Below are 72,089 nucleotides of genomic sequence, written 5' to 3' on the forward strand. Positions count from 1 at the left end.
CTTCAGATAACTGGAGAAGCCTCATGTGATTGAAGAAGTGATTTGGAGTAGTCAACATAGATTTATGAAGGGGAAATTGTGCTTAATCAGCCTGATAGCCTTCTATGATGACATGAGTGGCTTGGTAGATGAGTAAATGTTTTTTATCTTTACATTAGCTAGACTTTAAGCACTGTCTCCCATCACATCCTCATAGACAAGCAGAGAAGTATGGGCCCAATAAGTCAATAGTGAGGTGGACTGAAAACTGTCTCAATTGCCAGGCTCAAAGGGTTGGGATCAGTGGCACAAAGTCCATTGGGAGGCCTGTCACTAGGGGTGTATCCAGAGCTTGATACTAAGGCCCATATTACTTAACAACTTCATTAGTAAATTGGATGATGAGGCAGAGTGCTCGCTCGGCAAGTTTGCAGATGATAATAAACTGGGAGGAGTGTCTGATGCACCAAATGGTCATGCTGCCATTCGGAGGGACCTGGACAAGCTGGAGAAATGGGCAGAGAGGAACCTCATGGAGCTCGGTAAGAAGAATACAAAGTCCTGCACCTGGGGAGGAGTAATCCCATGCTTCAATAAAGGCCAGGGCCCAGCTGGTTGGAAAGCAGCTTTGCAGAAGGCAGCCCGAGGTGTCCTGGTGGACAAGCTGACCATAAGCCAGCAATTCTCCCTCCTGGCAAAGAAGTTAATGGCATCCTGGGCTGCATTAGGCAAAGCGTTGCCAGCAGGTTGAGGGACGTGACCCTTCCCCTCTGCTCAGCACTGGTGAGGCCGCACCTGGAGTGCTGGGTCCAGTTCTGGGCTCCCCTGTACAATAAAGGTATGAACTTACTGGAGGGGATCCCATGAATGTCTGAGAGACGACTGAGGGACTGGAGCAACTGTCATATGAGGAGAAGTAGAGAAAGATGGAACCGTTCAGACTGGAGAAGAGAAAGCTCAGGGAGCATATCGTCACTGTGATGGGAGGATATGAAGAAGGCAGAGCCTCTTCTCATTGGTGTCACTCACAGGACAAGAGGCAATGGGCAGAAACAGAAACACAGGAAATACCATCTGAAGTAAGAAAACACCTTTTTTTAATTTTTTTTTTTTTTTAAATTTATTTACTGTGAGTGAGGTCAAACACTGGCGCAGGTTGTCTGGAGAGACTGTGGAGTCTGAGAGATCTTTGGAGATATTCAAAAGCTGCCTGGACACAGTCCTGGGTTGCCTGTTCTAGCTGACCCTGCCTTGAGAGTGGGGCTGGACTAAATGATCTCCAGAGGACCCTTCCAACTTCAACTGTTAATGTGCTTCTGCTCTGTAATTTCTAAATTGCTATGCATTTGAACTGCATTTTGTTTTATCAGGAAAGCAAATCAGCTCCTGCTCATGCTATAGGGAACAGTGATATTAGACCCTCTCCATGCATGAGGACATCTGTTTGCTATTTCAGACACAGAGTCTGGATGTAGCTTTTCAGAAGTTTTACAAGGACCTGGACTTGAAGACAGTGTGCAAAATAACATTTGTTATATGAGACTCAAATGCTGCTTGATTTTCACAAGGTTGAATCATAAATTTTGGACGGTTTGCCATTGCCTGGAGCTGCAGTACTTGACCAGCCTCCTGAACCACGAAGTGCTCCTTGGGTCCTATATAGGATGTGATGTGCCGTCAAGTACTACTGGATGTAACCACAAAGGCATAACAGTCCTCTAGTTCCCTAGAGAGTCTGGTGGCAAAACCAAGATAAGATTTGGGTGTATGAAAGTTGGATGTCATTATGAGTAATTTATAGCTATAGCTTGTTGTCACCAGTAGAAGTTGATGGGAGGTACATACACTACATCGGCACTAGTAAATGAAACAGTCCAAGGGGGCTGGCTCACCCTGAGGCCACCACAACTCGTGTCCATAGAGCTAAACTCTCTCCCCTTTGAGCAGCGTGGCCCCATCCTGCCTGGATAGCTCTCGAGCCATGACTGCAGAGTGCCGTCAGCTCGGGCTAGGGAATGCAGGGAATAACCTAACCAAATGACTCTTATGCATACGTTGTCAGCCGGGACTCTTTGCTTTCCTAGGACTGTATATGAACCCCAAACTCTTTTTTCCAGCTCATGGGTAGGGTGTGGTATCTCCATGGTTCAAAGCAACCAGTAGTTCCAACAAAGAGGCTAGTTAGTATTACCAAGCTGTTAGAGCAGCGTTGTCCAAGATGTGGGCTGTACCTATTAATAAGGTTATAAAACATGACTGGGAAGGTAGTTGGGGCATGAGAAAGAGCAACTCTAGGTAGATTAATTCATTACTTGAGTAGTTAGGGAGAAGAGTATGAATGACTGAGTTCACTTACAGCAAGAACGTGGAGCAAAACAGTTGAAAATGGTATTGTATAACAACATCAATAGGAAACACTGAGAATTGTGTAAGAACATAACTCAGTCAGGCTGGAGAGCCAATGTTTTTTCCCTGGTGGGTGTGGATGCTTAAGGAAAGAACATGAGAAACATCCAGTATGAAATGATCCTTCCCTGACATATTTTCCACATTCCAGCAGTCTGTGGCTTGGGGATTTCCTCAGGCAGAGATGGCACCCAGGCCACGACCACCAGAACGTTGAATATTAAATGAGATAATAACAATAATAGTAATGAGAATGATGATGTTGCCACTATCTAGCTACTGTAGCTACACCTTTTCCATTAATTTGGCTAATCACCTGCTGATCCTTTCCATATTTTGGCCTCCATAACATCTTGCAGTGATCAGTTCCACACTTTACTTAGATGATTTAATTTTATGTACTCCTGTCATTTTACCCCCCCAGATGCCTATTTTCCAAGAGAACAAGTTCTAACTTACTTCGTCTTCTTTGTTATGAAAGACCTTCTATTTTTCTGAAAATCTCCTTTGGCCTTGGCCATCTCTCACGCTGTTTTATGCTTTTTTGAGATAAGGCAGGAAGAACAGTGCACAGTAATAAAGATGTCAGCACATTGCAGATTCGTACAAAGGTTTAAAAATATCTTCTGTTTTGTTCCCTGTGGCAGCAAAATCGAAGAAGGAGGAAGGAGAGTTTCTGTCCTTTCCAGAGACCCCTTAAAAATATGTTAAGTAATTGGTTGAAGTTCTCTGTGTGGAGATTATGTGTATTTGAACCCTCTGAGGCAGCAGAGCATCTGACCATATGCTTTCTGAGAAGTGCCCTAACCACAGGGTCTTGGGTCTCATATGAACTCTGAGACAACATCTTTTTCTGCTAAGCCCTTCTTGAAAAGACAAAAGTGGCCGCTATTGCAATTTGTGGGTTGCCATTGCTGATTCCTTACCTTCCAAACTGAGTCACTCTGGGGCTTGGGCGTTGCTGGTTTGGGCAGTGAATCAACCTACACAGGTCTCTTGGCGCTCCCCTTTGTATGGAGAGGCGTGTGCTGAGACACCTGAGAAACTGGAGGTCAAATGTGAAAGGAGTCTGGAGCTTAGACCCTTGTGGAAGACAGCAGATGAGCAAGGGTCTGATGCCTCAACCCACCTTGGAAAGAACTGTTAACAAAAATGGACTTTTATCATTCCCAAGGCAGATAAAAAATTGCTGTAAGCCTGCAAAAGCCAGTTTGTGTTAGGATCGCTGCCATGAGCGACATAAACCTTCAGCTGCTGTCCCATGGCAGCGGGACACCCAGCCATCCTTGCAGTGCTGCACCAGTGACATTGGACCCAGCTGCTCGTCAGCTTCCAGCCTCACCTGTGGGAAGCTCCTTCTCCTCAGTGCCAAGTCCTGACGTTTCGACGGAGGCACGGCCGACAGCGCACTCTCCCTGTAAAATTACCATTTTACCCCAGAAATGCTTCAGTCCTTTTCAGTTTCTATCTGCCACACAGAAAGAAGCAGAGGGAGGATGGAGACCCTAGCTTTTCTCAGGAAGAAGGAGTCACTAGGATTTCTGGAAAAGAGTCACCAGTTGCATGTCCAAAACCAGTTCCATGGCAGCCAGATGCAGAGGGGTTCCTGCCTGCCTTGCTGCATGCCAAAGCTAACGAGGGAAGAATACAAAAGCATTCCTTGGCAGTCATTTGGGGAGGTTTAAGTTGCAAGGAGTAGCTCAAAATTAGAGGAGCTTTTATTTTATTTTTATTTTTTGGAAATATTTTTAAGGCAAAATTTTGCAAACAAAAGGGCCTTCCATCCCAAATAATACACCAGCTTTATCTCCTTCGGACCATTAAGCTTCACAGGCACGGCTGAACTCCTCTCGCTATCTAATCTTCCATGGCTTTCTCTTGTTCTGCACACGCTTGGGTTTGCTCCTGACTATCTCCTTGCTTCACCAGGTCACCTTTGGTGGGTTGTCCTCATCTTCCCACCTCTCTTACATGGCCTGCAGGTCTCCATTTCTGCTGTCTGTTCTCCTCCCTCTGGATTAGAGAAGAATTTCGTTTGCCTGTCTTCTTGCATACAATTTACAGCTTCCTCTCTGTGCCAGACCCACCTTCTTCTGCCCACACTGAGATACCGGCTTGTTTCTTTGAGATCAGCTGCCAGATAAGCGGAGCCTGGCCAAACTGGAGCTCTTCAGAACCTTCCTCCTTTGCTTCTTCCTTCTTTTTTTGGCTTGTAGCCTGGGTACTCTCCTCATGTCCAGGCTGCCTAAGTCTTCCTTTGTAAGGACAAGTAATGAGGCATTTTAAGAGGTGGCTCATGCCTGTGTCTGGCTGCACAGGTTTTTCTGTCTCTTCCAGCACTTGGGCAGTGGGAAGCAGGCACAGCCTCCCACTGTGCATCCCTAGGGTGCGGGGCTGCTGGCATGCAGCTGCAGAGGGGCAGGCAGCTGCCTTCCTGCCAGCAGACGAGCAGGCAGGGTAAAATCAGGAGGCAGAGCTTATGCTGCAGCAAAAGAAGCATTCGGACAGGAGACTCAAGCGTGGAGATGTCCTCCTTGGGGAGAGAGAGAGACTGAGATGGAGGAGAAGGTCCTCGAGGAGAAGATGAGGCTGTCAAAGAGGAAAGCAATGATGAAACCTTCCCTGAAAGCCATCTTCACAGTTCCTCTCGACTAGGCTCGGCTTTGCTTCTTGAAGAAGGCAGAGCTCATGGGAGCACTAGGACATAGTGGCTGTGATTTGCTCAGTACATGGGAATTCAGATTTTTTCCTCATTCCTATCCAGACGGAAATCATTGAGCAGGTCACAAAATCAGGATCTTCCTGTTACCTCAGTGTTTCCCACCCTGCTGAAACAGCTTTTGAAAGTGGCTGCTAAATCACCAGCTCCTGTTGCAGGGCCCGTCATAGCAGCTGATCTCCAGCTGGAGGGATGCCAGGAAGGCGCAGCGCTAGCATTTAGTGATTTTGGCTCTATCTGTAATGTCCCCTGGGAGGCACAGGCAGCCTGTGGTACCCCAGGGCACAGCCTACAGGTGTCTTCTCACAGTAGGTGTCAGATAAACAAAATCTGACTGATTATTGTGTCCTTACTGCCTGTGGGCTCCACCAGTAAAAGTTGTCTGTAAGGAAGCAGCTAGTAGAGACCAAATGTATACCTGCTCCTTATTTGTTTGTGATAAAAGATAAGAAATGGGTGTGTGAGGCTGTCACTATGTCATCTCTGCCAGATTCAGCACAGCCAGGGAAATGTAGACGAAGTGGTTTGATGATAAAATTGATCACATGCTTTTCACTTTATTTGTGATTAGAGCATCAAACTCGCTACACCACACCATCCCACGGGCTCATCTAGACTGCTGCCACTTGAAATGGATGGATCTAACTGTGCAGTGCTCTAGCGTGTTATTGCAACAGCAAATGTAATTGGCACCAGAGTTTTCACACTATAAAACTCTGTTGGCTGCATTAGGACAAGAGGGAGATAAACCCTCCCTGTCAGGATGGAAGCAGAGCTGGAAGCCAAATACGGCTGTGCTGATGTCCTGATCCTGGCACACAGTCCCCTCCTCTGGACAGCCTGGTCCTGGAGGAAGCGTTCCTCTCCACCAGAGAACAGCTTGCTCTGGTATATCTTGAAAACCATCACAAAGCTTTGTAAGAACAAGTGAGCACAGGAGGCAGCCGGTGAGAAACACAGCAGCCCGCAGAGCTTTTCCCTGGATACTCTTGTTGCACTGTTTGAATCTTCCAAGCTTCCTTTCTGTTGCATGGACTCTGCTTTTCCAAGGTAAGATGAGAAATAAGATCTTGTCCTAGTACTGTGTTAGGATTCAGGGCAAGTATCACGTTTGATCAGCTCACGGCAAGGCCGAATACGCCGCATTGCTGGAAGGTGGAGTGGCAGCCAGAGGGACGGAGGCGGCTGCAGGGCTGCCCTCTCCTCCCCCAGCCACCCCACATCCTCAGACCCTTGAGACCTGGGCGGGAATGGGCAGATACTGGAGACACCACATGTGCTGGGATGGCTGGGATGCAGACAGTCGGAATGAGTTTTCAGGAACAGGTGGGTGCTCCTTTCCAGAGCTCTGCTTTTCACATGTGCCTCTGGAAACGGCCTCATCCCTCACCCAGCAGCAGCAGTGGGACTTGTGCCAGTCAGGTTGTGCTGTAAAGAAAGAGGAAAAGACAAAAGTCTGGAATATACTGTTTTGTACCATTCACTGAAGAGGCTCAGACAGTTTTTTAAAACAGTGAGTGAAGTTTGTTGTCTAGAGGTGAGTATTTTAAGAGCAAGACCTAGCTGCATTTGAAAGGGGAGCCCTCTTGTTCATCTCACATTGCCATTCAGGATATGTCATGTCCAGAAGCACTTGGATGTTACACATTTTAATTCAGACAGTGGCAATTTTGCCCTCAGCAGTGCAATTGTGCAGCTGAACTGAGTGCCTGAAAGGGACAAGCTGACCTATTTTCCAGCCTGTGCTCCAGCATACCCTTTAAAAACATGCACCGGGTCTGCCTGGCTCGTACAACGTTGACACAACAGGTCTGCCGGGAGGGGTCCGGGCCGGGTGTCCCCGGGCAGCCCCCGCGCCGGCCTCAGCTCCCTCTGCCCTTTCCCGGGTGGAAAGCATCAGGCGTGGGCTGCGAAGTCACCGTAGCTGCTCTAGTGAGCTCCTGGAGCTGTGCTGGGGACACCAGGACATGAAGGGGTTTGCACTGGGTGCAGGGGCTGGGGCGAAGCTCATGAGTAGACACTTGGGCCAAAATCCATGGAGGATTTTGACCTGAAATGCCCTTGTGGCTCTGGCTCCTTTTTTCTCTTTATTCCCCAGTGAACAGTTATTTTCTCTCTCCGGCTCTGCCTTGCCTGTTGCCTTAGGAGGCCACCTAGGGCTGGGCCTGGGCTTAGCAATGAGCTTTTCCCGACCTCACCTCCCCTGCGCCATGAGCACACCCAGCAAGGCCCCTGGCTGGTTTTCCACTCTCCCTGCCGGGGTTATTTTGCTTTGCTGGCAATGTTAACGCTATCGTAGCTCAGGGATCACGTCGGAGTTTATATTGCACTGCTCCAGCTCACCCCGCCGAGGTGAGGAATTACAAGCAGAAGCGGTTTGTGCTCGGTAGCCTGGGTTGTGTCTGAGACGAAAAGCACAATGCAGCCACATCTGCCACTCACCAGGATTGGGGGCTCTGGAGAAAGCTGGCTGCTGGCTTGGCCTCCCTCCGGTGACATCCCAGGCCATCCTCTGTCTATTGCTCTTTAAAATCAAATGCACTTTAGCTGATGCCAGAGGGATGAGTAACGCACAGGAACGCTGCAGGGTGGGGTGGAGGGTATGACATGTTGGTGATGCCGAGCCTTGCTTCCCCTTGATGGTAAGGTGGGGGGTTTTTTGTTTGCTCTTTTCTGGAAGGCTTTCCTGTTTTTCATTAAGCGGCTGTGTGATGGTCTCTGGGCGAGGAGTCCCAGTCCCTTACACGGCCAAGAAAAATACTTCAAGTTCTTGGGCCCTGAATGCCCGTGTTGTAAGCTGGCAGGGATTAGATGTCCAGCACTGCATGTGCGTGCATGGATGGGAACGGATGGGAAGGTGTATAGTCCAACCTAGCAAATGGTTTAAGGGAAAGAATAAACCTAACTGAAAATTGTTGAAGAGTTTGAAGTCATCTTGGAACAGCTGCTTTCCCAGTGCAAATTAAAGAATGGAGAGAAAGCGGGACATTTCAGAGACTTGCCAGTCATAGGCTTCACTCCTTTACACTTTCTTCCCCACTACCCCAGCCTCCTCTTCTGAACAATAACATGCCAGAGCAACTTACACAAAGTGACTCCTTGCTTCCACATGGACCGGCTGTAGTCAGGTAACCAGGCACTCTTTAAAATGCCTTCATCAAAATCTGTACCGTCATCCTCATAAAAACCGCTTTTCTTTTGTTCTAATTGCATTTAATAGGAATTTGGACTTTCTCCAGAGTAAGAACAGTTGTTGCTGCATAAATATTTTATAAACTAGCATTTTTCCAGCCAGAACACAAATTCTTGAAAGTCAATGATGAGGAGCCATCATGCACCAACACTTCCATTTGTGATTTTTGACCACGACATGTCCCTGGGTATTACCCTCAGGTTGCTGCACTGGGGTCATTTTTACTTTCTCACTGCCAGCATGAGTACAGCTTTTCTCTTAGATCTGTGTAAAAGGGGTAGTTTTTGGAGTATCTGAGATACATAACTAAATTCAAGGGCTAAATTAACAGTTAGACTGTTTTCTAAGTTAGGTTTAGAATATACTTTATAGCCGTTTCTTGCTTGACATGTAAGCCATAGGATTTCACCCTGTTGTTCAACAGAAATGTTGCTAACTGCGTGTGGAAAAGCTGTGCTGCGCTGCCACCAAATCATAGTGATATCAGGAAAAGGAGTGTTCGTGAAGTACAGGGAGCAGAGTCTCAGCCGTAGCTGGTGATGTGGTGGCCCTAAGAGAATCTCAGCCAGAATGATGCCCAGGAACCTGCAGAAGGAGCTGACACTGGTGCTCAGCCCTTTCTGCACCAATGGGCCTGGTCTGGGACCAGGGGCTTGTGACGTTGCAGCTTGATGACAAACATCACGAGTCACATTTTAAACTTCCAGACTCCAGGGCAGAGCAGAGTAGAGCAGAGCTCGGTGGGTTTTAGCACCAGCGGCAGGGAGAGGTGTGAGCTCTGCTGCTGCCATCTCCAGGGCTTTGCTCCATGGCCGCAGGAGCCACCACCGAGAGGCACCAAGGGTAAGCGCCCGCACGCCAAAACCCAGGGAGATCTCGATACCGGTCTGCAGCAGTCAGTGAAAGTAATGCTGCGGCAATCACAAGGATTCGAGATTCACTGAGTTGTTTTACCCAGTACACACAGGAATTGTTATGGCCATCAAAAGAAAATACAGTTAACACTTTAATTTTTTCCTAAATGAGGTGACGGAGAAAAGGAATGGAAATCCCTGTTACAGTTATACCTATATACAGGAAAAGCTGCTGGATCAAAACCAGAGAAATCCTGAGGTCAGGTGCTCTTATTGGGGATTACTGCCCTAAATTTGCCACCTGTAGCCCCTGGAGCTCTAGCACTGTCCCAGGGTTAAGCAGCCATGGCTCTCCTTGAGGCTCTCTGAAGCCAGTCCCATCTCACACAAAATCCTTGCACCACTTCTGACAGCACCAGCCTGTGGTTCCAGCATGTTTTCAGGAAGGATGAGATTTTTGGGAGGGTTTGGAGGGGGATTTTCGCATCTTTGAAACTATGTAACCTTAAATGAATGATTTTATTTCCCTTCGCTTCATTGACGCTTCTGCCTTCCTGATTTCTTCCGTGGAATTTGGAAGGCACTTTGCTATCTCATGATGCTGTGGGGTGTTTCGCTTATTTTGCATTGGTACAACATTTTGATTATATGATGTTTTACATAAGGAAAGGCTAGGCACCGCTTTCCCCTCACACGAGGAGCGGGGGATGCAGGAGGTGGCCATCCTGGGGGAATACATAGGGGACTGCCAGCACCAGCTCCCGCTTCATCTTCTGTAGGCAGAGGACACTGTGATTCAGTTCTTAATTTGCAGCTCAGTGAATCCCGAGAGAGAAAACATTAAGCACACATAGCAGAGAGGGGAAACCCAATATTCCATCTTCCTAGAGTGAGGCTGTGCGGACTGCAGGACAGAGCAGGGAGCGGTGCCGCACGCGGGCTGCGGGGGACAGCCGCCGTGTTTGCACAGCGCCAAGCCATCGCGGGTTCCCGTTCTGCCTCCCAGTGAGTTCGCTGGGGGTGGGCAGCAGGTCGGGAGGGGACACAGCTGGAACAGCTGACCCCAGTTGGCCAAAAGGACACCCCACACCATATGGCTTCATGCTCTGCTGTAAAATAGAAGAAGGTGAGGGTTTTGTCTTCCAGGACAGCTGTTGCTCAGAGATGGGCTGAGTGGGCGTCAGGCTGCTTGTGGGTGGTGAGTGGTTGCCTTTGCTTTGCCTGTTCTTTCCCTCTTTCCTTCCCTTATTAAAATGTCTTTACCCCAACACACAAATTTTCTTGCTTTTGCTCTACCTACTCTCCCCTGTCCCACTGGGAGGGAGCAAGTGGGTGCTGGGGGTGCTCAGCTGCTGGCTGGGGTCAACCCACCACACCGAGAAAGAGAGGAATCAAACCTGGTTTATTAATCCCTTCTCATCTTCCTTTCTTTTTTTTGGCAAGTATTTGAAATGGGGCCCTTGACTCCGTTTGGTATTAGTGATTCAGAGTTACAGGTAAGAAACATTGCAGATCAAGTCTCCTTTAGTTTAAATTAGATCGCATTCCTGTAAAACGCTCTTGATAGCATGCACTCTGGTGTCCTTTGGTTAAGAGGCACAATGAAGACTGACAATGCTGTGCTGGCAGGTTTGGCTTAACTCACATGGTGAGAATCACAAAAAATGATATTCTGCCACCTGCCCACCCCAGGAGCTGCACTGTCCCCTCCTCCCTCAGGGTACAAGTACACTCCTTGCAAAGCTCAGTGTTTATAAACACTGTTTCTGTTTCTCCCCAGAGTGGCTTCAGAAAAATTCCAATGAAGCATCAGGTCTTTCAGACCTCAAGAGACAGAGTTTCTGCTATAATGCTAAAATTGCACACTCTTGCTTCCATTCCCTTGTAAATCACAGGTTCTTGAACTGCTCGGTGTTACAGTTAACAGCCACCTTTTGATACCACCACAGCAAGGGGAACTATTGCATTTCTCTCCCCTCATCTCCTCTGCTGGAGCAGAGAATATCCTGACTAGCATATTTTTGCATGTGTATGTGTTGCTGAGTATCCTTAAGAGGCAGTTAGAAGAAGGACCTGGCTCTTGGGAAGGGACTGCAGCAATCCTTTTCTGCTGAAACCCAGCTCCCACCATCCAGAGAGCTGCTGAAATAACCTCAGCTGTCACCGCTCCTGCCACCAGCCCCCTGTGTAGCAGGAGGTCTCTCAAATTTGCTGCAAAACCACATCAGCACACTTAAAAATATTGAACAAAATGACTGCAAACAAAAGATGAGGTCATTTTTCAAGAAACCTCAGTTCAGCTTCTACAAGCTGCGTGGTGCTTGTTTCACAGAGATCAGGTGGCTTCTGCAGGACCAAAGTAACGTACAAAGCTTGATGCTCCACTCCCAGGAAGGCAAACCACTTGCGGAGCTCTGTGTGCACACAAAAAGGGCCACGTGTTAAAGATTTAGGCCATGATAAAAGCATAGCTAAAGTAATCCAGAAATAAAGACACTTGTACTCAAGCAGTTTGACTCTCAAGAGAAAACTGGGCATCAGAGTATTGTTTATAGCATTGAGATCTCTGGATATCACCATAGGATCTTCCAGGTGAAAACTGAGTGGAAAACTTGAAGCAAATTACTGGGGTTGAACTGGGGCCAACACATTAGCAATCATGGAAAGAGCCGTGACTGACATATTACTAAGACCTTCGGGCAAGGAATCAACCATGTTTTACCTCAGGTGCTGGGTGCTTCTTCCCCTCCCTTTGCTTGGGTGGCTGTTGGAAAGGTCATTATTTCCATGAAAGCACTTCATGACTGCAGGACCCAAAATCCTGAATCCACAGCCCAAGGGAGTTTTTCATGCTTTCTGCAAAAGATCAGCCGGGGCTTGGGGCTTGAGGCTTGGCTTAGGGCTTGCTTCTCCACCTCAGAGCAGGTGCAGATACCACACAGCCACCTCCAAGGCATATTCAAAACTGGTGGCAAAGCTTGCCGCTCCCTGCAGCACCTCTGGTTTGCCCTGAGAGCCTTCACCCCGCCACACCACCCAGAACAGGCTGGAGCACACACCTTCACTTTGCTTCTGGGGAACGTGAGCTGCTCAGATACCACAGACACCTCAAACAACAAGCGACAGCTTCCCTGTCCTTTCTGAAAACACACATACAAGAACCCACGGAGGGAAGCTTACAGCCACAGCGTTTAGGCATGACAAGATTTCCTCTCACAGTTCAGTAGCCACCTACTAGGCCAGAAGGGTGACTTGATGTTAATTTAAAGGGAAAAAGGACACGCTGATGCAATATGAGCAGGAAAGCATTCTAGCTTTTTCTTTTAGCGATCTTCCAAGCCTAGCAGCTGATGCTGTGTGAACAGATGGTACCAGGACACAGACTTCTCTGCTGCAGGAGGGACAGACAATTTGCCATCAGTCCTGAAAAGTTCCCCTGTGAACAAAGTGAGTCTGGATAAGACGAGCTGTACTTGCCACATACATAAACTCCTCCTTTTTAAATCTGAAAATGTGGGTTCGAGTCATGCAAGTGACCAAAATGCACTGCAAATTTTATTTTTATTTCGTTGTTACAGAAACTAAATTAGCATATGCCTACATCTTAATTAAAACAAATTCACCACCGCAGAAAAAGAAAGCATTTTTTTATTCTCTAAAGCACACCTGTGAACACAGAACAAAGTCTAATGTCAGTACATAAAAGCCGCTGCTTAGTGCACCTCTTCATTGCAGTTTCTCCATTAGTTCTTTTTTTAAAAGAAAAAATTACACCTTAGATATTTATATATGCTTTCATTAAGCTTTGCATAATCTACCCAAAACGCAATTCACTTCTAGTAGTCAGTTAAGCTAAAATCAAAAAGGCCCCTTAAGTTTGCTTTATTTACAACTGCAATGGCTAAATTTTAAATACTTTACAGTCACTCCCAGCACTAGCTCCTAGTTCAAAGGATTAGTTCATTCCATGACTTCTTCATAACTATTTTCTAGAGGGGATTAAGTTGTCCATACCTATGGCTATGTAGGTACCTCAGCTATCTACATGAAGTACCTTATAGGAAATAATCATGCTGACAAAAATTATTATTATAATGACTGAGAAACTCAGCCTTTAGGAAGAATGGGCAGGTCCTTGGTTTTGTGCCACAGTCACTATCGACTGTGGGAACTGCAGCAATGTGGGAGACGGAGCAGTTCAGGAGTGCTGAAGTCCAAAGTGGGGCGCTCTGGTTCCTTTGGAAAGATCTTTCTGCTCAGCTCTCATTTCCTCCTCTCTTCCACCACCTCTCCCCTGGTACTGCTTTTTTGTTAAATCATCAGGCAAATTTCTGAACTGCGATAGTGTAGAAATTTACTTCAGAGGGGAAAAAAAAATAATGATGTACCTGCAGACAGGCAGACTTGCGTTATCTGAATAAGGACAGATTTGTTCCTCTGAGTTTTACAGTGTATGAGTGGATACAGGTCTTGTGGCAACTGAGAAACTGCTGTAAATATTAACAAATAGGATGCACATGCATTTATCTGTTCTTATATACTTTCAAAACCCAAATGGAAGGGAGAAGTATCTGCAATTCAGGTAGGTCCATAAGATTTTTTTTTTTGTTACACAATAAGACAGATTGCTTAGCACATTCCAGGTTAAAAAAATTACAGTAAACATTCAGTAACTGGAATGCATATAATATACAAGTACGATTACATTTACAAAGCTGTTCAGGACAATTTTTCTTTCTAGAATAAGCATAAAAAAAGTTACAAGCTAATTCACAATAACTTTAGATACAATGTTATTAAAATACATTGATGTTAATCATAAAAATATTTTACTATTTACATGTACATTGTATAAACCTTAACAATAAGAATATGCCCATTTTAGGATGCCTTAAACGAATATTTAGGCAAATTGGACCATTTTTATAGTGCAGTATCCCTGTTTTGGTTTTCACACCATGAAACTGTGCTAGATTCACAGTATCTTCGCTAGTGCTTGGCTAAAAGGCTTAAACTTTCTGTTATTTAACAAACATTCATTCATTACAAAGAGCCAGTTTTATTTCCACTTTGTTTCTTATTAAATCCTACCCCCAACAGTTCAGGACACTCTGCCTGGCCTTGTGCGATTTGGTTGCATCTCCAAATAAGGCTGTAATTCATTTCATCAGTTATCATGCTATCTTGCTTGTAGTCTGGATGCTGGGCGACAAATTCCCTCATCCATCGAGCAACTGTCATTAGTTCTCCTGTGGGCAAGGGGAAGCCAAATTTCACAGTTAATACATCTCACTTAGCAGGACGACACCCAAAGTTCCATACATTATATACACAACCAACAAATAGTCCTCGCTTTCATGAGAAACACATTCCTATACATACATATATATCTAAAAAATATGGCTAAACTGCAGGCACAATTAAGCTGACACATTGCTGGTAGTCTAAAACCCATGTGTCTGGTGCAATCTTCAAACTTTCAGATGTTGTAACGCGACAGCACAGAGAGAATCAGCTACTAGAACAGCTGTTACCAACAGATTGTATAGCAAGACGTCTTAAACATGCCATTTAACAGAGGCAAACCAACAGGCACCTCTACAACAACTACATATGTCTAAAATAATTTTGAAGCTGATCCATTCAACTCAGGTGCCAGCTTTGCTCTGTCTACCTTAATATTCAGGGAGGCTGATGGGATGCTTGAAGAGCACAGCAAAATTTTCATTGCTACTGGAACCTCAGCTTCCTTCTAGGAGTGGGAAGAGTCAAGGGCTTCCACTACAGAAATGTTCGGTTTAAGAATATTATAAAAGCAGGAAGAATCAAGTTTAAGGAAAGCACGGAGGAACACACAAGTAAGAAGTAAAAAGCATCCATCGCTGTTTAAAGATATCAGTGGTTTTGAACACAGCTACATGAACAGAAATCAGAAAAATTGCACGAAGAACAGGAAAGAAAAGCAGAACAAAAAAAGGTTATTAGAAATAGACACATCCCTTAAAAAACATAAGTCATGTTTTAAATAAAGGAGGCCAGAATATACACTTCTACATAAGAAGTGAGCAGAAAAAAACCCACCCAAGCAGCATTATTTGTTGATGGCATTAAAAACTCGCATGAAAACTTTCTCAAAGCAACGAGAAGCAGGGGGCCTGCAAGAAAAATCAGTGGGGCTGGGATGTGAGCGGAGCAGAGCATAAAAAGACGCACATTTTTAGACTAATAGCTGCTGCAGGCCATCAGCGCAGGAGGAAATGGGAGCGCAGTCCAGCTCACACCAACAAAGACACCTCGTGGTCAGGTAGTCCAGTCACTCCCCATCCTTTGTGCTGGTGGAAACCTGCAGCACCTTCATGTGAACACAGTGTGCAGCTCTCAAAGAACATACGAGTAACGGGAAAAGGCACCGTAGACTGACAAAAGGTGTGAGACAACTTCCAAGCGAGGAGAGACAAGACAAAGGGAATTTCAAGTTTGGAAGCAACAATATACTGTAGAAGTTTGCAAGATCATAAATTTTGATGAGAAGTGAGTAAAGAAACTTTATCCTACAATGCAAGAACTAGAAGGCATATGATGGAATAACTTTGAAGTGCCGTTAAACACACAAAACTCCAGGAATTACATTTTTCACAGAGCACATAATGAAATTTTGGCATTTCTTATTGAATGACTTTATGGGGGCCAAAAGCGTAACTGCTTCAAGAAGGGTAAGGCACAGATCATGGAAATGATGCTTGTGAGCAGTCACTAAGCACCACAATTACTGCACAATCTTCACCTGAGAAAGCACCCACACTGTAGACAGCCAGGAACCCAGAGACCATGCCAGGACAAGGACCACTTCATGCTGCTACCTCAACATCGCTTGCATTAAAATCTGGTGATGGTCAGCAGCTGCTGCCTGCCCAGCAAATCTGTGGTCTCACTGAGAGGTGGCAGTCACACACCAGCCAGAGACCAGGAGGACAATACCCAGCTGTGCTGCCAGAGAATGTGTGATGGAAGCATAAATGAACTGCGCTGGGGTAAGGTTAAAGCCACAGCAGCTATGGTGCAGTGGTTAACTCTCATGAGTTATCTGTGCTCACCATTTGAGGAGAGGAGTCTGAAAAATGGCCACTCTGTGGACTTGTCTCATGCTAGACAGGCTGCAGTTTAGGAATATTTGATTTAAAGATTGAGAGTAAACTGGAATAATGCAAAGCTCACAATTGCGAAACATAATGGCACAGCAATACAATACCTAATGCTTTATATTATGTGAATTTTGGTTCATTTAAGAATCATTTCGGTTCATCAGAGTTAAGATATAAAGCTTAGACTCTATCTACCTCACCCCCAACACCTTTTAGGTCCATGTAAACACAGGAACTGACTTTTGCAATGCCTGTGACTTTTCACCAGGTAGCAAAGTTGTTCTTTGGAAGGGGAACACTTGCCTCACAGGGCTGAGCTCAGGTCATTAGCTCTTGGAAAAAACCTCTACAGGACTTAAGTATTCCTTGTTTTTCCAACAGCATTCTTCTGAAGAAAAAAACCCCAACAACAAACAGTGGAATATTTTGAAAGCATTGCTATTCTGAGGGCTGGTGTGCCTCAGACATTTTCTTCCTGCCAGTTTCTCTTCTCTCCCTCAGTTAAGCCAAGCATCAAATCCCTGCCTATGTTACCTGAGGGGCAGAAACCTCCTACAAACATGCAGCCTTAGGAAAGAAAATTTACAGTGAAAGCAGTAATTAAAACTTGTTACTATTCTGAAGTACTGCTAAAGTACTGAATTACCATGTAAGAGAAAGTCCTGATTTCCACCTCAGCTTTAAAAAGGTCTTTACCTCGAAGCTTCTACAGCGATTTTCAAGAATTATGAGGAATGCAACACTTTAATTCAAAACCAATGAATTTATTTCACTGGGGGAGAGGGAAGATGTCTTGACTTACTTATGACACTAAAATTAACTGTCTAGCTAAATTTGCAGCAAGGCAGACATACAAGGGATTTGCATACCGAAAGGTATAAAGCTGCTGCAGATGGTGCTATGCATCCAGCTCTGAATTAAAAGTTTGGCCCGCACTCACATACTGCTGCATATTGAGACGGAGCATAAAAAGTCTTCATACCATCTACCTTCACTGCAACATGAGGAAGACAGGGGAAGAGACTTGTTTGCTCTGCCTTGAAGGAGTTTTGCTACTTATGGAAGGACTTTCTTATCAGGGAGCTAAAGACCAGGACCCTTGCTCTAACATACCAGACTTCAGACTTATGAATACTTTGGAGTCACACCAGTAACACCGGGCTATCAGACCCAGCCTCACGTACTCTTGCAACACTCAAGTGACAGGCAAAGGGGATTGTAGCAGTTTGCACATATACTAAAGTGAACAATACAGTGGTAAAAGCAGCAGCATGAGGTGCTGAAAACAGAAATCTTGGATTGGAGATACAATTACAGTGTAGGGGTAGTGTATCAATTACTCTTAATTTAAGCTCTAAAATGGATTACCAAATATTTATAGTCAGAATCAGACAGGAACAGATTTAAGTGAGAGAACACATTGCAGTCCTTTGCTCCGATGATTAAACACTTAACCAGACAGGCACAGCTGCCACCAGTTTTACCCAGCTGAAAACTAGAGAACAAGCCCAATTACTGTCCTAGTAGAAAACTGTCAGGAAAATCAATACCCAAAATTGTCAAACATACCAGACGCTCTCTTTTTTATCAGCTTCAGGTAGTTTAGGATGGTACACCTTGTGTCCACATCCACCTCCATGCTCTCAAGATAGGAATTTAAAATTGGGATCAAACCAGGAAAAACTCCTTCCTGCGTAAGAGAACAGAGTCAGCATAAAACACACTCAATCTGATTTCTGCGAGGGTAAAGGGAAAGGTTGTGTGTTCCAGGTAGAAGAGGCTATGACCTTCCCATTGATAATTGTATCAATGCTCATCAGGGTGTACTCTTCCGTGTCAGTGCCTGTCCCGTTCTGTGCAGAGCCACATCCATCCACAAGAGCGTTTCCACCTTCACGGGTGACAAAGGGAAAGGAAGCAGCAGTTAGAAGGCAAGAGATGCACTCAACATCCACAACAGCGTTAATCAGAATGCTTGTTGTGATACCTTTGCAAATCTCTTTTCTGAAGTAAAACATTCCCTGCCGGACAGCATCTCTTTTCTGGGCCATCTTCATGTTTTCATCCACCTGGCAAAAGAAGTATTTCAGAGACTTGTGACATTTTAGAAAACTAGGACTCTCCAGACTCTCACATTCTGGTCTCATTAGTTAAAACGTCTATGTTTCTTATTGTTTCATCACACAAGGCCAATCCGTGGAGATAAGTTTTGTTTCATTGTTCGGGGGTCCCAAGCAGAACCACAAAGAGATGATGTCCTATGAAATTAGGTCTCCACCATAAAAGGTAACAGCATTATGTTAGAACATGCTACACTAATCTTTTGAGTTTGGATGAAAACACAGGAACAGCTGTGATTAACAGGTTGCATCCCATCTGGCAGATTTTGCATATTGAGATGCAATTTAAATAAGTACAGAAGAAGAAAATTGCCATTTCCCTAGCCACAGTTTGCTGCTCTTATTAATAATTTAAATTTTTAGAAGAGTTATCGCTGTCTTAAACTTTCAGAAACAGAATTCCAGTAACTTTGTAGGTGAATCGTATCTGTTCCACACTCAAACATCTATTAGATAGTTAGATAAACTCAGACTGCTAGTAAAGAACTTCTAAATTGCAGGCTCCTTGGAAAATCTACAAAGTACAAAGCACTGCTCATACACTCTGCAAACAACATAAGTATTGCTCTGTCTGGATGGAAGACTTTGTCTAATTTCTTTGATTGGTAGGTTCTCAGGGAATTAACATGACAAAGCTTTAGGACATTAGCTTTACTGTATTGCCTGCAGGAGGAGGATATGATTTGCTGAATTCTTTGTTTGACCTTTAATTATGGGCAATGCAAAGATCTTCACTTCTTACCTTTCAAAGCTTTGTTTTCAAAATTGTTTTTGTCCATTTCATATTATGAAACCTATTTACACAACAGGCTGTTTTCAAAGTTTAAAAGAACTCCAGTCCTAGCTGACGGGAATATAACCGCACTCAGACAAAGATTAGTGTGAGATTAGCCCCATAAACCCGTATTATTTTACTTGAAAAAGGCAGGCTTACCCATGGTTGTGCAATTCTGTGTTGCATTACCTGCCAACTTGCTTGGAAAGTTCAAGCAATGTTATATCCCCCTCAGTCTCCCAACTCTGTTGAGGTTCTTTTGGCACCCAGTCTCTTTTTCAGTCTTCCAAAAACCAGCATAATTACGCACTCAAAGTGCTAATGTGCTGCATTGTTTACAGAATCTGAACTGCCTAACATCAGGAAGAGAACTCCTCTTTTTAGAAATCATTCCAACTTTATGGTATGATTACTGTTAAAACTTCAGTATTTTTCTCCATTTTAATTGAAAACACTAAGAAAAGCAGCAGGATACTACTGGTACGGTATAGCCAGCGCTGGCAGTATTTTCTAGTATAGAGCATGTCAAAAGCCTGTTGTGCTGCAAGACATCTTTTTAAAGGACTTGCAGGATTACCCATTCAAAAAGAAATGTTCTGTCCGGGTGCCTCAGGAAGATGTACAAGGACAGTTTCACCCCAAACAGTTCAGCAATTGAGGACAAGATAGAGGAACAAAAGCACATTTTACACGGCTGGTCTGCCTAAACACAAGTCACAGCTGTGACCAGAATCAGCAGCGTTAGTTTTCACTCAAATACTGTGCAACACTAAGAATGCTGAACTCCTCCTTTCCCTCTCCATCAAATACAAACATAATAAGAACCCAAGACATAGACAACGGCCATGTTAAAATAAATACCTAAGTAAGTTTTTATTTTGACTTTGACAGGTTATTTTCCCCACATGTTAAATGGTGGAAACATGCCCTTTCCCAGTCTCAAAACAGTTCAGTGACAATGGTATTTCTCAACATTTCTGCAGTAGTCAGACACTGTTTGGCACCACAGAGATTCCCACAGTATTTGTCTATAAAGCTTGATTCCATGAGACAGCAGTAAAATATTTGTTTAATACTGTAGGGTTGAAATTGATTCAAAGCACTGGTACAGATGAAAACAGACTGAAAGATGAAAATGATTGTTCTGTAAGTGCATAAATATTAGTTCCTAGATTGCAGAGGATAAAAATCAGACTTGATACAAATACATTGCATTTAGGTCTAATAGATTTGATCTTTCACACCCACCTTGGACAAAGGAATGAGAAAATCCAGTCTATATGACAGAATGACTCTGGTTAGCAACACCACGAACACAACATACGCAGAGTTTTCAAAGTCTGTTAACTGGACCTAGACATTAAGGAATTAGAAGTTAAATCACTTTAGTGGGAACACACTAATGGAAGTAGATAAATATTTGGGAGAATTTAAAACAGTTTGACTTGAAGGTTCATGTCGGTACTTGTATTCATACACACTCTGCCAGCAGAGGTGGAATCATGAGCGGTGACTTCAAATGCACAATGCACACACACACTTCAGGAAAACCCACCCTATAATCCTGTGCCCAAACACACTTGCGTTTCAAAAGACTATCTAATAATCTGCACCTTCAGGCTCTCTGTGTAATTACAAACACGTAATAGCTTTTAAATTTTCACTTTAAAGGGATTAAATTCAGAGAGCTCAGAAACAGACAGCTATAAAATAAAAGCCCTTGTGAAAAACAAAACAATGACAGTGGAATTGTTCAGTATCAGGAAAAGTACTGGAGAAAGACAGTCCCTAGAAGCTAAATGGGGCTTTGTTTCCTGTTGCTTTAATACAAGCCTAATTCCTTTCCCCAGCACCCCAAATCCATTAGCATGCTTTGCTGTGCTGCAGTGGATTCTCCTGTCAGTTACATTCCCACAGTCCATGTCTGATTGCACACTGCTGTCCACTTCGCTCGCCTCTGGCAACTCAGGGGGAAAAACCACAGCATAAGTAAGAAGGGTTTGATACTGGATAGCAGAATGCCTGGTACTTTTCTGCTTAAAAGGAAATGTGTTTTCGTGCATGCTGACGCCTTCCTTACCTCCATAGGTCTGAATTCCACTCTCCATCCAATATCTGAATTTGGAGGAGGTGGCTTAAACCTCATTGTCTGCCAGTTTGTAGATTGAATATTCTGCAAAGCACATAACATAATCTGTCACAATCAAGACAAGCATCATTCTATAATACAATCAAAGAAAACTAAGCAGATAACTTGAGTCCTAATATTTTCCCTGGGACAGCCCATCAAGTTAGAGAAGTGCCTCCAAACTAACAGGCACGACTTCCTAAAAACCACAGTATAACTACCTATCCTAGGAGCAAGTATGTTACACTTTCTCATGCCATTTTGTTTGAGGATTACATATAACATACTAGTGGGCTGAGATTTAGCTGACTTTTTTTTTTGAGGGATTGATGCGTCCCAAACTAAAAAGACCTAATATTACCATAGCTATTATTTCATAAAGCTGTATAAGAAAGACATTTATACGTAAATGTCACGCAAAACAGTTTCTACGAAGCCATAAAAACAGACAGTTCCCCATAACACATATATACATAGCTATAGTTTGGGCCCTTCATATTCTATTGGGTTTAAAGTATAAGCCACCACCTTCTACTAAATAAATGATGAAGCAAAGAAATGTGCTAATACCTGCGAAGTCATATGCTAAAGAACTAGTTGAAGTGAAAAATTCAGGCAAAAAAATATATCTTAGTTAATATTAAGTAGTACTGTAAAGAATAAGCAATTTTATGTATATATTTATTAAATTCCTCTATATCAGACACAACCTCAAAATGGTCGGATTCATTTGCATCATCTAGATGTATTTTCTCCTCAAACAAAGTCAATGGGTCTCGAATGAACAAGTGTGCAATATGCTGTGCCAAAAGGTGATCAATGCCTACAAAATGAAAATTCAAACAAACAATTCAGACATAGCAAAGGAGGCTCTAGGAAACAATTTGTTTTACAAGACTGAAAACATCCAACTCTGCAATGCTACCTCAACCCACCACATCCTGTTAAAAGCTTAGATGATGACTTCGGGAAGGAAGGAAATGATTAAAGAGAAAGAAAAAAAAAAAAAAGAACAAGTTCTTCTTTGGAAATGGCAGCTGAATATTGGCGTGGCTGCCATTCTTCCTGTTTTCTGATGCACCTTTCTGCCCTGTTTCCTAAAACAGATATGCTCTCTCCACAAGGATAAAACATTAATGCGTCAAACGCTGAGTTTCTCAAGCTGGAATTAGGGAGTTTCCATTATAAACGAAAACTTTTTATAACTCTCAAGACCACGCTACACAGATATTTCCTGAGTAGGAGTCCCTCCGAGGGACACACAGTAATTGAAACAAACAAGAATGAAAAATGTAAAATAACCCCACAGAGTGCAAGCATAATTCTTAACCTGCTCATAATGAAGCAAACACTTACCTTCCTTTATTAGGTGCTCGTAGATATCTTTGTCTATTGTCAAATCAATGTCATTGTATTTCTCACCACATTCAGATAGATAACTGTCTATGGAATCATATCTGGATTTACTGATTCTATAATGGTTGTTCTTCAGTGGCTATATAATTTAAGAATACAATATTTTAACAGCTTGTTAACAATGTTACCTAAGTTTTGCTCACTAATGACACTTATGTGAGAATTATCCTGTTTAAAAAACCCTACAGCCTCAAAATTATTCAAAGCATGAGTCTTAAATAGCTTAACAGAAAGCAATCCTGGAATTATGACTATTTTGTTTGCAGATATACTTATCTGAGAGAAAAAACAGCCATCACACATTGACTAGAATTCTCCAAAAGTGGAAACATTTTCCTGATGTAATATACCATTACTCCAAGTACCTGGAAGGTGTTATTATACCTATTGCAACAGATACCAATACAGTTTCACTATGCACACATTGTCAGAGATGCTCTTAAATGGGTAATTCCAATAAATACTTCAAATAGATTTTTAAAAATTATTTTATTTTCTGTAATTTTGTAATTGCCTTGAACACCAACTCCTGCTTACAGAAACTCCTTGAGTTCAAGTTCTGACAACTGGCTCTTTTCACATAGTTCTAGTTTATACTACGAGATTATTCAGCAGCATCCGCTATTTAATCCAAAGCAATTCTTGCTTTTTGGGCTCAAACACAGACTAGAAAGTTTCATCTCAGAGGGAGCTTTTCAGCAAGCTGCAGAGGAGTCAGTGGAGTTTTACTGGGCTTCCATATCTGACTAAAAATGTATATAGTTGCTAACATAAACTGAACAACCAAGGCGAATGTTTATACCATCTCTTCTATATTCACCACAAAGACTGCCACCTTCCCTCACCAGTGACTCTGATGACCACAAGCAGAATTTGATACTAAAGGAGATTTAACTTTTTTTTGTCTGAAAAATACCAGACATCTACTACCTAACATTACTTACCTCCAGTCCTCTCTCTTCTCGTGTTCGATCATCTACGGATGCAGAGATTACTCCCCAGCGACAGTCAATATCGGACACGTAGCCTCTGTAGAATGGAGACGCAGCACTCAACGCCATCTAAAATAAACCAGCCTGACATCAAAATAAAGGACAAGCCAAGGAAGCAAAAGCAAAATACAACCCCACTGGAAAGGGAAACTTGCTGGACAGAAGTAACTGAAGTACATACTTCAGTTTAACATACAGCCAAAGCCCCTACAAACACAAATCTCTCAACTGGTATCTCCAGAAAATGCCTACATGAAGGCTTAGTATTATTGAAGTGGCATCTGATGTTCTCCAAATCTATTATCCCTACAGATCAGCATTTAAGGAACACAGAGACGATACAGGCAGAAGCAATTTTATGACAAATCAGCAAGTATTTTGCTCGCGTACTTCCAAACTCTAAAAGTTCACCTGGTATCATTTTATTTTGTTAATTTTTGCTTAGCCAAGCACCTTAGCAGTACAGCTGGGACATACCTCACTCAGGGCAGGATCTGCTCACCACCTAGACCAGACCAATACTTTGATAACACCTGTTTATAGCCACATGCTTACAAAAGGGACAGATTTAAACAACTCAAGTTGAAACCCTCTGTAACACGAGACAAGAGCTGAAAAATTAAAAATTATTTTAAGGAGTGAGCTTGTTTTTTTTTTTTTTTCCTGAAAAAAATGCCACAAATATATTTCTAGAACTATTCAACAAGAGTCTTGTGCATGTGGGAAGGAGGGCACAGGATGAAAAACAGACATCTGCTTTGCGGTGTCATTTGGACATTAAATAAATCACACTGCTCATGTGACAGCCTAACAAGCAACTGACGCTTCTCCCGGAGTATCAAACTTGCGAGCAACATTCAAGGTTTCTCTAACTTAGATTTTATTTTTTTACATGTAGTGGCTTTCGCACAAGTAAGAGCTGATGTGATGGAAGTCCGTTACTTACCACAATGGGGCAGATTGTGGCTAGCTGATCATAGAGATATCTTGCTTCAGAAATGCTGCAAGCCTGGAACGTTACCTGTTGGAAGAAGTGCAATTGCTATTACGATTTCTATAATCATAGTGCAAGCACAGTCTTCCTAGAATTAGAATCAGTGATATCATAAAAAGATTTGAATACTGAGAATTTTACAGAGTTTTTGGTTGGTTGGTTTTGGGTGGGGTTTTTTGTTTGCATTGCCCTCCCATGCCCCAATTCTTGCACAAACTTTTGCCCCATCTGTCAGCAGTATTTATATCACAAGCTTCTTTCCACACCACTTCCAAGTTCATTGAAAGATTTCAGACCACAATGCTTCAGCTGTGAGGCTAGATATACAAACACTTGCCAGAAGCAAAGAAAACTGAGCCAACATCTATAATACACATGGGTCGGTAATGCACCTTCAGGAAATGAGCCAGGAACCTACCTACTTAGAACAACAGTCAGAAACTATTGTAGATGTAACATTTGTTTTACATGACAGTTAATACTGTTTTAAAAAACATTGCAGGATGCCTTTGTTTGATCCTGCAAAAGCATGAAAAATACACGTCTTCAAGTCTACTGTAACTTTTATTTTAAAAAAAGTCCAGTTTTGCCTGTATCAGAGGCCAAGACACAGCAAAAGATGGGAAAGTAATGTTATTTGCAGAAGCCATTAACAATGTGGAAGCCCTACCGCATATATGCCACTGGAAAATATAACTTCTTTGGAACTTTTGGTGAAATTTGCTCAGAGCAGCAGCAGCAAACACAAGACACATTTCCAGCAGCAGACCTTATCCTCCAGACTTCCCAAACTGACACTTTATGCATTTTAAAAATGCAGAATGGGATCAATCATCTCAAAACCGTTAAAAAACACTAAACAGAATAAAAGCCTCTCTCTCCTTCTTCACAGCTTACATATTCATAGATCAGAGGACAACTTAGATGGGAGCGTATCCCTGTACCACTGTCATAACATTGTACAAGAGGCTTCAGCTCTAAATCACCATCGCTGCTTGTTATCCTGAAGAACGACAGCCCGACACAGACCTTCCTCTTCCATGGATTATAACTAGAGTCCCACAAAACGTACAGATTCTTCCCAGTTTGCCACTGAAGCACAGCCCAAGTAAGCTTAAAAAAACTCAAACAACAACAAATATATATAAAAAAGCCAAACCAAAACAAAAAAACCCAATCAAACAAAAAACCCCAACAACGACAAAAACCAAAATACACTTTGAAAAGACAAGACTAGTTCTCTTGCAGAGAAGCAGCTAAGTAAGATTTCTCATCACTAATTACTAGGCAGCCTGCCTCAGGGCAGCAGGGCAGACAGGACACCTACACAGCAACATCCACCTCCTTTCCCCTTTTATGTTTATTCTGAATCATATTAAATCTGGGACTCCACCTGGTTTCTAGCCAAACAACCCATTAGAGAGGAGAAGGGCAGGGCTGTAGCACGGCAGGGACTGCGGAGAGCAGGGGCTCAGCGGGCAGAAGGAGGTGATGCCTCGGAAGGAGCCAGAGCACAAGGGCTTGCCACAGCATTCGCAGGGGCTGAGCCCCCAATCCCACCTCCCCGAGCTCGTCAGGACATTGGCTGTGACCTTGGGAATATACCCAACCAACTTGGTACATAGTGAGGAAAACTAACAAAAAAAAAACCACAACAGAACAAAAAACAAACACAAAAGGAAATATGTGTACTGCAAACTATCTTACAGAAAATAGGTGGGGAATACATGTTTTCTTCTGGTCAGTTGTCAAGAATTATCAGTTGATATAGCTTATAGCACCTACCAGCCTTGTTTTCATTCTCCCTTTGATGATAGCAAGACTACTGAATTTGACCACTGATTCCAAGAATGGGGAATAGTAAAATGGTGTTGCATAAAAATTAATTTAATATATGTTTAAACAAGTTTGTATGATGACTGAATGGTAAGGCTGTATTTCTTTTATTCATCTTAAATAAGAAAGAGATGGTACAAGCCAGACCATATCGAACCCAACACCTTGTAAAAACACACAGCATTATACATGCTTTACTTCAGACTCTCCCTAGTTTAATCTTAGTGACAAGGGATTTTGCAGTTTCTCAGTCTCAGAGGGAAATGCTTTGAATGGGTTTATTTGTGCCAGTGCTATGAAACAAGAAGAGCTTAGAGAATTTCCTTTAATCCCCTAGAGACATAACACCAGCCTCTTCCTAGCTCTGCTTCCAAGACAGTGGTGGCAACAGGCAGATTTTATCAACAGTCAAATACATCGCTGCTACCTAAGGCATCAACCCCTTGCATTGGGTTACTATGATAGAGAAACAATTAAAACAAACAGATATTGAAAGGACTAAAGCACTCCAAAAGACTCAGCACCTGGATTTAAAGAGAGGACACTGTAAGATAGTAGTAACTCAGGAAAGTGAATGAAAACAATAAAAAGTGGGCATGTGTTAATGGCAGAAAACAGAAGCAAAAACGGCTCCCAGCACGTAGCAGCAGAAGGCAGCTACCCGTGTGGATTCTGCAGGTTAATGGCACAAGCAGGGAGAAGAGAACTTCTTAGCAGATAGCTAAAAGTATTTAAGAACGAGAAATTTTATACAGAAGTTCATACTGTTTGTAAATAAAATAAAGTTACATAGAAGGACAAAGCTACTTATTTTTAACCATATTCCAATGACTTCTTGTCAACTCCTTGCTTTTGCTGTTCTAATAATAGGGAAGAGGAGAAAAAACCCAACATGAATAACCAAAAACCTCCAGACAATCCTATAAGACACCTCAGTTTCCACCCCCACAGCATCCTTTAGTCATGCCTGAAAGACGACCACAGTGGAAGATATCTTTAACACTTAAAGTGCCAGACTTCCAAAAGAAGACGCTTGATCAAATGGGATTTGACCAGTTCAAGAAACCCTTTCAGCAAGGCATCCAATTACATTTGAATCTTAGCAGAAAATAAACATAATGCAAGCAAACCGGGATTTTAAGACTGGATTACCAGGTCTAAGATTAAATTTGCTGTTTTATTCCTTGTTTTGCCACTCTGAAAATGTATCAGTTGAATTAAGCTAGAAAAATTAGACATAAGGCAAGACTTAAAAAGGGAAGCATTTGGAGAAGACAACATTCAGTAACATCTTGAAGGGAGATGCATTTTACCTGAAGACAACAGTTTCCCATTCCAAAGCCCATAGCATCCATGTATATGTAGTCTGGCTTAGCTGCCTTTGCTGCTTCTCCATCATCGTTAGGAAACATTTCGATAAATGGTGATGGTGTGTTCTTATCTTTAAATACTGTGTGGAAAATGCACGTATTCAGTAACCCAGAGTATTAGACTGAACAATTATTTCGAAAAAGAAAAAAGACAGATTGAATTTACTCACTTGGTACATTTATCACAACCTTCTCTCCTCTTCGGTGCCGAATGTTTCTGGTCAGTGTACTATGACAAAAAAAAGTTTGTTGAAATATCTGAAAATTTCTCTTTATGTAAATGTTTGTTGTTTCTCAGCAATTCTCAGGGTTTCAGAATGTCAACTTTCTATTTATTTTGAGCATTTTCTTTTAAAACACTTCTTTTCTAGTTTAAGATAGATTATAACAGATACAACATCAGATTTTTCTTCAGCTAGGTCAGTCTTATTTTGATGGACTTCACAGCACTGTGGTGACAGAACAGGCAGAAGTAAAAGGCCACTGACCTGAAGAATACAAGGGCAAGTGAAAAGGCACGCTTAGTTTTTAAATAGAAAGATTTTCATTTTCCCAAGTCTCACTTTACAATGAAAATCCCTCTCAGACTATAGGAGTAGTTTGACACCACCCTCCATTTTGGAGCAACTAGAGCAAATTACTGAGTACACTGAAATGTTGCTGTGACAGACCCAAGCAAGACCTGGAATAACTGTGGTGGAAGTGGTCAGCCTTGGGATGTCAAACTGGAAACAATTTTGCAGTAGCATAATCAACACCTTGTGCCCCATAATGGCGTGAACTATTACGTGAAGTTACTTTTGCCCCATAATGGCATGAACTACAATGTAAGGTTACTTAAGCTTAACAGTTCACTTTGAGTCACGTGAAAATACACATCATCACAACCATCTCTTCTCAAGTCCTTGTGATACCTGTAGTAACTAGCCACAAAGCTTTCTATTCCAGTAATGTAAACAGATTGCAGGTATACCTCTATTTAGGTACAGAAAAATATTCAGCTCCTCATTTATTGACAGAAAAATATTCACTCTCATTCACTCCCCAGATACTCTTACCTAAATCTAGGATGTTTATTGATGGCTTCATCTGGAAAAAAGAGGGATTTTGAAGCTCCTCCTTCTACTGGCGTTGGCTTATGTTCTGGCAGCGTAAACCCAGGACACCCTAACCTATATGAGACAACAATGAGATCCAAACTATAATGAAAACAGACTGTGATTCTAAAATGGTCAGATGATCATAGATAAGGATTCCAGTAGACAGAGGAATAGAAATAGATTTGTAAAAAATTTGCACCTAGACTGAGTATTTCTGAAGCACTTTTCAAGGCTGGTACCTATGCACGTGGAATTGCCAAAAAGATGTCTTAAAACAGTTGCTGTTAAAATGTCAGAGCCTTCCACCAACTGGCATCTGTGGTGGTTAAAATAGACCTTTTTTGTGTTGTTTTTAAACTGCTACTTTATCATTGGACAGTAAATGTGGACCTTTTCAGTGGTCGAAGCAAGAAACTTCATAGTATTATGCAGAGTACACACACATTTTAGTGTGTTGGCACCTGTCATTAATAACAACATTCAGCTGCATTCTGTGCCTTAAGACAGTTTCTCTAGAGGGTACAGGTTATTGGTGATTGCTCCAGTAATTCATCCAGCTCTGCTCCCAGCAACATACTCCTGTTAAAAAGATGTACCTAACCAACTCTGTAAGAATTAGACGTAGTTTCAAGTGATACATCCATCCTAAGTCTCACAATAGTTTGTAATTTTGGAGCTCTGAAGAGTCCCGTTAATGAAAGAATTGTAATAGGCAAAGAAAAATTACAGCTATTAGGTGTAAAATGCTGAGGGATATGCATGTAAATCTGAATACAACCCTTCTCTTTGGAACCTCCACTGTAAGTTTAAGAGTCATCTGAAACAAAAATAATCAGGTTTGCAGTACAACTGAGACAATGGAGCATTTGAGAAGTTGGAGGTAAAGTTGTAGAAGATTAATTTCTCCATAGTGCACAGTATAAAGGACAAAGACACTGCTATCTTGAGAGGCTCTAGTATTTGAATGCATGTAAAAAAGGATTAGCTGACACAACAACAAGCAAACTACTCAAAATACCAGGAAACACATTTCTGGAAATATTATTTATGTTCAGGATGTATTTCACTATTTGTTTATTCTTCCTGGTTTAATATACAAATTGTTCTACAACATCAAAACCCAACTTAATCACTTACATAAGCCCAACATTGTAAACTGCATCACTCCAGTCCTCAGGAAAGAAAACAGATTTCTGGTCCAGTAGTGAGGGCTCAACAATTTAAGAACTAGGGATACTGATTTAGCTTCTAAGCTAGTGGTTTTTAATATTTAAGCATTTTCAGGTTTGCTCATTGTTAACTGAGTTATTTGAATGAGCCTATTTCTTTGCCTTCTGTGAGCACTCTAACATTGTTCTCGTTTTTCCAGATGCACAGATTTTTTTTTATTATACACACGTATATCGACACATGCACACAGACACATGCACATGGTATTGTAGAGAGAACGTAGCAAAAAAAATCTAAACCCAGAAAACCTCAGAAATATATGTTAGCAAGACTCCAGTCAAACCAACAGAGACCTGAATAGCAAGATAGCAAAAGGTGGGAATAAGAAACTAAATAGCCTAGGGAGAACAATCTCTGAAAAATAAAACTATGTTTGGGAAGATCCATAAGTAATAAACGAACTACATTTTATTATTTACGGGCTTTCACTGAAGTCCAACATATTGTTCCTACAGCAATGTAAAAAGTATTCCTCTGTATCTACAAAATGATGAAGAACCCCTCTCCCTTTATTCCTTGCACAACTGGGTCTGAAATGTTTGCATGCAAGATTTATTAAATGACAGTCTATTTGTAATGTTGCAGGGGAAAAAAAAAAAATAAAAACAAACAAAACCACCACCAAACAACAAAAAACCACACCACAATTCTGTAACACACTAAGAACTACTTAACCACTGGACTTTAAAAAAAGCTCTTATTAAAGATAACTAGTACAGCTGTCATAAAGAGGAAGCATATTTTGTCAACAGAGCGTTCCTAAAATAGCATTCACGGGGCATAAGGGTGCAAAGTACCTGAACTTTGCTCTTAAGTCACACTTTGTATCGTTCTTGCTCTCAACAAGAATTTAGGGCCACTGCATTCTGTGCTATACAATAAATCAGTCAGTGAGGCCAGCTGCTTCTCTTCTACTATAGAGCATTTTCTTTTACTATTTTAAGCATAACTATCTTCATTCCTTTGACTGACCGGGCTAGTCAGAATGAACATAATAAAAATCCTTGCCTAGAATTATGTTTGAGAGGAAGATCAGAAAGTACCATTTATCCTAGTTAATGTAGTAGATCCTGAACTTCATTTCTTCAGGGGTCTCTTTACAACAATAAAAAAGAGGAAACCTACCCTTTGTAAGGGTGTTATGAACCCAGAAGAGGTGCCCTGCTTTCCAGATTCAGTAAGTACAGTATTATAGAAGTTTTAAGTTTTCATTTTGTAAGGATAATCACATTCCCATTCTACTGTGTGCTCCAAGCCACCAAAAGAAGTTTGCACATGCTTTAGTGAAAAAGTAGTGTTAAAAAAATACATCAGGTACAAACCTGCAATTTATAAAGATCAAAGGTTGCAAAATAGGTAAACCAGAAAACTTTTATATCTGATTTGCCATATCAATTCAAGATGGCAGACATACAATACTTAATGTTATGAATATTCAGATATTCTCTCCTAATACAAAATCACCACAGATTAGAAGCAACCCAAAACCAAAATATGATCGTTTGTCTCACTCCAATAAAAATTTTAGGAAACAGGATTGAAAAATTAAGTCGAAGTACTTTAACTGAAATGTATTTTGCTCAGTTTCATTGTACAATTTAGATGTATGCAGTAAGGAGAAAAAGCATATAACGAGAACAGCAAACAGCATGACCCTTCAGCAACCATCTCACCTTGGAAATGATGTCACAGTGCAAACAGCCTCATTTTCTTTGAGCACAGAAGCGGCCTCTTGCCGTCTTTTCCTCATGTTGTCTTGCACAGTGTTGAATTCAGACATGGTTCCCCCATACGGCTGCCCAGGTGTCCCTTCAATCATATAGCTTCCATACTCTGGTCGCCAGAGTGTTGGGTGGCTATGATAAAAGAATAACCTCATTTCAATATTTCTACAACTTAAAAAAAGATGGATTATTTGCAAGAATTTCAGAAATTAATGCAATTTGCAAGAAAAATCTCCTAAAGCTGCTTATTTGGTAGAGTAACACAACGTATCTTCCAATGTACCTCACTGTTGGGAGGCAGCAAAAAGAAATGAAGGCACAGTTTGGCACTAGGAATTGTTGCCGTATAGTGCAATAGGTAGGATTTGCCTCTATCAAATTTCAAACCCCTTTAGTACCTGTTTCAAGCTTTGTTTCTTGGGGTTTTAACTGATACTGGAAAACACAAAACATTCAACTGCTTCCATGGTACATGGCAAGGCAAAAGGTACACTCAGTTTCTTCTTTCTACTGCGTGTGAGTACCTGGTTCTGTTTCACACATTTATTAGGTTAAGAAACAAAATTAAATTTGAGTGCATGCGGTCACCCTTTGAACGCACTACCTTCCCACCCCCCGCTGACACCATGCCATCTCTGTGGAGCACACCCTACCAGAGGAGATCCACATCTCCCCTACTCTTCTTCTGGCAGTAGCAGCTGTGACTCTAAAAGCCAGGGGACTCCTTCTTGCAGGCTTTCAACAGCCCTTCTGCCAAGGAAGACAGACAGGGAAGCCTTACTGGAAGATGAGGTTAAGGCACTCAGAAAGAAGCGGACAGGCCCAGAGAACAAAAGCCTTTCATCATGACAGCAGAGTTTCTCCACCTTCCTGTAAGCTGTGACCTGCTTTTGGCTCTCTTCAGTCAAAGCACTTTGCTGCCTCTGGTCTCATTTCTCTGCTGCCATCAATTAAAAGGCAATTCACGCTTCTCTGGCTAGCTGAGGAAGGGGTATGATCCAGTTATTCCTGAAAACTCCATGGGAGAGGATAGGGAAGAACTGCCCTTACATCTACCTGCCTAATTCTGCCAAAACCAGCAGGGCTGTTCCTACAGACAAGAGGCTTCCCTGTGCAGCCCTCACTTGTCAGGGATACAGGGGTGAGTGCACACACACACACGCTTTACAGGGCAGGGGAGGTATAGTATGTGGTTACTGCATACACATAGACAAAAACAGAGCAAGACCCAACAAACATTCTCCTTTTTTTCCAAGTCATAACACAAAAGGTGCACGGACGGCTTACGAGTGTGCTGAAAATCTTCCCTTTCCTGCACCCCAGCTTCATCTGAAAATATTGGTATCCATGGCTTACAGTTTTACTGACAGCAGACTTGAAAGTTAAGCCAGGTCTACAAAATTCTGTACAGTATCATAACGAGAGAGAGAAAAAAGGAACAGGAAACAGCTACTCACTTGGGGTTTACCTTCTCCCCCTTGTCTTGCAGTGTTTGAAGAATTTCTTCACCGCAGAGTAACAAGCGCACTTTCTTATTCTCATGGTCAAATTTTACTAACATATATTCCACCTTGTAAAAAAATAAAAACAAAACAAACAATTAAATGGTAAGACTCTACTCACACACAAACACATTGGCACATAATTTTAACCATCAAGTAAAAAAAGCATCTCTATAGAAGCTTAAAAAACATCTCTAGTTATGAATGCAGTAAACAATACCACAGAAGATGGCTGCATACTTATTTCATCTTGAATGGAGGACTGAAATTCCTTGAAATCATCCTTCAAAATGTTTTCCCTCAATTTCTAATTGTGGATATTTTGCAAAAATATTTCTGAATTTGTATTTCCCTCCACTTCACTTTTCAGACAAAAAAAAACCCAACCCTATGCAAGCTATTAACCACAAAAATATCTTTGTCATGCCATGAGTTATAGTCTCAGCTGCTGACAACAATAAAATAAAAACAAACAAAAAGAGTAATTCTACAAACACGACATCCATTTACACCCATCACTTGTTGGAGCTATTTGGGACTAGCAGGACAGAGCCCCATTTACACCCCAGGAAGCCCAGGGTTGTTACGGACAGCATTGGTTCTGCTGTTAACACACTCCAGCTCTTGGCACAGCGCAGGGGTTTCCACTCCTCCTCGGTCCAGCTCTGCTGCTGCCGCCTTCCCTTCCCCTCCTGCCCAGCAGGTACCTTGCCCAGGGCCTCTGCCCCTGCACCCCTGAACAGGCTGAGACCTCCACTGCTCCCACTGACACACCCGTGCAGAACTTGGTCCAACAAGCCACTGACCACAGCACTGCCAACCCTGCTTCTGAGCACTGGAGAACACTGTTGCCCTAACAGAGATTATCTGAAAGCAGCCAAACCTGGAACACCCTCATGTCAAACTTTCTAATCTCCACGCACAGTTGCTATCAAAGCTCCGGTAAGGACTCTTAGAGTGTCACTGCGTACAGCAACCTAACAGTCGCCTGGACCTAATAGCCCTTCCATACTTACTGACACAGTTGATTTCCTACTTGCTTTGCATTGTTTAAGAAGCGTGAAGGACAAAACATCTTCCAAGCCTGATGTGCCGCCTGCCATGGAAAAGCAGAAGTCATACACAGAAATGCATCACGAGGCTACTGGCTTGGAAAACCCCGGCCAGACCAACAGCGAGACATGGTGCCTTTTGTTGGAAGCTCTCAAACCACTGCCTCCGAGACTTCCACAACTCCATCAACCTGTGGTTAAAAATTCAGGCTGCAGTTCCACAGCGAGAACTTGTCAGAGGTTTTGCACCACGCTCCTCAGCATTATTTTCCAACACTGCCTAGAACTACATCCACCGGTACTCACCAAACACCACTGGTCCAGCCCCAGGAGTTGAGATTCAAGCAAGATGCTGATGTTAAAGTTGCAGCATATTAACTTATGGTAACTTCTATTTAGTACATCAGCCTGACACATATACGAAAGCAGCTTGCCAGACCAGGCAATTTGTGTAGTGTTTTCTAGCACACTCTAAGTGGATTGGTGGGCTTCATCTTCTTTGGTTGCTGGAATGTTCATGGAATTGTTATTGCTAGCTACCATGAAAATTAATATAATCCTCCATTGGGGTTCGTGATCGAATCACAAGAAACATTATGCAAGAGTGTCTGTACTAATAATTCTACAGAATCTGATTAAACACAAACTCTGGAGGGACTCATTCAGCAATTATACACATTATCTGTATTTTTTTTTTTAAGATTAACTATTAGACCCTTGGAAAAAAATAATGATTTATACTTTCTGTTCAAGACATCATTTCTTTGTGTGGTATATTTTGTGGTTTGTATGTATCATGCCACAATCTACTTGAGATAACTACAGATAATAGTCAACCAGACTGCACTCCAGCACTGATTTACTTGTTATCTAGTACCAGCCTTTCCAGTGACACCTGAGCCACGATTGCTGGCAATAAAACGAGACTTCTCTTGTACCTTCCAGTTTCTTGCCATGATCAACAACATCTCCTCCTGCTCTGGAAAAGCATCATCCTCACTCAGACCCAGCCTAAACTAGAAGAAATAGGCAAGCGCACAGTTCTCCACGTCCTACAGACGCACGCGCGAATGAGTGTCAAGCCCAGGGCACACCTGGCCTCTGATCACCCCGCCTGTGGGGACGGGCAAGACAGAGGGCAAAGGAACCGCTGCTGCGCTCCAGAGACTCCAAAGCTGAACACGTGCCCACTGTTACATGGATATGTTACTGTGATTAATCTCCCGTCTTAAAAATCCCTCTGCAAATGCAACTGCAATCAGCTGATCGTGTGAACACTGTGCTTCTCTATAAACCATAGTACAAGTTTCACAAAAGAAGAGAAGCCGAAAGTGTAAAGAAACACTAAGCCAAGAAGGCAAAACCAAAGAAATCAAAATGTTTCATAATCTGAGGGCAGTAGCGAATATATTGCTTTCATGCATCTAGCTTTAGAAACAACTACTACTCTTGCCTCGGGAAACATTGACTAAATCTTCAAAGCTGTCTTAACACATAAAAGATCTGCCATTAATTTTAATGAGAAAAGAAAAAAAGCTTCAGACAGCTGCCAACAATTCCAAGTAACCCACAGAGTACCTTGCCAACAGAGAGGATGACTGAATGGGCACCCTTAAAGAATTTAATTTAAGCTCATCAAAAGATTTAGCCTACAGCTAGAAAGACAGAAACAAATTCAGAGTTCACACATTTTTACATTTAACTTCAGCTCGTCGTTCACAGACTTCTCACATGTTTTCTACCCACAATAAACTTCAGAGAATTGCAGCCAAGCTGAAAGCATCAGCATGCCTAGCAGAACTTCAACAGTCCAAAAGCCAAATCTGCAGGGTTTCACCCAACACTCATAATTCATCCTTTTGCCAAGCTCTTTCAAGTTCACTTTTCTCCCTAATTTTAACCAGTCTCCCTAGCAAGCAGTGCAGTACACATCAGGTCAAATTACTGATGCAGATGGCTGACAAGCTGCCTGGCTAAGAGCTGGCCAGGGAAATGCATCTGGCCATAGAAAGGCAGGCAGTCACTTTGGACCCGTGCACCCCACCAGTGCCCTCATCCCATGCAAATCCTGCACACCTCTGTCCTCCGGCCAGCACCTGCTGCACGGCTGTGAGAAGAGGTGGCCTCCCCGCTTCTCCCTGGGGACAGGCAGACACACACCACATCGCTTCAGTGGATGAACCTCTCTGACCAGCCCAGGGCTGTCTGGCTTGCACAAGTGCTGTGGGACCCAACCAGAGGAGCAGGAGAAGGAATAACAGTTTGGCGACCAAGGTTGCAAAGCGAAAGCTGTAAATCCACGCACACACACAGAGCAAGCCTAACAAAATAGTTCAAAGTTAAATGCATTAAAAAAGCAAATAAATTCTCAGTGAAAGCAAATAAACTGAGTATAACAGATCTACCTGTGAGCCAACACAAAAGAAAAACTATTATTTACAGGCTTCCTTCCTCTCAACTACTGACTAGCAACATACTGCACCTACAGAGGACTTCCAGCCCAGCTCCGCTCCACTACCATATCTTCTAGGGAAGGACCATAAACCATTACGCTTGCCAGCAGGACAGCAACCAGAATGGCTTTACTTCGCTTGTCACAATTATTGCTCACAATTGGATACCAAAGAAATTTCAGGCTTCTGAAAATTCTTTGACTTTGTAAATACAACCATAAGTGAGACCTTGAAGTCCCTCAGCTGGGGAAGAGCCAAACCAGCCTTCATGCATTAAGCCAAACAGTTGTGCTGGACTTGCCCACTGGCAAAGTAAAAGGTGATTGTTCTCTGGAAATGGGCAAGCATGTCTGAAATTGTGTTTGAATGCCTGAGTTATCTGATCATAATTACACATATTATTTCTGCATAAAGCATGCTACTTACAAATGAAGAAATCAGCCAAGCAACTCTTTAGTAGCAATTCTGAGGAAGGAGAACCAAAGGTGATACATATCCCACATATGATCACCACCCAGATACTTGCCTTTGCAGTGGTCAGCTTTCCAATATCAAAACCCCTCTTGCACACTCAATTTAACACCATCACGCTAAGTACACCTGGAATAAAACCTATCTAATAGTTGAGAGTAAACCTTCTGCTGCAGAATTCATGTTAAAATCATTTTAACATTCAAAGTATTTGCCACAAGGTATTTCTGCATATGAAAACATGAGTAAGCATGGATGTTGGTAAGCTCAGGAGTGAGGTGCTGAGAAGATTGTATAATAGAGGAAAATAGTTTATGAAGAATAATCTGAAGAGAAGCTTTTTTGAGAGTAAGGCAATGCAAGTCTGGATGCTCCCTATCTGTGAAAAACTGTTCCCCCCATTTGCCTTTTATGACACTACTGATGATCCGCATCAGCTGTGGATGCTCCATCCCTGGAAGTGTTCAAGGTCAGGCTGGATGGGGCTTTGAGCAACCTGGTCTAGTGGAAAGCATCCCTGTCCATGGCAAGGGGATTGGACTAGATGATCTTAAGGTCCCTTCCAACCCAAAGCATTCTGTGCCTAAAAATCCTGATCATGGGTGACCATGGACCACCACTGTTCCTCAATGGCAATCTTATCGACAGTTTATTTCTCTTCTACTATTGCCACATGTACTTGGAGCAGTTGTTAGCTGTCTCCTCATACGTACCTCACCTCAGGCCTGGAGGTTTAAGAGAAATTGGAATTTTTTCCTAAACACCCAATGAGGTCTCATAGCTCTTGTTTACTATTACCAGAAGTCACTACAACATTTAATATAAATATTTTTGTGCAGTATTGCCTCCTGTATTTATGTATACAATAGAAAATAGAGATAAACTTTACTCTCAAGAGCATCAGAGAAACAAAACTCATTTCACTTGTTATTAAAAAAATAGCTCCCCCGTACATTTATTCATCAGTTAATGCACCATTAAAATACCACATATCATTAAAATAACAGTCAACAGAAAAACAAAGTTTTAATAATTTGACTGTTCATTAAAGAACCTCTGCCACAAGTTTTCAGCGTTAAGATGGAAAAAAGTGGGTTTTTTTCGTGTAGGTACACATACTTCTGATGGATAGAGAGCATAATACTCAAGAATTTTTTTAAAAGCAATTATTTTCTCACCACTACTGTGCTAAAACATGGAGCCACAGTAATAACCAGCTGGTAATGTACCTTTAATGAAAGGTTTACTGGCCCACAAAGGCAAGCCTAAGCCCTGAGGGAGCAAATTTCAGAGGAAAACCAAGTCTGGAAGTGCCACAGAGGCAAAAAATAAAAACTCCTGCACCACATTAAAGATAGCCACAGATAAAGAAAAAAAAATTAGGAGGATGCAGGGGCTCTCAGTCAACACAGCCAGCCCAGGCTAACTGCTCCTGCCTGTTCCCCCTCCTGCTTGCAGACATCAGCGCTGCAGATTGCTTTCTTATGCACATGATGTGATGCAACTAGAGATGTCCTGTGCTGCACACACCACAAACCAGGAAACTGGGTTGTTGAAAACTAAAATCTAGAGGTTATAATCATTTGCATTCTGCTAAAGAACAAGACATGGCTCGTTAGAGAAGAAAGTGTCTCCTCTTTGACTGCAGTACTATGTAACATCTGAAGTAGTAGTACAAAAAGACAACTAGGATAATGTTCATTCACTTATGAATGTCTAGATTAAAAGCAGAAACGAACAAGTGTTTTTGGCAGAACTATGCTTTCTATTCCCTGCAAGCTAGACGTTTTTATGGACTACTAAAAGACCATTTATTCAACCGTGAAACAAGATATTGCAAGCTTCTAAGTTGTCTCTTGCATCAGAAAGCAAGAAGAAAAAAATACAAACAAACAAGAAACATCAAGAACAAAATCTTTCCTGTATTCATCCTTCCTACTCACTCTTTCTTACACTGTTAAGTAAAATAACGTGTCTGCGCAGCAAGAAGAGGAACTCCTGTGGCAAAAGAGGAATTATGCTGAAGCAATAGACAACAATCCCACGACAAAGCCATAGCAATTCACTTGACATCCACAGAAGGAAGTTCACTGTGAACGGAATATTTCGCTATTGGGAATATACAAACAGCAGATAATTTAAGTGTCTCTTACTAAGATCTGAGATTGGGAAGGAGGAAATCAATGCATTCCATGGGGGCTGGTCACTATTTATGACAAATCGCAGCTTTTTTAGGGCCAAAACCACACACACACAAAACCTAAACACAACACACAACAAAACCCCTCCTCCAAAGTGGTATCCATGAACTGCAAAATTAGCCTTAGAAAAAGCACCTCACTATAAACTACAGCAAGTCCTGCGCTGTCACACATGCAGTGCAGCCAGTGGCAAAGCTCCCAGGCAATGCAGCACGACAGCCTGCGCCTGTCTCGTCGCCCGGCCATGTAAGAACCGAGCAGGAGGGAGGTGAAGCAAAATAATCAGTCATCAGGGAGGTTAACACATCACGTACATTTTGAGAGCTAGTGGGTTTAGAGGTAATTCAGTAATTTCCCTGACGTGAGGATTAAAACTGGGTGGAAAAAGTAGTTTCATGAGCATCAGCCAAAGCATCCAGGGAAAGAGTGAACACCGAGTCTCTTCAAGGGCACCTATTTTGTCCAAGTCAAGACTTAAGGAGTTATATTTGCATGCATTAGTGTACTCATTTTAGAGGTTGCGTATATATACTCAAGGCTGTCGTGAGCTGATGATGCATTAACATCATACCTTCAGACCCTGCTCCAGAAACACCACTATGATAAACAGCAGGTGCAGCTACAAAAATACCAAGGAAGCATTAAATCCATTTGTAAACAAATAATGTCAGTGTCCCTTTATTTAACCAAATAAAGCTCAGAGAGGAAGGATGAAGGAGCAGACACATGACGAATAACCAAATCATTCACGAGTGCTGCTTCCCCCCACGTGGCCAGCAGGCGATTACATCGGTTCAGACAGCTCCATTCAGATGTATCTGCACATGCTGCCACTGGCAGGGAGCCTTCACCAGGAATTTCTGCATGAAAGAAATTCAAAAACACATTCTGTTTGGGGAATTTTGCTGGGGGAGGGGGAGACTAAAAGTAATTGTCTTCAAATAACAAGAGCTCAAATGTAAAAACCATGATTTTGTAAGACTTCAGGCTATGTTCACTTTATTATAAGCACAAGATTTCCAGCAAGCGCTTTAAAACAAAGCCATTTCTGCACACCAGTATATTGTAGCAGTTTGTACAAAGTGAGAATATGAGATCGTCATCATATTGATGATAAGTCTGTATAATGACTTGGCTGAATTTTTAAGATCTGTTACTGACAGCCAGGGAAATAGAACTATTTTTTGTGATTATCTTATTTATAACATACACAGTAAAAAGCTAGTTAGAAAGTTTCAGATAAACATAAAAGAAATCCCACGAGTCACTTGACAACCATCCAAATGGTTTGGATAGAGGGATATACATTTTGCAGCACATGGAGTTTAAAGAAACCATAATAAACTGTCTGTTCTTGTCATCCATGTGTCTATCTCTGCTTCAGAGCTATCACGCGGCATCTTGTTCCACAGGACATCTAGGCTTTGTAAAGTAAGTAATTATCTTAAAAGGACATCTGCTGCTTTTCTGTTCCACTAGGTTAGCCAAATTTCTTGTAAAATGAGAAAAGACCACCACCTTTCCTGTATACCATGATGCTCTCTGAACCTACTGCCTCTTTTATCAGTCACAGTCCTTTCTTATCTCTATTTGAATGTTTCCGTGTGCATGTGTCTCTCACCAAGCCTTGCTATTGTCTTTTAGTGAAGAGATGACCCAAACTTCACCTGTGCATTTTAGGGACAGTAGCTGTACTTATTTCATGCAGCTGGTAAGCAAGATTCACTGTTGTTAAAAAACACCCTAGACTTTGTTCCTGGTTTTAAATGAGTGACAAACAAGAGCCTCAAACTGTGTGCATCTGAACCCAAATCGGTTTCCTTAAGATGCAGCAATTATTTTACCAGTCCAAAGTTCTGCAGACTGTGGTGCAATGTTACTGATCATATCATTTGTATATTGCTACTGCTCTGAAAAAAACCAAACCAAAACAACAAAACACAACACATACAAGCTGTAAACTGCAGCAAGACATTAGTGCAGTAGCTAGGTCCCTGAGAAAAATCATTCAAAACGAAAGATTTCTCTCCACAGCTCAGCCTTTCATTAGGAAAAAGGAGAAAGCTTTAAAGACTGCCATACATCTTCTAATCACAAGTAGCACCTTTGGGACATTTTGGTAAGAAATCTCTGGCCTCTCTTCTTGAAGCATCCAAGAAGGGCTGCTTTGCCTCTTGCATGAGGAAGTGCTCAGCAGAAGATGTTCATTTTAGTTCTCATTTAACTGATTTACCAGGTATAATTAAAAAAATCCTAATAGATAAGTAGGGAAATGAACCAAAAGTACAGAAGAAAGATCAAAAGAAGGTTAAAAAAGACCGAGAAAGATGACATGCAGGAAAAAACAAAGAACGAAGTCAGGAAGACTTCAACTTGCAAGCAGCGAGGTGCCACATTTTTCACACTGCCTCATATGTAGAATTCATTATCAAATCAATTTAAAGGCCTCCAAATTTCACTTCAAGTCTCCATGAAGAAAATAACTTTCTAAAAGCTGAAGATGCTTATTGTGTGCTACGTCCCAACACCAACGGGAACAAGACTGATATGCAACAAAAGGGTCATTGTGTCCAATTTCACTGCACAAGGCAGGGCAAGTCAGACTGCCATTTCATTCACATACACTTTCAAATGAAACTGTCCTGTTTTGCCCATGCTTGCTTTCTATACCCCTCCTTCTGAGTGAATCGCCCCCTACCATGCCTTTCTTGACATTTTCATATGCTGAAGCAGCTCCTCCTTACTCTTTATTGCTTCTTCGTCTCTGCCAATTTTCCGTTTCCAAATCTCCTTGCTTATACCATATCTTCCCAGTCCAGATAGGTATTTGGCCTGGAGAACAACCAACCTGTCCCATTTAGCAGCAAAACAGACTGCAAAAGAGAAGTATTACATGTATGTATGCATACATATATATATGTAGTTATGCATGAAGTGCTCCTGCGATGCGTACACTGGTGTGCATGCTCAGCACAAAGCGACGGCAGTGAACCCAGCCAAGGGCCAGCCATTCCACTTGTCTGATCCCAGTGTCTGCATTAAGCTGCTCAGCGAAATTTAAGCAACATCCGTCAGCTAGAGGAGTGCAACCAGCAGACGAGAGGAACAGAACAGCACAGGAGACTGGTAATGTGCTGGCACAGAAGAGAGCTTTTTGGGACAAAAGCTGGGAAGCAGTAGAGTAGGCTTTGTCGTGCTCTCAAAAACCCTTTAAACTCTTTTGGTACCATGAACATCTGCCAAGCTGCACAAACTAATCATTTCACATAGTACTTACTAACTCTACTGGAGTTTTAAAACACAGTAGTGAAAACCTGCAGGTTTTTGCATCTGCTGCACAAAAAAACCCCACAAAACAAAACACAACCCAAGACGTAATGGCAACTACTCTGCAAACACTGAGATACACATACATTGTTGGATGGGAAAGGAAGATGAAAACACAAGGAGACGAGGAGACCATACTGGTCAGTGCAAAAGGGTCTCCTCAGAAGATCTAATTGTTGTTCAACTTTCGTGGGCATTAAAGCAAGGACAATAAGGAGGGGTTTGATGAGGCATAATGAGATAGCTCAGTGTTTTGTATTCTCCACAGTCTGAAGAAGCCGAGCATAAACAAGGAGGCCAACTGTCAGTTTTAAATGAAGCAGAAGGATGATTAAGAGGCAAAGGACCTTTACCTGCAAATGCAGGTTCATGGAGACCTTTAGAAACGTATTTTTTTAAGCAAGTGTCCTGGTTTCACCTGGGATAGAGTTAATTTTCCTCCTAGTAGTCTGGTATAGTGCTGTGCTTTAGATTTAGTATGAGAAGAATGTTGATAATACACTGATGTCTTAGTTGTTGCTAATCAATGTTTATATCAAGTCGAGGACTCTTCAGCAAGGAGGCTGGAGATGCACAAGATGCTGCGAAGAGGGCATAGCCAGGACAGCTGACCCAAACTGGCCAAAGGGATATTCCAAACCTTACAACGTCATGTTCAGTGTATAAACTAGGGAAAAGTTAGCTGGGAGACCACTGCTCAGGAACTGGACAGGTATTGGTGGGCGGGTGGTGAGCAACTGCATTGTGCATCACTTGTTTTATATATTCTTCCATTATTATTACAATTATTACAATTATTTTCCCTTTCTGTCCTATTAAACTGTCTTTAACTCATGATGTTTACCTTTTTTCTGATTCTCTCCTCTATCCTACTCGGGGCGGGGCGGGCAGAGCAAGCAAATGCCTGTGTGTGGTGTTTAGCTGCCTTAGCAAGTTTTAGTCTCTTACACTCACATTTATAGAATTCTTTTTTTAACCATTGTGAAGACTTAATCATTGTGGAAAACAGAGTAAAAAAGAACCACCCCCAAAGAGACAACAGCTATTTGGTAAACCCTTTGGTTGTACTAACCCTACAAGCGAGAAAAGGCCTGACTTTTCAAGAGGTAGCAGAACTAGTGTTTTGACTTTTCCAGCTCTTTACTCAGGGGATGATGGGACCATTAGGGAACACTACCCTGCAATCCAAGTTGTGATGCTGCCTCACTTCCTTCAAAACAAGTGCCACCATCCTGCCCTGTTAGCTTCAACACTTTTGTCTGGCACCTGAGGAACAGAAAGCACATGACAACTCCTCACACATTTTATTCCTTGGGACCACAGGGAATGGAGTCCCTAGGAGGTTACACGCACCCCAAAGGACCACCACAGCTACAACACACAGGGAGAGGCAGAGTCCTGTTGAAAACAGACCCCAAGCAAAAGCTGGTGCTACACTTGTGAGTAAACACAGGATTTCTTTTCCACGATGGTATCAGCTAAAGCATTCACGTGTCTGCCCTGAAACACAATCTCAGTCTATGCTAAAAAAGTAGGTTTTTTTCTTCAAAAGCATTCCTTACAAATGAAGTAAAAAAAAAAATACATCTTTCGCCAAACACGTTCTCAGAAACATCTCTCGAACACAGAAGTAATTTTGTTTATTCTAATTTAATCTCTACCATTATGTGAGGGCTGTCCTCTTCATTCTTGATTTCTATCTTCAAGAGGTTTTTAAGACAATAAAACAACCTCAGGCTATGAATTTATACATGAAAGTCAAAGTGCACAAAAGGCTTTTTATGGAAATTGTCCAGTTAGTCAGTTGATTCATCTAAGCTGCATGTAAATGTGGCACCACTTTCTAATAACTAGATATCTGAGAGGAAAAATGGAAAACAAATTTACTAAATTAATGCTAGCCTATCTACAACACAGCCGAAATAAGTTATGGAGACAGGTGTTTCTTTTCTATTTGCACAACAAGAGCAGATTAGCAACAAGTATCTGGTACATTAACACATTTCTAAATGCTGTGTTATGTAAAAAAAAAAAAGCATAATATAGTGGGATACAGATAAGTTGCCACACCTGAGTTTATTACCACTTGCTAAAATCAGAGGTAGATGATGAATTGGGTTACCTGAACTTATCTGAATGTTCACAGGAATTTCAAATACGGCTTTTAACTCCTTATCGGAAACACAGCAGTAATCACGCTGCTCTTAAAATTCTGCCTATAGCCACACTGAGCAAGATAACATAAAATTGCGAATCTCATTTAACATAATGCACCACCATTTACCAAGCATAAATACTTTCTTCAGTAGGGTCCCCATGCCAAAGGAAGAACAAGGCTCCTGGGGTGCAGTCTCACCGTACAGCTGCAAGGGCTGGTTCTGCCTGTCCCCTTCCTCCACATGTTCCTGCTGCTTTCCTCACGTTAAGCAGAACTTGTTGGATCTCACAGTGAAACAGCTGAACCTCTGCTGAGAAAACAAACCACCCTAGGAAACTGAACGGGAGAAGAGTTTTCTGCTGGGTTAACTTCTTGAACTCAGGTAGCCAGTAACGCAAGGAAGGCAGAAGAAACACAAACCTGGAGCAAGGGGAGGGAAGCTGAACCAGCTTGCTAGCACATCAACCTTAGCTATCTTGTGAAATCTCACCCTGAAAAAGCAAGGACAACTAAAACGTAACACCCATTGGAAAGTGAGTACCCTGTCTTAAAGATTAATGAGAAAACCCTCAAGCTAAGTCTCAGGGCAATACGAACACTCTGCTCTGTCTATATTCCTGAACTTAAGACTGTTTGTGAGGCTCTTCTGTCAACATAACTTCAGTCATACAAAAGATATAGAAACACAGAGACAACAGTCAAGAACAGACATAAGTATATTTAAATTTCCTGAGTCCGCACCACTCTGGCTACAAAACCCTGTGGTGTAGACTACATGTGTTGGTAAGCATCATTCCCTCCGCTGGACAGATTTTAGTGGCCAAGCCCCCACTCACTCTTCTTGAAAGCAGCTCCCATGCTCACCTTGCTCAGCTATGTTATTTCTGACAGCAATTCCTTTAAAGAACAGACTAAGAGGTATCTCAAGGTGCACACAGGGAACAGCATTTACCTTTGGCAAAGAGCATCTGTGAACAGCTACTGTCACCACCGGGCAAAGTTTTCTGACAAATGCCTTTGCCATTCAGAAAGGAAACAGAGCATGATGGAGATGTGATGGACAAGCCCCTACATTGCTTGCCTCCTACTCTGCTCTTCAACTTCTCTGCAGTCACGTCACAGACACCCCCAAGTGTCAAACACTGGACCACACCAACACCATGGCGGAGGAGGGCTTCCAGCTTTCCCTGTCTCCAGGGAAAGCCAGGATCCCTGGAAAATCCCGCTGATCAACACAGGAGTGAGCCCCTGCTCCCTGTAGATTGCTGTCAGCCTGGCACACGATTCAGCACAGGTTTGCATGGCAACACAAGTAAGGCCCAGAGATGAAGTCATGGCCCTCTGGTGCAAAGTATCTGTAACAAAGTTCAAGTCACAACTCAAGCGATTGTCCTCCCCCTTGTCCGAAAAGCTGGCCCACCCGTACTGAACACCTGGAAGGCTCCGGGGTAAAGCAAGGCTCGGCAGGTCCCTCTTCGGGGCAAGCCCAGACCACGGAGAGACCCAGTGTACGGTGACAGGGCTGCCACTGCCGAGCCCCCCGAACACCTCCAGTCCCTGCTTCCCTCGCTCCCCTCCCAAAAGCCAGTTCTGAGGCTGAGCTGGTGCTACCCTGGAGTTTAAACACTGACAGGCTTTAGTCAGACCTCACTCTACACAAAATAACCAAACTGAGGGGTGCGAGCAAGTGCTGCCAGGCATCACCGCTCCCGGGAACGTGCCTCCCGAGGGCGGGTTTGCAGACGCCCGATGAAACACCGAAAGTTATTTAAGCGATTAAAAACCAGAAGGTAACACCGGGGCAACCGTGCTGCGCAACCGGCGGCGGCGAGTGAGCGAGCGTGTGCGGGGGAAACACAGCCCCGCCGGGCAGCCTGAACTTTCCCTTCTGGCCGAGCCGCCGCGGCCGGACCCGCTCCAGGGCAGGGCAGCGGGCAGGGCCCGGGCCCCGGCGCGGCGCAGCGCCCACCCCGCCGCCGCGGCACCTGCGCCCGGGGGGTGGAGGCCGCGGCAGGCCGTGCCCGGCCGGGCCGCGCCGGGGTCTCACCTCGTCGCCCCACTTGAGGACGTCCTTGTGGCGGTCGCGCACGGCGCGGTAGATGTGCAGGAACTGGAGGATGCCGTGCCTCCGCACGTGCTCCGCGTGCCGCCGCGTCTCCTCCCAGCTCAGCGGCGAGCCCTGCGACAGCAGCCCCATGCCGGCCGGGAAGGGGAGGCGAGCGGAGCCTGCGCGGCGTGGGGAGCGCTCTGCGCCTCGGCGGCGGCGGGAGCCGAGCCCGGCGCCACGCGTGACGGCGGCAGCGCGTCACGCCGTGACTCAGCACTTTCCGCCGGCAGGCCCCGCCCCCGGCCGGAGCGCGCTGCGGGCGGGCTGAGGCGCCCCCTGGCGGCGGGGCGGCCCAGGCGGCTGCCGGCCTGGGCGGTGGGAGCGGGGCCTGCGCCGGCGGCTTCTCCGTCATTATTCTGAAAGTTCAACTTAGCTGCGGCTGAATGCTAAGACTCAGTAGTCCAAAATAAGAAATTAAAAAAACTAAGACTAAGGAAGATGTGAAATCAGGTCTTGCCTCCCCCAGGCTGTGTGACAGAACCATGTCCGGCTGCATTCACTGCGGCACTAGTCCTGCTCTGCTTTCAAGTTCCCCACTCCGCAGCGACCCCGGGGCTGGCGGGAGGCGGGGAAGCGCCTCTGGAGAAGCAAACGCCGGGGAAACCGCTGCCCCGTTACCTTCCCGCAGCACGCCCGAACGCGGGGAGGAGCCGCCTCTGTCCTGCGGAAATGGCGACGGAAAGATGTCCGCCTGGGGCTCGGGCCCGGCCCTCCCCGCGCCCGGGAGCGGAGCACAGCGCCGGGGGCGCGGCGCCGGGCCCGGCCGGGCCGGGAAGGGGCTCGGTGGCTGCTCTGGGCGGGCCGGGGGGGCGGCGGGAAGGACCCGTGTGTGACGGGTGTGGCCGATCGCAGAACCACAGAATGTCAGGGATGGGAAGGGACCTCGAAAGATCATCCAGTCCAATCCCCCTGCCAGAGCAGGAACACCCAGATGAGGTTACACAGGAAGGCGTCCGGGCGGGTTTGAATGTCTCCAGAGAAGGGGAATCCACAACCCCCCTGGGCAGCCTGTTCCAGCGTCTGTCACCCTCACTGAGAAGAAGTTTTTTCTTTCATATTTAAGTGGAACCTCTTGCGTTCCAGTTCGCACCCATTACCCTTGTCCTATCACTGGTTGTCACCGAGAAGAGCCTGGCTCCATCCTCCTGACACTCACCCTTTACATATTTATAAACATTAATGAGGTCACCCCTCAGTCTCCTCCAAGCTAAAGAGCCCCAGCTCCCTCAGCCTTTCCTCATAAGGCAGATGCTCCACTCCCTCCATCATCTTTGTTGCCCTGCGCTGGACTCTCTCCAGCAGTTCCCTGTCCTTCTTGAACTGAGGGGCCCAGAACTGGACACAATATTCCAGATGGTGCCTCAGTGAACCTCATGAGTGAACAGTCCTGAAACACGGGCACTGTACTGAAGGCCAGTGTGTGTGTATTGCAGATCAGAGCACACATCACACCCTCCAAATTAGGGGCATATAGATGCTTCGGGTGGGTGCAGTGAGACTCCGAGGAGATGCACCTCATGTCCCCGTTTGTGCTCAGGCTGCAGAACTCACGTCCTGTGGTGCCAAGAGAAGGGCCAGCTAGTGAAGACGTTAAAAATGGGTTAGTTACCTGGGCATTGTCCTGGAGGCCATCGGAACAGCATTCATCTCAGGAAAGAGGGTGCAGGGGAATCTCATGGTGCATGTTTTGCATTTGATACAAAATAGAAGAAAGGCCTCTCAGTGCTATTTCAAGTGTTTTCTAAATGAAGAGGCAAAAACAAGGAGCTGAGCGTTACATGAAGAGAAAGGCTCTCACTTCTGAGAGGTCTTTCCTTTAAGGATACCATTAAAAAGTCAGGGATATAAGCAAGTTTGCAAAGCCAACAACGAGGACTGAGAAGCTGAAATTCATTATGCCTGGACCCTTGTTTTCATCATCATCACAGAGCTCTTTCTTCTTGGGCCCTGGGGACAAGCACGGCTGTTATGCAGTAGGATTTCACAGCTGAGGGTTTGAGGATTAGTAGAATATTTAAATTGTCGTATAGCCCGCTAGTGGATGAATTGTATTATTAGATATTTCATTAACTGAATGACTGTACTGACAAGAACTGTCTAGTTGTCTTTCTTCCAGGATATGAGGTGCCTCAAGGACAGGACAAGCTTCCAACACATTAGAATAATAAATCTAAAATGCATTAGTGAAAAGTATCAAATATTAAAATAAAACCACTCAAAAATAAAATATGTTATATCTTGGTTACTTTTGTAATGACCTAAGTTTGTATACAAAGAGCAGCATTGACAGAACAAGAACAAGCAGTGACCATTATCATTAAAATACAAGCATTTTTAATGCACTGTTTCTAGGGACATATGATTTTTTAAAAGCTGACAATTCTGGCTAAAACGTTAACGGCTGATCTCTAACTCAAAGGAATGCTGTTGTTGGTACTGTTGTAGATTTGGAGAAGGCCTGTTGGGTTAGTTGGAGGGAGAATAAAACAATCTTTGAGTTAAAAGATCCCACTGCCTTTTTCATTTTCAAAAAATCAGGAGGTCAAAAAATCTCATGCTTGGCAACCGGAGTCTGATGAGGCATATCCCTCACACAAAAGCTGAGTTGTACTTTGTTTCAGATCTGAGACAACAAACAGACTTCATGTGCTGCCGTGGATATTTGAGGACAGTTGCACCAAAAGATGAAGATTCAGCGTTGCTGCCACCATGCTGCCACCCAGCTTCAGGTTTTCCACAGCTTTAAGTTCAGGCTGGAGCACGTGAGGAGCCCCAGAAGTGACAAACATGGCCAAGAAGCACCTAATGGCTTTTCTGCCAGCTGTGTTGGCCCCTTTCCTTCTTTTGGGGCAGTCAGGCCTGATTTTGGAGCAAATGTTCTTTCAGAGCAAATCTAACTTTTTCATCTTATGAATCTGGGCAAACTTGTCCAGGTTATTTAGGATCCTTGCTCCCAGTTCACTTGGCTGATAGTGAGAGCACTGTGTTGCTGAGAGACGTTCTGGAAATAATTGGGTATTTGGTATGATCCCAGCTGCTTTGAGTGTGCTGCTGTGTGTAAATGACTGTAAACATTTCCAGCAACATACACAAGATTTCCAAACTAAGATCAGCTTTATTGCAACGCAGGCTGCTATTGCGCAGCCCATACTCTTCAGCTGACCACTAATGCTGCTCTTTGACCTGAAATTCAAGAGCACATTTTCAGTGTCTGTCTTCCTCCATGTTTAAACTCAGCTGGTTTTTTTGTGTTATTTCAGTGCCATTATCTGCTTGATTTCCAGTCTGTGTGCTTAGTCTTATCAACTATAGAGGTGGTACATTGTTTATAACAGAAATCCAGGCTATTTTCCTTCTGCACCAGCAAAACTGATAAAAATGGAAACTCTGTTTTCTCACGTTGTAATCTTTAGCACAACAGTGTTACAAGTGAGCTCCATTTATGAGGTGTTTACTGTCTTCAGCTGAAGCCTTTTCCCCTTCAGTTCTAATGTATGTGTTCTGGCAGTGTGGGATTATCTACAGCCCTTTTCCTTTGCAGGGGCTATGGCACAGAGGAGGAGTATAAGCCATTCTAAGGCTGACAGCATCACATGCGGAAGCATTCATTTGTGCATCACGTAAAATATGACTTCAAGACAAACCACCATTGTATAATATCTGCCCACATGCATAATGTTGTATAGTTATTTCCAGTACACTTAACATCATGTATAATTACTTCCAGTACACTTAATATGAAAAAAAGCTTCTCTAAACATACAGGCAGTACTTTGAATGGTGTTATTAGTTTAGCTCTGTACCAGTATCTCCAGCCCCAAGACTTGACTAGTTTCTCTGGACAGTCCAAAGGAAAATCTTCCTGATACAACTTCAAAAAAAAAAGTTTGCTAGAAAAGCATTTTGTGGGAAGAAGTATCTCCTCCTGAAAAACATCCTTTGCCTAAACTTAGCAAAATGGAACTTTTGTAAGAGCAGACCCAGTCTAAATTCCCCTTAAACCCTCCCTTTGCTCCATCAAGATCTGTTTTATAACTAGGCCACTCTTATTTCCTTATCTCTTGAGTAGCTGCTTTTCAGTCTCAGGAAGGGACTGTTCCTCATTCCTGAAGCATTATCTACTGATCACAAGGCAAATCAGCATTTATTTGGGAAATGTGACCATTGACTCAAGTACATTTTCAATCTGTTGGTTGGTAGTTTTTTGAATAGCTTTTTGTTCGGTCAAAGCAATTAGAATGATTGTTCTTATTAAATTGTATGTCCAGTTACCAAAATACCAGCTTTTCTGTTTTGTTCTCCTCTCTGCTCTGTTTTGGAACAGAAACTTAATAGAGAAGCCTTACCTTGTATGAAAAGGAACAAAAAATTGTCTGCATCAAATTGTAAAAAAGAAACAACATTTATTTTTTTTCCAGAGATGGAAAAATAATTTCCAGGTGAGATTCCACTATTTGTTTATGATATTGTTGATGCAGCATGACAACACCCAGAAATCTCCGTGCCAGGAAACAAAAATATTTTACAAAAGAAAGATGTACTGAAGTTACAAAATCATAGGAGATCCTGCCTTGAAAACCATTAAAAAACCATCAGCCGTTAGAATTTAGATGAAGGTCAGTAGGGATTTGGTAATGCTTTACAGCTGGAATAGTTGAGGGAAAAGGCCCATGGACTCTTAAGTTGGAGACAGTAAGTTGGTGGGAGGAGAATATGGCACCTGCAGCCCCGAGGAGCTGCCCTTAAGGTTCATGTGTTCTTGTCACCCTAGAAATTCCACAGAGAACAATCCACCTCGTATTTTATGTATCTGCAAAGCTGTTCAAATCAGCTGCCACTAAATGTAAACAAAGTATTATAGTTTGGCACTTTGAAAATATACCTGCTTGGAGAGATGAAAGATGTGTAGACTCATGGGTGAGACCACTCCTACAGAATCCTTTCTTTAACTGGCTGTCATGAGAAGTAATAAGTAAAAAGCAGATGTCTTGTGATGAGGCTTTTATTACAGGGAAGAAAGAAAAGTTTGTCTTTCTTCATGAATCATCTGCAAAAATTTTTAAAAGCAGCATTGTTCAAGGTGATTGTCAAGTTAACGCTGCTGAATATTGTGCGATTCTCTGAATAAAATCAAAAGACTTCAGAACAATCTACTTTCAAAGTTTTGGAACTGCATATTTGGTAGAAAGAAGATTTTTTTCCTTTTTTTTTTTAAATCAACTTCTTATGCTTCCAGGTCTATAATTGATGATGTGCACCTGTGTCCAGTGTAAGTGACTCAGGTGAGCAGCAGATGAGATAACTGCCTCCTTTTGAGCAAGGAGGCCTCCAGGCATTTTCTGGGGCACTCGAGAGATCTGTGCTCAGGTAGATGTTTCTCATGCAGAAAGTCCTGCCAACTAATAACTTGAGTTAAATAATCCATTTGAGGGGAGTCATGACACTGAAAAGATTCAAGTGAAGGATTTTTTTGAAGGATCTTCAAGTGAAGGTCTTCCAGCTGTACAGTGAGGAAGATGACTAACAGACTTATTATTCCAGTCAAAGTTACGATGCTGATTCTTCTCCAAGCTAACTTCTCAATTAGTGTATGAAAGACACTGTTGTGACTTTTCAATATTGCTTTAAAACTTCCTTTTCTTGCTCTCACCTGATGTGTGGAAGCACCTGCAGTAGGATTAAATTCTGTCATGAGTCTGAATGCTGCATTTCTAGTATTCTGTGGAATTTCTCATTCATACAGTTGGTTTTGAGGGTTGGAATTTTTTACTTCAACACAAATGAATTGTGCGTTTCAGTCTATAAAATTTCATATGTTTATATCAGAAGTAAAAATCACATTTTTTATCACTTTGGTTCGTATCAGCATGTTCTTTTGCAAATAACTTGAATTTCTAGTTTCTTAAAAGCCCACATATTCTTTTGCAGTGCACAATACATGAGTACGGTGCTTTGATTGAGTCTGGCATATCTAATCATGTCATGAATGCTGCTAGTGGTAATAATGGAGGTTGCAGTGTGTGAGTTATTCCGTGTGCAGAATGCTGGGCTGCTACGTCGCAGAGTAGTCTGGTGTGGTGACTGACACCCGTTGCATCTTGTTCACCATTTCTCCTGCCATGACCTGCTCCCTTGCAGATACCCTCTCCTACCAACTTACCTCTCATCGTGTCCTCATTTCTCCTAAAGAGTTGGCTCTTTGGTGATGCCCGCAAGATACAAAGTGCTTCCAAGGAAAGTAAGAATTTCCAAATTAATTCCCAGTTTATCTTCTTTCTGGCATCTTCTAAGCTGGAGAGCCTATACTAGAGGACTATCTTCAGATTGTTTCCCATGGGCTGACCTCATTGTTGTTTTTCTTAGTAAATAATAACTGCATAAGATAAGATAAAATAAAATAATGCCAGGTGCTCAATAACAAAGCAGAAGACTGACTATCTTTTCATCCTTTTTGCAAGCCAAGTTGTTTTCTTTAACATTTAATTTAATTCATCATCAATATTAGAAACAGTAAAATTTCTCCTTAGGTGTAAGACAGGAGAAGCATTAGAGGTATGACCTGAAACGGAAGCTGTGTACAAAGTCCTTCCAAAGGCTTTGTTTACAGCTAAGCTTTACAAAGGACTGAATTTGGACATGTGTGCAGCATATCAAGGAGACTGAATTTCTGGATTATTTGGATTCCCACCACAGGCAGGAGTGTAGGTCTATGTAGTTTTCTTGCATGGAAAGAGGGTCCACCAAGAAGTCCTAACTCCGTGATTAACTTCTGAAAACAACCCCCAAACACCCAAATATTAGTTGAATATTAATTGGAACATTCACAAGTTAGTTGAAAAGTAGGATAAATAGATAATATTTTTGTCTTTAGCAATGGCCTCATTTTTCCTGCTGTGCTCAGACTGTAGCTGATTTATTTTCTACACAGAAGTTTAGCAGCTAAGACTAAAATCCTAGTCCATAGTGTAAAAAAGCAGAATTCCTAAGTAAGACACACTAGAAGCAGTTCTTACCTTGGTTTTAACACAAATTTTCAGCCTTAAGTGTTTTCCTGACCAGGAAATAAAAGCAGAGCCTGTGAGCAGCAGTGCCAGGGACACCCCAGGCCACCGAGGGGCAAAGTGGCCCGTGCTGGGCTCCTGCCTTGGGGTGGATCCCATCTGGAGGCATGTTCCTCTGCTGGGCAGCAACCTAGAGCCACAAGATTTCCCATCCTGGGAGCAGTTTGATGTGTCCTCATGTAGTGAAGTCTCCCTGCTGGAGAAAGCAGAGGTCTGATATGTAGGTTGATACCTAATACGAATCTCCAGTTCTTCTGTACCCACATGCATGTAGCTCAGGTCCAGCTCAGATACCGAACTGCCGCAGTGTTACACCTGCGAAGATGGAAATATCACAAATTTCCCAAGACAGGATCTGTTTCCCTGCCCCTCCTTTGTGTATTTGTTCACTGCCTCGCAGCTTTTTGTGTGCTGGAGTTCTGTTTCCTTTCATCATTCAATATTGTTACTCTGCTGTAAGTTATGGTGGATTGATTCCTGGTGAGAGTAGTCAATATTTGCAAGATGGCTCATTCCGTAGGCTTTTGGTCATGTAACAATGAAGCAAATGGGAATAATCCTCTTGCATTTTAAATGGCCATACATACAGGTGTTCATACCCTAGATAACACAGCAGTAGGAAACGACCTAACCTTCAACAAGAAAATGAGATAGCAGAGCAGGATTTGATGAGATAAGGAATTTTGAAAAAAACTATAGTGAAAGCTTTCCAAGCCCCTGAGTAAGTCCAAATGATCTGATTGAACACTTAATCTTTTTGTCAATTTGAAGCAGGGATGGTCACAGAAAGATTACACATAAGTCTACTTGGATTGATTTTTGTCCAAAGTACTAGGTCCCAGGCAGTAGCTGAGTCTCAAGAACTGCATCTAGTTGGAAAGACTGAGGCAGCCAGCAAATACCCTTTGGTATTTTTCTAATAACCAGGGCATCATTTTCCTTAAAGACTAACCCACGCTTCACAAGACAAGAAAAACACTAATTTACAGACTTTTATATAATAGTACTACTTAGCTATGGCCATCGTAAAACTCTTGAAAAGCAATCTCAAATTTCTATTGAGTGCCATACCTTAGCTCCTCCAGCTTTTGATAGCTAGTGGAGAGTAATCTATTTTAAGATATAATATTACACCAAAGTATTTTTTTCAGGAATATAGTGAAAACCAGGATATATTAAGTAGCAGGAATGGAGAAAATAGTCCACTGGTAATTGCAAACTGAATAGTCTCCAGAGGTCAATTATACCTTCCTCAGTTGCAAGTTTATCTCCAAATCTTTAATTACAAAGTATTTTCATCTCATCTACTTTATATTGTGTATAATCTACTTTATATGGAGTATAAAGTTCTACTGAAAAGTTGAAAAGTATTGGAAATGCATTCTCCTTGTCTCTTTGATGAAATTGGTTGTTTGGTGATTTTCTAAATGTTTTTAGACAGAGATCCGTGCAAAATCAAAATAATAAGAAGAAACCTTCAAAGGGGGAACACTGAGAAACACAGTATTTGTTATCACATGCTCTTTGCAAGGTAACTGTTATCACCATTCATACCTCCAAGGTGTTTCCACCAGACGAGTACCTCTCAGGGCCTCTCTTCCAGAGGTAAGTTAGAAATGTTTTGGAGACCCCATTTCAAAGAGATGTCAAACAAACTATATTGAAATTGCCTTCTGCGAAATTTCTCTATGTGGACTAATTGATACAATTTTAAAAGTTGGTCTAGTACTTATAGCATTTTTTAATACGGCGTTATTTATAGCACTTCTGAAGAGCTGGCAGGTGGTCTAGTGCACAGGTAGACAAGCTGAGGAGCAGAGATGTCAAGCTGCTTTGGGTGGGATCCAGAGTGCTTAATTTAAGTACCTAGAATAATTATTTCTCACTTTAGCGGAAGGCCCGCAGCTCCAGGGATCCAGTTATCTTAGAGCGAGAGTTTCCCGTAAGGTCTGCCAGCAATCACTGCGTAAGAAAGCGTCGTGCCAGGGCCCCGTGGACACGAGCAGCGGAGGGCGAGGATCCCGCCTGCGGGGAGAGGTGGCCTGCGGGCCCCTCAGGCAGTGGATTTGGCAGCGGTTCTGCAGGTATGGTTTCTCATCCCGTCCCCTCTGCTTGCATCCGCGTAGCTAACAGGAGCTAGGAACTGGTTAGCGGCATCCCTGCCCGTGCCAGCCTTTAAGTGCTTGTGAAATTGTGTCCTTGGTGGGCTGTAACTCAGAAGGGGGTTTAAGGCAGATGCACCAGTGGCTGGGAAGTGCAGGGGAGAGCACTGGGACAAAAAAGAGTGTTGAAAAGGTCAGGACTACTGAGTGACCCATTGCTCAAAGCCGCATATTCCCTGGCAAACCCCTGACGCGGGACTCAGAGGGGGCTGGTGGCTGATCTCCCCGTGCAGAAGGTCAGAGGAGCAGGTAGATGAAGTGTGTACTGTGTCCTCACCCCTTCTCAGACTGGTTGCCTTGGCAGGGTTGACAAACCATATTTACCTGGGCATTCAACAGCTGATACTAAGGCCATGATCATAAAATAATAAAGATAGGCAAAAAGCTTTTGAAGTAGTGCTTCGCCTTTATATGATCAAATATGTGTTTATAACCTTGCTTTGTGAAAGGTACCTGTTTCAGTTGTTTATATTCCCTGTTTCAGCTCAGGCTGTGTAATATATAAATGGCTTTTGTGTGGCATTCAGAAAGATTTTTACCTAAATAAATAGTTAAAGTTGAGCAGTTGAGGTAAGAGTTGGAACCCAAACCATGATTCACATTACTGAATCCCCCAAGGCTCCATTGTTCTAGTATTTGAGGTTTATAGAAAATAACTGCCTGGTTTCTCTGCTATGCCTGTAAATGATTATATGTCTCACATTTCTAACCCTTGCTAATGCTGCCAGTAACAGTAATAAGGCCTCCATGTGGTAACCCAGTTGTTCATGTCCATATCTTCTTTAATCTTTATCTAAATCCCTATTTCTGCCAGAGAATGCATCAGGCACCAAGATAAGACTAGACGAAATGTAACCTTTGCCCCAAATAACCTGTAATGTACTGTAATGTTTTATCACAAGAGCTGTACTTTGCACAGTTGTGTAAAAAAGCAACTGTCCATCTGCCAAACCCGCTCCCTGGTGCTGGCACCAGGATTCCTGGGTTTTGTCTGTGGGATTAGCTGCTGCCAGCCGGTTCTTGCCGAACCTCGGATCGTGGAGGAGCAGTGCCAAGGCAGCGTTGCTGGGCGGGTTTGTGCCCTGCGCAGATCCATGCACGGTGCAAAGGGGCAGAGACGGCTGCAAGGTTTGCTCAGCGCAGGCTGCGCTAGTCGTATAGCAGCAGAGCTAGAAGGAAGAACAGCAGACACAGCCAGGAGACTCCATGCCCCTAATAATTAAGTCTAATACTAGTTATTTTCTTCTTGGGCTTTGATACAGGAATAATGGTACCTTATAAACTCCTTTTTAGTGTGTGTGTGCACATGTGCAGTTTTTGGTCATCTGGATTATCCCCATGAGAAACCTTTGTTCTTCTCAAATTTCTCATGACTCTAGTTCCACCAGTCTGCTCTAATCTTCCTTTTCAGAAGAGCTGTATAATTCTGTGGCACTCCACCAAGGAAAAGGCTTTAACTAAATCATGAAATAGTTGTTCAAAATCCCAAGTAGAAACCAGTTTATGACTATATGTAACAGGAAACGAAATTTATTAATAAGCCTAAGCACGTTCCAGGCATCTCAAGAGTGAAATGCACTCTTAGCTAGCTCAGCAAATACTGATGAATCTGAAATGCCTATTTGCAAATAGACCAACTAGATCAAAAGAGGAAACTTGTATTCCTGGATAGATCTTCAGGTCCTGAAGAGTGGGTGGAACATGAGCTCTGCTTGGTCCCTGTGGGAAGCCACGTTGTGCGAGGGAACAGCTCTGCTGGCTGCTGTCTCACCACTGCTCCCACATGCTGTGTAAACACCGTTGTTAGAAGAAGTTGCCATGGACCATGGGCTGCAGGGTCCTTGGTGTTGTTGCCACACTTGTTTCTCAGGCTGTTGTAGAAAGAAAGACGTGGTCCTAAATGACCAAGGAGGTTGTGCGGAGGTGAGGGCCAGGTTCCTGAAGGCAAACATGCTACAACTAAAAAGACATGCACAGCTGTCAGGGGATAGCTAAGTGCTTTGGAAACACCTCAGTAGATGCTACTCTACATTTTAGGCCTGTAAACACATTTAATATCTGGTCTCCAAGATAGTTTTCTCTCGGAGTTCTTTATGTTCATTGTGTATCACATTATTGCTCAATTACCTAAGCCAGGCTGTATAATTACTGACAGGCTGCAGATGGCTGTTAAGACAAGTCTACAGGGCATGTAACAAAGAATTAGAATGTCTGTGGCAAAGTTGCCATGGGTGACGTTACATGTTTGGGCTTGAGATGGTCTAACAGCTCATTTCCACATAAATAAAGAGGCTCTGTGCCCTTCTCCCTGCTCTCCTCCTGCCTTGGCCCTCCTCCCCTCACATGCACTGGCTTGTGTTTGCTGACCCTGTACTAAGCCAATTCAATGTACTGGAATCAAGAAGAATATTAAACTAGGAAAAAAAAGGTGAATCTTTTTGTCATGGCATATGGAGTTGACTCGAACGGTGAATGTGCTGCAGAACACCAAAGCTAATGCAAAGGATGGGATAGGATTGTGTGACTTGGGGTGGGTCTAGGGAAAGGAAGAGGAGGAAAAGGAACCAAGATCCTTAAAGCAGTGGCAAGCTGGTAAACCTGTTTTGTGGTCGTGTGTCACTACCCCAAATAACAAAAGGCCAAGTTCTGTTCATATACAGTCCACCTTCAGCACCATCCTGCATCTATGTGTTATTTTTATTTGCCTTTCTGGATTTGTCTTTCACAGAGTGAGTATATGTGGATAAAGCTGGGAGTGTAATACGACAGATTAGCCAGAGAGACAGCAGCAACACCACTTTGCTCTAAGGGAAGATGGTCAATAAAATGTGCATATTTTGTAAGCTGATCCCTCAGCTCCTCCAAGAGATAACAGCAATCTCTCTTGCTTCCTCCGTAAGACCTAGGTAGGCTTTCTTTCTCCATTTTTTGTTTATTTGTTTGTTTAGCTGAGTTTTTTCCTATTACAGGTTTTGGAAACAGATCAGCTTTTCATCTTCCTCTCAAAAATCTGTGAAGAAACTATCAGTCTAAACAGCAAACAAATAAATGATAATTAAATGTACTGCCTATGAAAGATTTAACCTGATTGAATTGGAGGAAAAGGAGGAAAGCTAATGACTGGCAGCAACTAGTAATCACTCCAGTGTTCAGAGTTTTTGCAGATTAACTCAAACATTTTCTGTTTCTGTTGAAATCAAAGACAATATTTCCATTGGCTGCAGTTGGAGCAGTTTTAATCTGTTTGAACACTCCTGTTTTTCAATCTAAAATAATAAAGTATGGTATTATTTCAAAACTGGGTCAGTTATCCAATGTGTGGATTCATCATTCATTTTAACACATATCTGACTGTTTCCTCATACTTCTGCTGAGGTTAGTTTAAAAGAAAAGGCACCTCACAAGCTATCCTCCTTTGAAAGGTCATCCAAGGCCTTCTTTTGCACTTTCTAAGCTCTGTGGGAAGCACAGCTTCATCCCCATTAAAAACAAAACACGGCAAGAAAAACTCGTGTTCCTCACACAACAGCATCTTGGGGTGACCACTGCAGTGACTCGCTGTTGCCTTTGGCACCTTGCTTTAGACAGGCAGGTGCAGCTGGCATATACGTGGAAGCATTGGGTGTGTGGCAGCGAATCGGCTGTGCAAGCTGAAACACTGACAACCTCAGTGAAATGTTTCATAGGGAGCCAGGCAGATACCTGGACATAAGCTACGAGGGGCAACCAAGACATCCATACAGTGCTGCAGATACAACACAGGACCTATTGGACACCCCTGCCCCCTTCCTTGGTGGCTGGAGGCTGGGTGGCATATCCTAGAGTATTCAGAGGGCATCTACATGTGAAAACCTTCACATTTCTTGAAGATCCCCTAGAGCTGGTATATTAAGAAGTCATGGATGAAAGAGGTAACCTACACAGCATACTTGCTGGTTTCCCTGAACAGATCCTCCTCTGAAACCTTTAAATGGATTATGGGCTTCTGCTTTAGCCTCTGTTTAAGAAACAGGGTGTTTGTGTTGCTTTTTACTTTGTTGTAGCGTATTGGACCTCTGGGCAGTCTGAAGATGGAGGCTTCGTGTTGCGGCTGCCACAGCCTTACAGGCAGCTCTCAGCCTCGTCCTTCTGGGGCCACACATGCAGCCCTCATGTCATCTCCTGGGAAACAGGAGGAATGGATGCTTTGCCTTACTCTGTGACTTTTGGCCCACCTATCCACCTTCAGGTTCTTTGTAAGAGAGGAGTCCATTCTGTGTGCATGTATGGAGGCACTGGATATGGTGGCCAGTTCTGGGATAGATCAGAGGGAATTTCAGGTTTTCACCTTCACATTTCCCTATGATACCTTTAGGTATTTTTCTGTACTGTGCAAACATATGCTACAGTCAGTCAGAAAAGCAGCAGCCTGAGGACATTGGTGTAACTGTGCCCACCGAGAGCAAAAGATGAGCATTTTCTGGGGTTAGGCCAAAACATGCTGCTCCCTTCAAGATCTCTACGGCATTTGCTGTGGAATTTGAAAAGCTTTTAGTGTTGAGTGGGGAACTTGAAAGCAGAGTAGGACTAGTGCCACAGTGAATGAAGCTGGACATGGTTCTGTCACACAGCCTGGGGGAGGCAAGACCTGATTTCACAGCTTCCTTAGTCTTAGTTTTTTAATTTCTTATTTTGGACTACTGAGTCTTAGCATTCAGCTGCAGCTAAGTTGAACTTTCAGAATAATGACTTAAAATATTACATTTTTAATTTTCTATTCAGAGCTGTACTGGGAATGAGCTCAGTAAATAAAACAGGGTGCAGGAGAACAGTGCTAATAAAATTCCTGCCTAGATTCTCACTAAGAAATCTCTGCTGTTCCTGTATAATGAATGAAGCAGGGATCTCTTAAAAGGAACATGATGGAGTGGTACCATTAAAAAGGTGTATCATAATATATACACAACAGGGAGCCACGTTAAAGGCAAACTTAATTCTGGCATTTCATGACATTAGAGGGACTGATTTTGCATTGATGATTTTCTTTCAGTGCAGGCCCATGTTTGCTGGGGTGCGAGTGTGTGTATAACCTCCCAGGTTTACAAAAGCGAAAGTGCAAATGCAGGCCTCCTATATATATCCCATGCATGCTGATTGTGTGCACAGGCGCAGGCACGTCGCAGGAAGAGCCAGAGGCCACGAATGCATTGCAAAGAGCAAGTTTTATTTTAGTTACCTCTCTACTGGGGGATCTCCAAAGCCGCACCTGAGCTCCCAGGCAGAGGTGACACAAGCGGGGACGCAGGCGCTGGTAAGTTCAGCCCTGCTGGAAGATCGCTGGGCCTGCTGAGCTCGCCTGTATTTCAAGGCTTCAGGCAGGTGCAGCCTCCCGCTCTTTCTCACAACAAAGCAGGAATCTCACACACAGTGATAAGGTGCCCGGAGTTTCTCACAGGTCTATGTGATCTAACACAGAGGTTCTACTCATCAAGCATACAAGGTCAGTAAAACAATTAGTGTGATGTATGTGCTTTTTCTACAGACAGCTGCAAGTCACTTGGGCATATTTACATTTAACCAACCTCCTCGCCATTCTTCTGCTATATTCCCATACACTGACGCTTATGCATTCACTAGCAAGTCAGACATTTTCAATTCACAGCACTGACCTCTGGCATTTGAACTTGTGCACCAAGAGACAGACCATCCTGCCCAGGGAGTCAATCCCAAAAGGATGCCAAGACACATGTGTTCCCACTGCCTTTCACACGTTGTATGCTGATCATAGAATCATAGAATTACAGAATCATAGAATAGTTTGGGTTGGAAGGGACCTTCAAAGCTCATCCAGTCCAACCCCCCTGCCATGAGCAGGGACATCTTCAACTAGATCGGGTTGCTCAGACCCCCGTCCAGCCCAGCCTTGGATGTTTCCAGGGATGGGGCATCTACCACCTCTCTGGGCAACCTGTGCCAGTGTTTTACCACCCTCATTGTAAAAAATTTCTTCCTCATGTCTAGCTCGAATCTTCTCTCTTTTAGTGTAAAACCATTACACTTTGTCCTATTGCAACAGGCCCTGCTAAAAAGTCTGTCCTCATCTTTCTCATACGCTCCTTTTAAGTGCTGAAAGGCCGCAATAAGGTCTCCCCAGAGCCTTCTTCAGGCTGAACAGCCTCAACTTTCTCAGCGGGTGTCACAGCAGAGGTGTCTCAGCCCTCTGAACATCTTGGTGGCCTCCTTTGGCCCCTCTCCAACAGGTCCATGTCTTTCCTGTACTGAGGGCTCCAGAGCTGGACGCAGAACTGCAGGTGGGGTCTCACCAGAGCAGAGCAGAGGGGCAGAATCACCTCCCTCGACCCATTGGACACACTTCTTTTGATGCAGCCCAGGATATGATTTGCCTTCTGGGCTGCAAGCGCACATTGCCGGCTCATGTCCAGTCTTCCATCCACGAGTACCCCCAAGTCCTTCTCTGCAGGGCTGCTCTCAGTCCCTTCATCCTCCAGCCTGTATTGCTACTGGAGGTTGCCCTGACCCAGGTGCAGGACCTTGCACTTGGCCTTGTTGGACCTCATGAGGTTCGCATAAGCCCACTTGTCAAGCTCGTCCAGATCCCTCTGGATGTCATTCCATCCCTCAGGTATGTCTGATAAAGGAAATCTGTTTATTTCCAGCTGTAGGAGTTCAGAAAGACTGAACATAGAGCTGCCCAGCTATTTTTTTCATCATTTCTTTGTGATGAGTGTGTATCTTGTGCCAGTCCATTGGCTCCTTGTGCTGATCCTTGCCTTGGAGCTTTCACAAGAGCGTGAGGCTGGCCCAGCCAGAGCAGCTGCAGCAGTGCTGCATGGGGACCACACATCCGTCAGACCCTGCTGAGTTCAGAAACCATCTCCAAAGACTGGTGTAGCAGGATGTCCTGAGCACTCACAGCCTATGTTTGTTGTGTGTGTGGAATTTGAGGAGTTCCTCCTTTAGCGCGACCCCCACCTCTCCAAAGGGGAATTCTCCACTGAATTCTTCCTGAAGGATCAACCATAGTTTTGTTAACCTAGGAAACGTGGCATGTTTCCCACCTGGTCATCTTCTCAACAGTGACTGAACCCCCCCAAAAAGAAGGTGTATTTCAAGCCTTGTCTTACTTTAATGACAACCATTTTTGTCAATACTTTCTAATGACGGGCACTCTTAGAGATACCAAGGATGAACTTTTCAGCTGTATGAAAGTTTTGCAAAATCAAGTGAGGATCTTCAGATGTGAGCTGCTGTACACTCTTTCCTGCAAATGCTGTTGCCAGCTCTGTTTATGGTACCAGCCAGAAAACACTAAACAGAACTCATTCAGAAATTGTTGGTTTCTGTCCTGATTTTATAATGGAAATGTTCTTTTTCCTTAAGGCATATCACTTCATTTTCCTCACTGTAATGTCAAGATAATAGCTGCCATTCAATAGCATATTACACTTGTATTTGTGAAGGAAACAAGTTCCTGCATCTCAGATTTCTGCCTTTGACAACCTGTCCCACTTGCACATTGACTTCTCCAAGAACCACAGAGCTGACCAGTAGCAGAATCCAAAATAGAATTAAACCCAAGAAGGATCAGAAGACAGAAACTGTCCTAGCAGATGGGGAAATGTTTGCTTGACTTCACTGAGGATGTAGTCTATTTTAAATATTTTCCACCTTTTGAAACACTAGGAGATCTAAAAATAGAAACTGCAACTTTGAAATGAAACATTATTATTTTGGGAGATAGTACCAGAAATATTCAATTGTTTTCTGGCAAGTGCTGACCACATAGAGGAGCTCTCCTGGACCAAGCCACACTTTAATTCCCAACCCACCAGTAGGTTCTTCACTTCTGAAAGTTTAACACCACAGTTTCATAGGAATGCAATAAGCTGACATCTTTTAGCAAATACTGACTGTGCTCTCTGTTATTTTTGACAACCTGACTAATTCCATCCAAACCAAATAGCTGTTCTTGTCCCCCCCTAAAATCTCAGTTTTTTGCTTCCATCTCGGATTGTTTGGAGTTGAAAAGAATTAAAATTTGTGGATGGGTTTCTTTGTGGTTGTTCTTTACATATCTGTGGGCCATCTATGTTTATAATGGTAAACGACATCACTACATGGCAGCAGGGCTGTGAAAATCAGGTCTCCAATTCCTTGGTAGACGAAGAACCAATATGATGCTTATTTGGAATAATCTAAAAGGATGAGATCTTCTTTAAGAAAAAAAGTGAGCAGATACTTTTTATCAGTTCATTTTGTTTTTCTATTAACAGATGACCACATGAAGGCAGAAAGATATGGACTTCTTCTGAGAGGAAATTCATCCATTTCTTATCTTTGTAAAACCCCAGCTGGTCTCCATCATTGAGCAATGTCACATTATCTGTTTGAGCTAATAAAAAAAATCAGTGACTCAGCACCTGTAGCTTGTAATTCAATATCAGGTGAAAGTTTGGACTGGGCAGCATGCCAACATTTCATCCTATTGTCAATGTATTAACTTCAGGAGCATCCAAAGGGCAGCCTTCTGGAATGGGAATAAATGAATACTTTTAGCCTTAATTAATTATAAGCGCTCTACTTGTTTTCCAGATGCCACCTCTTCTTCTTAAATGACTTTAATTCCTCATTAGGATTGATAGATCAAATATGCCACCTACTTTGCCACTTTCTTACCAGAAGTGGTAAGAAGCAGTCTAAGACAGACTAATTGTGACAACTGATATTTTCTTTTCTGGCAAGTGACTTGGTTTATTTTAATTCTCCGCACTGTATGTTATTTTCAAATACTTCAAGTGGAAAACGCAGACGTAAACAGACTTTTGGTACTTCCAGGGAGCACAGCTTGCACAACAGTTTCAGGAGAAAAAATAGTTTCAGGAATTAAATTCAGGCGGCTGTCTTTTTGAGGTGCATTTGTGTTTCTGGGGAGAAGGGGAATGCAGCCAGAGGAAGCCAAAGCCTTCACAATATTCATGAGGAGGTCACAGTGTGGCAGCATCATTTCCCATGAGTTCACCAGCACAGGGCCAGGGTGACCTGGGAACCCTCCCAGGCAAAGAGCCGTTTGTCTGGCTCTCTCCTGCCCACATCAATGAGCAGCACACACGGAGGTGCCTTTTACACATGTCATGATCTGGCACAGCCCACATCTACTAATTAATTTTGCAGAAGCGGGGACGAGAATTTGTCAAGTTGCTTAGTCCATACCAACTACCAATTAAAATAATGGAGAAAAAAAGCTCTGTATACTCTTATCCATGTGATAGCAGCCCTCTCAAAAAAAAAATCAGGGTAATTTAAAATAAATTTTAAAACGTAATTTGTTTGTAACATGATTCCAAATTTGCCGAATGTCCCTGGTCTCAGGCTATGGCATATCTCATGTGCCCTGTGCCCCTCTATAATGTGAAAGGTCACTATAGTTTCTGTCCAGTCATCCTCTGTTGGCCCTGTTTCACATTAGCAAACTTGCTAGCAAACCAATAACTTTGTATTTGCACAATATACTGCGCATGAAACACCTAGAACCACATGGCACTGGGGCAGGCTGTCATTGCACAACTCTGCTATGCTATCAGCAGAAGAAAGCTGACTCTCCTTCAACAGGCTAAGAAACAGTACTGAAGACATTTCATTAAACTGTATGTCTTCCTAACACAATATGAGGAATGTACTCATTTTTTCTATTTTTTTTCTGTTTAGACTTCTCAAAATCCCTAATACTGCAATCTTAACAGCCTCAAAATGGCAGTTTTCTACAATTCTCAACAGGCCCGGCAACCTGAATTGGATTTCTGTGGGCCAGTTCCCTGCGACTGAGAAGATGGTCCTTTGGCAGCGTGGCCCTCTGATGCTGGAGAGCCACTGAAGGCTTTCCTCTCCTGTTCATCCCTCCACGAACAGAAGCCCTGGCCACTAGCCCAGAGCTCTGGGAATGGGTGCCTGTGAATGCAGCCAGGGAAATTTGCTGGAAGACTGACCTTACACAGGGAACTGCAGATTCACTGGAAACAGCGTCTCATGGGAACACCCCAGTTTTGACCAATGCCTCAAACCAGAGGGATCCCCTGGGAACGCGGCAGGTCACTTGGTGGCTCTGGGGTGGGGTGGCGGGCAGAGGACAGCCTCGCCGCGCTGGCTGCCCGTGAGCTGGCAGCTCGGGCTTTCTGCAGCAGAGCTGGAGCAGTGGAACCTGTGAGATCCCCAGCTTTGTGAGGAGCTTGGGCAGTCCCATCAAAGAACAGCCCATGTGCCCTGGGGGCTGCCAGGAGGAGTCCCGTGCAATGTGGGCAGCCGGCTGCTTCCTTTAGCTTTTCAAAAACCTGGTGACTTTTCTGAAATGAATACTTTCAGAGGCTCCTCTCCTGGCAATTTCAGTTTGCATTCCAGCTCACAACCACCGCTGCCATTTGCAAACTGGATGACTTGCGCAGCCCAGTTACAGAAGCAGTCGTGTGCCCTCTGCATTTGTGGAGAAAAAGCTGAAAAGAACTGTTCTGCTAAGGCTGAGAAGTTAGTTCAGGGGCAGGAATTACATTTTTAAGCTGACATTAGCCAAAATCAGTGCTAAAAGATGTACTGCTGCCTCCCTCACCTGCTCATTCCTACCCTTGAGTCTGCATAAGCCTGGTCTTACCAATAGAAGAATTGATCTGGCTGAAATCTCAGCCAAGGGGAACAAAAACACAAGCTGTAACCTAGTTCGGGGCCATGATGCGATTTTCCGTGCAGCCGCATGGACATGTGTGCCCGCGGGAAGCAGAGCTGGAGAGGATGGAGAGAGCTGCCTCTGCAGGGAACTGGGGAGGTGGGTGCGAGCTGGTCTCTTCTGCTGCTTTGCGGGCTTCTGCTTCCTCACAGGGTGAGGTTATGTGACACGGCCGAGCCTGGGGGTGGCTCTTACCTCCCACCTCCACCAAATTTGTGAGTCCTGGTGAAATCTTTCTGATCCTCACTCCTTTGCAGGGATGGCACGTATGTGAGCACCAAGCGGACACCAAAATGGCAGAGATGGGCATGTGGCAACCTGGGCCGCGTATGAGAAGTGGTGTGTAGGAGATGCTGGGAGGCTCCCTCACCCCAGCTGTCCTAGGATTTCACTCATGAGGCAAGTAGTGAGCATTTATTGTACAACTGTGTGTTTCAGGGTGCCTCTTCACACTGAAGTTGCACAAAACAGACTTTTCTGTGTGTGTGTTGAGAAACTGATTCAGAGTTGTGGAGCACTTCTGCATCTGCACAGTAGATGGGGATTTTGCAGGATAGCTCCAGGCTTGGAGAAATGGAGGCATGTGGAAACTCAGGCTGTCCTTGAACAGAGGTATGCAAAAGAAAGTTTCAATATACTTTATATGTCAATGGCTTTTTTTCCCTGTTTTCCAATATAGAACAGCTAAATATTCTCAACTTGTTGGAACCCATATGTCTTGTTTGACTTATCTTTCATCTTCTTTCATCACCTTCTTTCTTTAGCTATGGCTGAAAAAATATACTTTAATTCCCGGAGAAGTTTGCAAGAGACAAGAAGGTAAGTGAACTAAGTTGACCTTTGTAGAGTAGGTGTCGTGGTTTAACCCCTGCCAGCAACTAAGCACCACACAGCCTCTCACTCTTCCCCCCTCGTGGGATAGGGGAGAGAATCAGAAGACTAAGAGTGAGAAAACTCATGGGTTGAGATAAAGACAGTTAAGTGGGTAAAGCAAAAGCTGCATACACAAGCAAAGCAAAACAAGGGATTAATTCACTACTTCCCATCGTCAGGCAGGTGTTCAGCCATCTCCATGACAGCAGGGCTCCACCACGCATAACCGTTACTTGGGAAGACAAACACCATCACTCTGATCATACCCCGCTTCTTTCGTCTTCCTCCAGCTTATATACTCAGCATGACATCATTTGGTGTGGAATATCCCTTTGGTCAGCTGGGGTCAGCTGTCCCAGCCGTGTCCTCTCCCAACTTCTTGTGCACCCCCAACCCACTCACTGGTGGGGTGGTGTGAGAAGCAGAAAAAGCCTTAACTCTGTGTAAGCCCTGCTCAGCAGTAGCTAGAACAGCCCTGTGTTACCAACACTGTTTTCAGCACAAATCCAAAACTCAGCCCCATACTAACTACTAAGAAGAAAATTAACTATATCCCAGCCAAAACCAGCACAGTAGGTCAACGTGTTGGTGCTTGCGGTCAATGTGTGGTGGTTTTGATTGCTGGGAAGATGGTCGTGCTCCAACCACTCACACACATACAGTGGTTGTTGACCAGTCAGAGATTGCTCAAAACGAGGCACAGAATGGCCTGGAATACCTGCTACATAGAAGCTCAGATTTTCTTTAAGGCTATTAAAGGGATAAATGTAATTTTCTGAATTTATTTATTCAAAGGAAGACTTTGTCTTGGTTTGAGATTTGCTATATTTTCCCGCATATTTATTTTAATGAGCAGCTGTGAATTTTATGCAGGAATTATTTGGTGCAGCTTTAAGCAGTTTATTAGGTGAGAGGTCAGACCTTAAATATTTAAACCTGATATCCAGGCATAGAATCCCAAATAGATTAAGTGACAACTAATAGTTTATGCATTGAATGTAGCATCTTCCTCCGGAAATGTGCACAAATATATTTTTATTTTCTCGCACTTCCACAATTTTTTTTGATTTATCAGCCTAGCATCCCAATGAAGGAAGGCTTTAGTGATCACATTATCTATCCATCTGTCCCATTCTAATAACTTTTAAACCAACTGCCACACTTTAACATTGTGCTGTAGTGTGACACACAGCTCGAAGGCATGAAGGCAGGATTCATTTCACCTAAGTTTAGACTTCTATAGTATCAGTGTCTTAATCTGAGACAGTCACCTTAGGTTGTCCTTACAGTTAGTGGAGACCAGTTGGCACTTTTAACCATGATTCAAGTGACCTGATTTAGATGACTATTTTGGGATGGCATGAATCATGGCCTAAGTGCCTTTTTCTCTTCACTGCCTAGTTGGGATGATGACCTGAGCTGACCTGAGGAATAGCGGCATAGCAGAATTTTCTACATGATTTCTGAAGACTGGCTCTGCATAAGAAAGGAAATTTAATGAGGGAAAACTGAAGTGTGTGCTCACCAGCTGTGTTGGGGCCAGTCACCGCGGGCATCCGGCTGCCGGCCAGCACATGCCCCTTGTTGGGAGGTGGAGGGAGCTCAGGCTGCACTTCACCTCGCTGGTATTTAGAGGACATGGGAAGAAGATGAGTGTACTGCTGAGGTGAGGAGAAAGTAATACAGAGCTTTAGGGTCAGGAGAGCTGTCAGGGTTATTAACTTGGGTGGGTAAGAAAATAAGACACTAATTCAAAAGAAGCAAGGCTTTACCAGATGTACTGCTCACAGAATTAATTGCTTATTCCCATGAACTCAGCACAAGTCTGCATGCTGGGACTGCTCAGATTAAACAAGTTCGACAATAATCCTTTCAGCATTTAAAGGTCAAGCCTTACCTCTGATCAGCTTATGATGCAAATTTCCATTTTCAACTTCATAATTTTCAAATAAGCACTTTTGGTGTTTTTTGCCCACAGCCACTCTCTTTTCTCAGAAAAAGTCATTATAAACACCTCAAAACCACATAATTCTTTACTCTGAGAGTCTTGAGGCCTGCTAAAGTCCTGATGATGATTGAGCAGTTGCTTTGCTGAGGCTGTTGCTCAGGATAGATTGTCTCTGTTTCCTGTTTCTTTCCACCTGATGGCTCCTGGTCCAAGTTCTTTGGATGAGAGCCTATCTTTGTTGTGCACAGTATGTCTCGGTCAACAAACACAAGCCTGTAAAATAATCATAATGCAAGTAAATAAATAAGAATACATTACTGTACTGTTGCTGCCCTGCATATGTGAACGTTGGTGTTATTCCTTCTAACATGAAGGGTCTGGGTGTTGTTAAGACTATGTCTCTAAAATATACTCCCCACTAAAAAGTTGTCTGGTTAAGCTCAGTCACTCAGTTTGTGGAAGGAGACAGAAAGCAGGATTGCGCTGTACCTGCAGGATGGGCAGCCATGGACAACAGCAACAGGAACGGGAGGAAACAAGAACCTAGAAAAGGCCGTCTGTTCTGCTGATTCCTCTGATATCATTGAATGAGAAGTCACTATCACCTTAATAACTGTGGTAACAGTTTGTGCTTTGTCATGGTGACTCTCAGCATTTCATAAGGCAAGGCATTGTTTAAGACTGGCCTTACTGAAAATGCATTTGCTCCCACAAGCATGTTCTCAGGATCGCTTGTTAATGCATATTTATTTAGTAATTTACTTTCTGGGAACAATTCTATTCGTGTTCACTTCTTCATTATCAGCAAAGCATAACTCATTACCCTGTTTTTCAGAAGGCACAAATGAGATAGCGAGTGAGCTAGCTGCTTGCTCAAAGCCATGGAGTGGATCAGTGACGCAGCAACAGAGCAGTTCCAACAGCAGGCAGGTTTATTTGTGTTTCATTCCAGGAAAAACAAAACAAGTAATGCTGGCTAGGAGAAAATCTTCAAAACAAATGAACAATCACTCCCAAGCTGATGCTGTCCAGAATTTGTTTCAGAGTCCTATACGGAATGATAAACAGTGAATGCCAGATCCTCATTTCATCCTCAAAAGCTTCATGCTCTGTAAATCTCCAGGAAGATTGCTGTCTGTTGTCCATGATTCCTCTTTTTGGGTATCTTAATCTTCCTGGTGGGACAGCAGAAGGAAGCACGGCACAAGCGACACCCTTGTTGCCATCCTCTTGCTGAGGGAGCACAGGCCTTCTTGTCGTGATGTGAATAAACAGCTTAGAAGTCCTCAGCGTTTTCCAGTCTGACTGCTTCCATTCGTGTCCTCGGTTATCCATACCGACCCTTCCTTTGTCCTCACTTTACTGCCTTCTCTGGTGCTCTCACATACTTTCACTCCTGCTTCTCCTGGAACTACCCACCTGTTTTTTGTCCCCACACTCTGAAAGCGGGCCATAGGCTGCCTTCCAGGGACTTGCTTGCAAAACACAAGTAAGCCAGAGTTAGGAAGGTTCAAAGCAGTCTCCAGATGCTGAGCTGCCTGTGTGCATGTGCATTTGCTCCGCATCAGCCTCTTAAGGCTTAAGGATGTGAACTGCGGCTGAACAGTAAGTATTTCAGAGTAGCGTAGAACAAAGGGTACGAGCTTCTACAATTAAAAGACACAACAGCCTCAAAACAAAACTTCAAGCCAACAAAATCTTGAAGTGCAGAGAAAGGTAGTTAATATCTACAGTGGAATTCAGTTCAAGGTGGACGCCCTTAAATTAACATGTCTACATGCAAGGATATATAAAAATATGCTTGCTGTGTATATTTTAGTGGTGGAGATCAATGGCTCAGTGGACACCAGTGGCTCAATTCAGTTCCCTAAATGTTGGTGCCATTTGAAATATTTCAGAAGCCTGAGGCATGCAGCTGGCACTTGCAACACAGGGGAAACCCATGTCCTTTTGAGATGGCTGGATGCCAGACAGGACACGCTCCCAATGCTCAGATGGTGCTGGACATTTATGTATGAATTTTGCGTCTACTCAATACAGTCAGTAAAGCCCAAAGAGGAATTCAACTCATCCTAAAGTAGGACT

The 72,089-nt window shown here is 43.2% G+C and overlaps 1 protein-coding gene across 1 annotated transcript; it reads right to left on the minus strand.

Moving 5' to 3' along the window:
- Positions 1-12,781: 12,781 nt before the first annotated feature.
- On the minus strand, positions 12,782-47,419 carry GCLC (glutamate-cysteine ligase catalytic subunit). The gene is made up of 16 exons (XM_065631107.1): positions 47,190-47,419; positions 33,436-33,548; positions 31,928-32,110; positions 28,983-29,096; positions 28,095-28,153; positions 27,868-28,004; positions 24,671-24,745; positions 23,677-23,793; positions 22,673-22,811; positions 22,027-22,139; positions 21,269-21,361; positions 20,437-20,541; positions 18,281-18,362; positions 18,081-18,184; positions 17,863-17,983; positions 12,782-14,400 (listed from the first exon to the last, which is right to left on the minus strand). Exons 1-16 carry the CDS (start codon positions 47,337-47,339, stop codon positions 14,195-14,197), a joined length of 1,911 nt encoding a protein of 636 aa, XP_065487179.1. The 5' UTR covers positions 47,340-47,419; the 3' UTR covers positions 12,782-14,194.
- Between the last annotated feature and the right edge of the window lie 24,670 nt (positions 47,420-72,089).

This window comes from Caloenas nicobarica, chromosome 3 (assembly GCF_036013445.1).
Source record: "Caloenas nicobarica isolate bCalNic1 chromosome 3, bCalNic1.hap1, whole genome shotgun sequence".
Lineage (NCBI taxonomy): Eukaryota > Metazoa > Chordata > Aves > Columbiformes > Columbidae > Caloenas > Caloenas nicobarica.

Coding starts and splice junctions, on each gene's coding strand:
- GCLC (XM_065631107.1), bottom strand. CDS start 47,339: ATGGGGCTGCTGTCGCAGGGCTCGCCGCTGAGCTGGGAGGAGACGCGG. Junction 22,140..22,672: donor CGAGCACCTAATAAAGGAAG/GTAAGTGTTTGC, acceptor TTCATTTTGTAG/GCATTGATCACCTTTTGGCA. Junction 18,363..20,436: donor TTCTCATTCCTTTGTCCAAG/GTGGGTGTGAAA, acceptor TTCTTTTGCCAG/GTGGATGAAAACATGAAGAT.